Below are 72,089 nucleotides of genomic sequence, written 5' to 3'. Positions count from 1 at the left end.
TGGAAGAGAAAGACAAAATGATATAAAAAATGATGAAAAAAATTACAAGGTGCCCAAAGAAGAATAAATTCAAAGAAAATGTAATAGCATTCATTGACTAAAATGAAAAAAACAATCAAAAGAATGAAAGTAAAATTATAAAATAAGTGAGAGAAAAAAACAGAGAAACAGAAAAAAAAGCAGGAAGACATCAAAGAAAATTCAACAGATGTACTGACTGAGTGAACAAAACAATTGAGTAGAATTAATATTTTAAAATATAATTTAAGAAAATGTTCCACAAACAAAAGGAAACTTCTTCAGTCTGCATATTGAAATGATTTGCCAAGTTGCTGGGGAAATTTGCCTAAAGCAATCAGATCAGTGATGTATACTATTAAAAGGTTACACTTTAAAGATGAAAAAACTCCTCAATGCCCCTGGACAATACTATCAAATAATTTACAAGGAAAAAATAATTAGAAGGGCCTAAGACTTTCAAAGCGTCGTTTAAAGTAAGGCAACAATGAAGCAGCATTTTCAAGAACTCAAGGACCAAGGGGAACCAAGGATCTTTATTCCCAGCTAAGTTGTCCTTTAAGTATCAAGATCACAGAAAAACAGTATTAAACGTTGAATGTCTTGGAGACTTCTGAACACATGAACTCTTCTTGAGTAATAGTAGAGACTGACCTCCATCCAACCAAGACATAATTGGAGAGATGTTGGCAAAAGGACTGGTGGAGAAGGAAGCATATGTTTAATTACATATCTAAGGTAAAAACAAAGGTTAGAGACAAGATTGAAAGAATAATTTATAAATATTATAGATTTTGAAAAAGAAATACTTCAAAAAATGGGAAGAGATGGAAAGAGAAAGAGAAACGTTGAATAAATTCATTGACTGTTGTATAAGCAACAGGTGGGAGTCAGTAAAAAATGACATTAAACACCAACAACCCGGATGGTAAATGATCAAATAAGAAAACAGAGGAAAGAACATTAACAAGATGGTCAAGATGCTGGAGTAGGTAAATACTGTGCTTACCTCCTTCCATGACCAGATAAAAATTATAACTAAACAACATAACAACCATTATTGAGAACGGACTGAAGTCTAGCTAAATAGAAGTCCTATACTAAGGACCTACAGAAGAAGACACAATGACACTGGTAAGAGGGGCAGACACACAAAAGGGGCTGGTCCCACACCAGCACATGGCAGTTAAAAATTGAAAGGGATAATTTGGCTGAGGGGATCCTCCCTGAGGAGTGAGGGGTCTCAGCCCTACCTCAGGCTCCCCAGTCCAAGGTTCCCATGCTGGGAAAAGAAATCCCCACAACTTCTGGCTGTGAAAACAAGCAGAGATTGTAGCTGAGGGAGACAGAGGGTGGCTGAAGTCCCAGGTGTGCCTCTTAAAGGGCCTAAGCACAGACATACTCCCTGATAGACACACTTGCTCTGAGCTCCAGTGATGGGAAGCAGCCCAAAAGGCGCCAGGGACAAACAGGGAGGAAGTGACTTATCTGGCTTCAGGGTGAGGGCTGAAGGGGCAGCTTTTACCGAGACAGAAGTGCTGGCAGAAGCCATTGTTCCTTTGTTGAACCCTCCTTCCTCCCAGCCTGCAGATGCAGAGGGGTGCTATATCTGAGTGTCCATCAACCTGGCTAACACCATTTGCCACATAACTTATAGACCTACCTAAGCTGCTTCCAGTGGCTTTTCCATACAAGTATCCTGTCTTGATTCATGCTGCTGACTTCCTTAAAAATCTATCAAAGGTTCACAAACCCCAAACAAGCAGCATCTGGCCTCAATATGCCCTGTAACTCTTCCTAAGCAGCCCAAGCCGGGCACTAGGGGTAACTGGCCTTGGTTCACAGCTCAGCCTCTCCCAGGTACTTCCAAGCCCAGCAAAAGTGGCAACCATCTGCAAATCACTTTGTAGCTCATACCATTTGGCCCTGGGCAGGGCACATGTAGTGGCTGACCTTGGCCTACAAAAGAATCCCTCCTAAGAATCCCCAGAACCAACACATATGGTGGCTAGCAGATCCATGAGAGCATAACCCAATCTCCTCCACAGAGGACAAACCCAAAGGGCAGACTCTGTAGGCACCAGAGCCCTGCTAGAATGAATTGCGCTCCACAGGGTCAACTCCTTTACTACAGTCATGGCCGATCCTCACAGCCAATTAATCTGAGCATCATTCCCTCCAACTGATGTGCCAACAGCAATCAAAGGTCAACTGCAACATGAGGGCATACACAACCCACACAAGGGACTCACTTGGAGGACCCCACTCAGATGATCAGGGAAATAGTGCCACTGGGTCCCACAGGACACTTACTACATAAGGCCATTCTACTAAAACAAGGAGATGTACCTAATACATAGAAACAAATTGGTTGTTGCATAGTAGTCATGGGGATGTAGAATATAGCATAAGGAATATACTCACACACACACACACACACATTATAATATATATAGCAATTAATGATACAAAATTGATATGAGAGTGCAGTTCAAATATATCAGTTGTATCAATAAATAAGAATGGGCTTAGATCATTCAATAAGACAGACCAAGTGAACCACAAATATTGAAAAATATAGATAATAGTAACATAAACAATAAAGTAGATTTCATGAATGCATACTGAAATTTACACTCTGTAGTAAGAGCACACCTTCATCTCAAGTGCATAAGAGACACCCACAGAGATCAATCTTATATTAAATCACAAAGAAAGTATTGGTAAGTTCCATAAAGTAGAATTGCTATAAACAGCACTTTCTGAATACAATCAAACTAGAAATTAATAATGGATGATTGAGTGAATGGGCATATGGGAAATTTTGTACACAAGGATGAACACAAAATAATATCAACAAAGACTGGATTATGTAAAAACAATAAGAAAAGTGGCTATCAGATTATAATCATTGGACAGGTGACTTGTTAAAGTCTCTTTTATGATGCTTTGATATTATTTAACTTATATATGCATGTTGAAGGCTATTATCCTACTCAGAATGTATTCTAATAGTTAAATTTCTTAAAAAAAAAAAAAAAAAAGTAGGGGGTGTGGCAAAATATCCAGAGCTGAGTTAAGGACAGAGCGAGGAGTAATGAGGTGATATATGGCCTGGCACCTTCAAAGAAGGAGCTGAGCTCACTCTTGATAACCCTGCCTAAAAGACAAAGTATCTTAAGAGAAAGCAGTTAAGGATGATTGGCAAGCATTCTATTTAAAGAGGGATCACATCTTATGTTCTATAAACATCACCAGGTTTAGAATGATGGCAGCAGTCTTTATCAAGATGAAACAGGAGAGATGGAATAAATACAATCATCGCTGAGGGATATCATGTGTACACTTCTTTTGAATATTGTTAAGTTATTCTACACTGAGGGGGGGAAATGATTCTAAATCCAGCAGAAAGACAGTGAGAAATGGATGATCATAGCCTCCATATTCCCGCTTTCAGCAGTGTTAACTGTATCCTTCTATTGCACAGGAGAATATCATTTCCTTGAGATACTTTCTTCATATACGCCATAATTATTGTAACTCTTCACATGTGTTAATCACCTAGGTATTGACAACTCTTTATAATGACTTGAGGTTTTGTTTAAATATCCGTAGGAAGTATAATAGATTTTCTCTGCCTTTTTCTCATCAGCTATCAAAAGTTTACAAGTTCCCATTCTTAGTTTACATTAAGAATGTAAAATATTTCATGCATCTGCTTCACCGTTTCCACTAACACAACAGTAATTGTTGAGTATGGTTACCTTTGCTTCCAAAAGAAAAAAGCGCAGAGCTGTTAGAACCAGCTGGCCCTATGTCAAAGAAGGCAAAATCCATCACTAGTCACCTCCAACTTTACTTCTGTCCTGTTCCTAGTACTGACACATACAGCTGTTCAGGTTGTTCACTGCAGAGAGGAACTTGACAAATAGGTAAGTAAAGGCTGAAATCTAAGTCATGCTCCATTCGCCAAGGTATGTTCTCCAACAGAAAGCTGAATTGCGTCAGCATGTTGTCACCTTTTTCAAATTCTCACAAAGATACTCTATGGGATCGCAATAGTTTTACCTGTCTGTTTCTTTCAGGGTATAGGTGAAACATTTACCTAATGCTAGAAAACAGTGACCTATCCCTGACATAGAGCTATCTATGTCAAGAAGGAAAAAAATCCTTCCACTAATGAGGGCACGCCAGGAAGATAAAATAAATGCAGGACATTACCAGCATAATGACGACACTTCACAAATACATACTTTCCACCTCCAGACTGCTTATCGTGTGCAAGGAGTAATTTTTTGTTGTTGTTGTTAAGCCACTGTATACTGGCTACTGACCTAAGGAACAGAAATCACTCCTGATGTCATTCTGGACCCTACCTTGGAAAAGATGTGTGAGAAATCGTTTAATGGTTTGCATGTCCACATATTATTGCATATTTATCCAGTTTAAAAGGTTCCTCTTTAATTACCGAAGTAAACCTAACTTACTGTTTCTACCTCACAGATAAGTAATTCAAGCAGGTTTTCATTAAACAGCACAGATATATTGCTAATGATAAATTATGCTTTTTTCAAAGTCTTAGTAATGATCCCAAGGAAAGGGAAATAACAGTTAATATTTGGCAGAGCTCTGCTCTTTTTTTCTGTTTAATGTGCTTAGGCTATGGAGTTTTTCAATAGATCCTGGCGCATGGTCAGTAAATATTAACTAATGATTACAATGATGGCGATATATCAACTGTTTTAAACAATTTCCAAAAGACAGTTTATGCTACAGGTAAAAATAAACTGGATAAATTATAGATTGTGATGTTAAATCCCCTAAGTACCACATCTTTCTATTTTAGAGGCCCAAGTTTCTCGCTCTTTGAAAATCGGAATGGTTTACTAAGAATCTCCTCAAAGTAAAGTTTACTATAAATCTACATACTTTCATGAAATACAATTTTTTGTATCATTTAAAGGAGAGATCTAGGTTTAGATGGAAGATATTTATGCACTAATAGCTGGTACTACATGTAAGAAGAGAATCACTCAGCAGACACGCATTGTGCCTTATGTCCTCAGTGTAAACTCTGTTTTTCATCCTATATAATTTTGACTCTATAGAATATTGCTGTTCACCAACGATTTAAACTTCTTGTCTTTATTGTGTCCAAGGAATGATAGCACTGAAGATGAAAAGGTTAGTAAGGCATAGCATCTCTCCTGGAAGTGTTCATGGTCTTACATATGTCTAAAAATATATCTAATGTTGTGCTAAAGAGAGGAAAATCTAGTAATTGAGATCAGTAAAATTACTTTGCAATTGAAACATATAAAACAACTGTTTGAATAAAAAAAGAAACACAAAAACATACTACTAGTTGGATAATTTAAAACAATTCTTTCAGCTCCTGGTTGACAGCTGGGACTTCAGGACTCTCTTCCAGGATGGTCCAAGACAACTCTCCAAATAAGACCACAGCAGTGAGTCTTAGACGAAGCCGCACAGCAAATTCACAGATCAGTTGCAAATCCTCGTCAAAGCATTCAATCAAAAACCTGACCCAGGTTATGATACTAAACAAAAAGTTGCTTTAGCAATCAACACTGAATCTAGAATCCAGATTTGGTTTCAGAATTGAAGAGCTAAGTTCAAAAAAGATCAGAACCTGAGGAGGACTTAGAAGCAATCCAAGTCCAAGATCACTATAAAAGGAAGATTCATAGTAGGGGAGATACATGGTGCCATACCAGCTACAGTTCCTCCCAATTACAAACCCTCACCATGGCAGTTACGAACAACCCTTATCCTGGGAAACTGGGGTTCCAGAGTTAAGAGTTCAAATTTGGTTTCAAAATCAGAGATCTAGATTCCACGTCCAGAGAAAAAGATAACTTGATGATCTCTTAGAACAGAAACAGGACCAGGAATAAGATCTCTGAGATGAGAGAGTTCAACAATACACAATGACACCAATCTCACTGTCTTATTTCTCTGAACAGGATGGACCAAGAAATAAATTAAGTGTATTTGGTGTCATCAGCCTGGGCTCCAAATCTCTCATCCCGAGAGCATACCCTTCTAAACATACTTTCAGCTTCTCCAGAAGCTGAGCCTTTTGGAGATGGTAAATAGGGCTTCAGGAGTCAGACAGATACAAGACACCACACAGCCCTACCAACAGATTCTGGCTTCACAATTCAGCAGATGTCAAGGAAAAAGAAAATATATATATATTTATATATATGTATATATATTTATATATGTATATTTATATATATGTATGTATGTGTATATATATATATATATATATATATATATATACATACATCTATACATATATATATATATATATATATATACATATATATAAAGTAATAATACAGGTCTTCCAGTCTTTGATAAAACAAGTAAGCAAAAATAATCCAAGAAATAATGAAAATCTGAATAACAGTTGTTTGAATAATTCTATAAAAAGAAGTTTCTATCATGTAAAGAATAAAGTTTTTTAAGTCGCTTATAAAATTTTTCAAACATTGACACTGTATTAAGCCACAAAGAAAATGTCAATTAATTCCCCAAAGTGGAATGCAAACTATATTCTCTGATTATAATGCAATTAATCTACAAACAAAAAAGATATAAACAACCAAATACAAACACTTAGAAATGTAAGAAAAATAATGCTTTTCTTAAAATAATATTGGGGCCAAAAAGAATGTAAAACCTCATTTTGAAGTTATTTAGAAAATAATTATAAAAATTATTAAATATCAAAACACATGGCCTGTTGCTAACATTGAACTTATGGAAAAATTTATAACCTTAGAAACTTTCATTACTAAATAAGAGAGAAAATAAAGTTAAATTAGTTAAACATTTGATTTATGAGTTAATATAAAATTTTGAAATTCAAAAATATAATTCTCTCTTTGGTTAGAACAAAGTGTGGATTAGTTTACCCAGCTTTGATTACTGGGAATCAGTTAAGGAAAAGATTCCTACCCTGGACCCATGAATACATAGAAAAAGTATTTGGGTGGTATAAAAGGCCTTCCTTTATGCTAATAAGGAAATTTAAATGGAATAAAAAGCTTAAAATAAATGATTAGTCAAATAAATCTCTGTAAGACTATATTTAACTATATCCTTACTTTGTATAGTAAAACAAAAACTCTCCGTGTGTATGTATGTGTGTGAATTCCCTCCATTCAATATAAAGAGATAACTTGTGATTTCAAAATAATTTACCACTAAGTTTTTTAAATTTTAAAGATGGTTACCATGTAGCATTATTTTCCTTTTGCAAAAGTGTGACTCAACAATATTTTTAGAGAAAAGTACTTCTCATGTTGCCAAAAACCTATATACAATATGGAACTTATTTAGTTCTAACAAAAAATAATAAAACTAAAGAATTATAATGGACAAATTCAAATGGTAAAAGTCAATGGATAAATTAGAAAACTGAAAATCAAAAAACAATTAATACATAGGTTTTGGGGGAGAGGGATAAAGATAAAATATTGGGTATACTAACTAGAATATCAAATATGTAAAATATGAAAGGGCTGATGCTAATAACCACAGAAATAAAGAAAATTAAATTGCTTGTATGAGAATTATTTTTAATAACATAATGATAAATTTCTAAATGTGGATAAAATTGTGCCTAAATTTATAACAAAATTGATCTAAGAATAGAGGTGGCAGAGTTAGCAAATAGAAATGCAGAGTTCAATATGAATCCAATAACAAAAGTTTTTCATAAAGATATTTTACATTCAATATTTGGGACATGCTCATACTAAAACACTATTCATTGTTTATCTTCAACTCAAATTTAATTGGGTAGTTTGTATTTTATATGGCAACTCTACCTAAGAAGACAAAAATTAAATGTCCCAATACACATAAAAGACTTAGGAATGTAGGCAAATAGCTACCTTTAGAAATAGTGCTGAAAGAAGTTTCTAAAACCTTTCAAAAAACATATTTATTTAGTATTTAAATCATTCCTGATCATAGATATGTTTCCTCTAAAAAAAATCAACAGAGGTAATGTAACAATGATATTAACATCTCACAAAGATAATACAAACAAAGCTAACTATAAGCTATCTAATTCTATAAATAAATATGAAAAATTATTTAAATAAACATTCATAAAAAAATCACAGCAGGGCATTAAAAGAATGAAACACCACGAACAACTTCCTTCATTCTAGTAACAGAAATATGATTCCAACCTGAATAGGTGCAAACATAATAGCCACTTCTAGCTATCCTCAATGCCACCCTCTAGTTTTCCCTTGCACTGTCCCAACAAACTTTAGTCTTTCAGCATCCACTCTAACCCTTTCTAATTCATTTTCCAAACTGCTACAGAGTAATCCTATATATTGAAAGCCCATATATTATCATTTTTCACCTATTCTTAAAACATTTAGTCTAGGAGAGACCCAAGATGGTGGAGTAAACACTGTGCCTGTGTCCTTCTGTGAACACACTAAAATTACAACTAAATTATAGAACAATCAACCTGGAGAACCAACTGAAGTCCAGCTGAACAGAAGCCCTAACAAAAGTATAACAAAACTATAAAGAAGAAACCATGTCAAGACCAGCAGGAGAGGCAGAGATGTGGAAGAGGCCCCAAACCTCAGTTTGGAAGTTGAGAATCAGGAAGGATATCTCGACAGCAGAGATTCTCAGAGAGGAGTGAGAAACCCCAGCCCCTCACCAGCCAATCCAGCCCAGAGTACTGGCACTGGGATGACGAGCCCCCACAACACCTGGTTGTGAAAAACAGTGGAGATTCCAACCATTCTGGAGGGATGGAGGTCTCCGGAAACCCAGACATCCTCTTAAATGGCCGGCACACAGACTCATTTGCAGGCACTCACCTTGGGTTCCAGCGGAGGGGTGATGACTTGGGGGCCTCAGAGACATACAGGAAAGCAGACTGAAGTGTGTGGCTTCAGGGGGAGGACTGGAGGACAGTCAGCATTTTCCTGGTGAGAGGTCCTTCTCCCGTATAGCTGGCAGGCAAGTGCCATCTTGCCTGCTCGCCCCACAGGCCAAATCTGAATCTGATTGGCCTGGTGAGATCCAAAGCTCCTCCCTGCTGACTCAGCTGGCACCCCACCTCACCCAACTCGAGCACAGCTGAAGGCATTTTCTCCTTGAGCATCCAGGCTCTCTCACATTTCACTCTTGCTGGGAAAACTATCAGAGTCCATGGACCCCAGTGGATGGCAACTGGCCTTAGTGTGCTCTGAGACTTTTGCTGAGTCACTCTAGGCTCTGGCACCAAACCAGAGTCTACATTAACCTGGTGACCACAACTCTTCCAACTCTAAAATCTTCCTGAGACCCTGCCTCACCCAACTTAGGTACAACACAAAGCTCTATCAGCAGCTGAACCTTAAGGGAGCCAGCAGGTGGCAGCAAGCCTCAGGGTGTTCTGCCTTTTTGTGGAATTACCCCAGACCCAATACTGATGGCAGACATCCTCACTTCACAGCATGGACTTTCCAATGCAACTCCAGGTTTAGCACAGGCAGCAGACAACTGCAGATTGCTTTGTAACTCCTACCAGTTGGCCCCCAGCCAGTCACAGGCAGTGGCTGACCTGGGTCTGTACTGGAGCCCCTCCCAAGAGGCCCCAGACTTGGAGCTGAGCTGCGCCCTCCACAACTAGATTATGGGACAACTGCTTGGAGAAACACTATCCTCCAATATTCCCCAATAAAATAAAAATAAAATAAAAGAAAGAAAGAAACAGCAAAAAAAAAAAATCAAAAAAAAAAAAAAAATGAGGAGAGTTTAAGAGACCTTTAGACAATGTGAAGCTTACCAACATTCGCATCATAGGCGTACCAGAAGGAGAATAGAGAAATCAGTTATTGAGAACCTACTTGAAGAAATAATTACTGAAATCTGGCGAAGGAAATGACTATACAAGCCCAAGAAGTGCAGAAGTCCCAAACAGGATGAACCCAAACAGGCCTCCACCAAGATATATTATAATTAAAATGGCAAAGGTTAAAGACAAAGAAAGAATGGTAAAAGCAGCAAGAGAAAAGCAGTTAGTTTCCTACAAGGGAGCTCCCATAAGACTGTCAACTGATTTCTGAACAGAAACTCTCCCTCAGTTTCAGGAGGGATTGCCAGGAAATATTTAACATGATGGAAAGATTGTAAGGTATATGTAAATTATAAGGTATAGTAATAAATAAAAACTTATGAACCCACTATTCAAATCAAGAACTAGAACAAACCGGTAATGTTTTCTCCCCCTCAGTCATTCTTGTACCTACTCACCCCCCACCACGTAACCACAATCCTGAGTTTTGTGATTTTAATCCACTTTTTTGTTTATGTTGTTTTAATGCACAAATTTTTAAGTAATTGTTTGATATTGCTTGTTTTTGAGATTCACGAAAGTGGCACTTTATTGCAATTTTCCAAGACTAGCATCTTCCTTCAACCTTATTTTACTAATATCAGTATTATTGCCTGTATATATGGAGATCAGCTTTAAGCTGGGTTGGTGTTTTGCCAGACTGTTGTTATAGATGGAAAGAGATCAAGGAAGTTGAACACGTAAGCAAGGATGTGATTATAATGATTGTCCATGGAATTTAAGGAAGATACTGATGACACAAGAAGTATGAGGAGCATGGAATGGTGACTTCACCCATGGTTTATAGGTCTTAATGGGGACCAAAAGATTGTTGGAGTCAAACAACTAGTGAAAGTAAGATAGAAAGAATAAGAAGTGATATTGAGAGAATACATTTCAAATATTAATGAATGTGAAAAGATCAAGAGAAAAAACCACGTGAATTATAGCTAGATGCCAAAAAAGCCTGATTTAATGAATATATATATGTAATATGTTTTCTTATAAAGATTATAAAATGAATATTTCAAACCAACACTTAGCACCATATTTGATGGTGATATCTAGGAACATGTCTACTGAATTTAGGAATAAAAGTTATTTTCTTTACCTTCAATACTTAACATTATTCTGGAGAAACTATTTAAAGCAATTGAGTTTTAGCCTTTGCCTCAGAATGTTCCTCTTCACTACAAATTTCTGTCACCATTCTTAGTGATACCAACATTCTCCTCAGATCCAATGATCTTTCTCTTTACTTTACCAGACATTTGAATAACCAGAAACTGAACCACCTCTAAAATCTCAATTTCTTACACTGCACCCTCTGAACAATTCCTTTGAGTCCTCCCAATTTCTTTCTCAAGTACACTTCCTGCAATTATAAAGAGACTTGACCAAGTTTAAAAACAACAACCATGACACACTAGGTTACTGGACTTAAAATTATTATATTATTCTAAATTGTAGTTTTGTTGTTCCTATTTTCATCACTTCTCTTATCCATCAATAAACCACCTTTGACCCACTGATCTGTTGTGATACAACAGAAAACAATAAAGAGTGCAAACCAATAAATGTAAATGTTAATATGCAAATGCTATGGAAACAATTTCTCCAGAAATTAGACTCAATTTCATGTAAGCTGAGACAAGTGACAGAGTCCTTAAGTATATACATAAAACTGGAGAACATTAATTTTTATCAAGAACACAAGATTTGTATGAAAATCATAATCACTCTTAGAGTTTAAATTTATAATATATTTGAAAATAAATTAATTTAACTTATTTTCTACCGAAAATGCTAACTTGTCCATGGAACCATTGGAGGTCCATAAAATTCCCATTGTATAACATTGTTACAAATTTATTGACATGAAAATGATTTAATGTCAATAAATCATTGACTTAAAAAAAGGGTCTAAAGAAGCAAGTTTATGTAAGCATATTGATGTGAAATTATGTAAATATACAGATAAATAACATGAACATATTTACATATACAACAAGAAAAAAAGAGAGATAGCTAGTTTCACCAAATGATAAAAGTGAATATTTCTGAGTGATAGGATTTGGCTATTTATTCTTTTTTCTCCCCATATTATAAATTTAAAAGGCTACATTCTATCACTTTATGTCTGCCACGAATACTTGTTAACAGGGTAAATTAATAAATCAATGGCAACATTTGTTTCTTTAAATAAGTTTATTCATCAGCAAATGTGTAATCCTAACCACTGCGAAACTTCAGTGATCACAATTCCAAGTGATGAATTGGTTGCAAATTAAGTTACTTACTCATACCTGATGTTCCCGTGGTAGTCTATCTCCAAATACTGCCACCATCAATTTCATGCCTCTTCCTACTCATGTGTCATGCCTACGTCAAATGATTGAGTCCAATTCCCTTCTTCTCGAATCAGGCCAGATTCTACTGCCCAACTAATAAAATTCTACGGAAGTTATATTTGGAAACTGCTGCAGCTAAGTTTCTTCCTGAGACTCTTGAAATGCTCATTCTTGGGTCTTTCCCTCTTGGAACTCAGCTATTGAAGAGAAGTCTGTTTGTAGGAGATCTGGTCTTGTGCAAACAATTGACAGACAACATTACCCACCAGTCTTGTAGGACAGCTATCTTGGATATCTACCTTAGTCAAGGCTTGAATGACTGCAGTCCTACCATGTGAGAGACACTAAGTGAGAACTGCTCAGTTGGGCCCCGGCATCCCATAGAACTTTAAGAGATAAAAACAACATTTTATTTTAAGTTATTATGTTTTGGCACAAATTTTTACCTAGTTGTAGAAACCTATAAGATACTTCATATTCTTGTACATTTTAAGGACACCATTATATTTTAAGGATTCTTAAATATACTTTTTGCTCAAGTATTTTTCTCAGAGCTTTCAAAGTTGTCTGATGAAATTCATCTTTTTTATTTGAACTTAATCCCTCCTATACGTAGACAAAATAGCACATTAAACTCATTTTATTTCATGGTTATATAAGTTAGCTTATAGGACTTTCAGTAATGGTATTTTGCAAATTTTAATTAAAGAGGTAGTAGGAGAGAGTGGTATAGGCCAGAGGGTCATTCTGGAAAGGTTGAGGCATGAAGGTGCAGAAGGATACTGTGCCAACACGTACTTGTAAGAGAGAGATGTGAAAGGATGTGTGTATATTGGGAAAAGAAAGAACCCAAATTAAACTATAAATAGGATGATCCTTTACCTCTATACTCAGTTTGCAGATTTCTAATGTTTTCCATTATGCCCTAACATACAAAGAAGAGATCTTCTGCTTTCTCCCACCAATCAAGGTATCCAAAGGGTCCCTCATTCATTCATTCATTCATTCATTCATTCAATAAGTATTTATTAAACACCTATAGTCTGTCCAATGCACTAAATTTGACAGTAGGGATACAGTGACAAACAAGATACACAATTAAAATGCCTGGGATATATAGATAAGGCATCCCGAAAGTTAGTTTTGGAGTACTTATATCAATAGTAGGATGCTGGTGCCATTCATGAAATGATTGAATAAGGCTAGGTGAGTTATTAAGGCATAACCAGGACAATATATTTCAATAATATGATCAACAATCTGCTCAGGTAAGTTGCTCCAATCCTTGGTGCTAGACCTGGCCCTCTGTGCAACACTACTTCTGGGTACTTGACTAGAGCAACTTATAGGGGAACATTACCCCTCATGAGTTCTTCTCTGGGACTACAGATTCCAGCATTTTTATGGCTACCATTCTTGTCTATAAGACCATCTTCCTTGTTCTGACTCAAGAACCACCTGAATCTCCCAGTGCAGCACCTTCTTCCATGGTCCCCATTCCTTATCCCCCTCCCTGGTTCCTTGTCTCTGATCTCTTCTTCCTTAAACTCTTACAAATCAAAGCTTTATTTAGCTCTCTTTCTTTTAAAATACAGACCACTAAAAAGTTGTTATCAGAGATAGTGAAAATGTAATGGCTGTGTGCGATGTCAGAGGAGTAGTGGATGGGGGGAGGGGTGTTGTCACTGTGTGAGGGATATAAATGATAAATGTCTAACTATTACATTGTTTTGTGCACCTGAAACTAATTGAAAAAAAAAGAAAGTGAGAATCTCCAGACACCCCTAGCAACATAAAATTTTCATTTTCATTCCATTCTGGTCTGAATTTTCTCTCAAAGAATGGGGGAGAAATAGTGTAATACAAAGTAAGTAATTTAGTTGTAATACTTTGGATATATATATATATATATATATATATATATATATATATATATGACTTTGGCACAGATATATATATATAGATAGATATAGATTATATAGATATATAGATATATAGATATATAGATATATAGATATATAGATATATAGATATATAGATATATAGATATATAGATATATAGATATATAGATATATAGATATATAGATATATAGATATAGATATATAGATATATATCTGTGCCAGAGTCTTAGCAAAACAAAGTCAAATAATTCTAAAAGAGTAAGTCAATCATATAAACCTCAGAAGAAACACTACTATAATAAAATATTTAAACCGGTTTTATTCTTTTTCAAGTAAACACAATTACATTCTCCTTTTGCACACAACCACACAACCATAGTCAGTCCACAGAAGAGGCAATGGGAGAATTATTATAATTTACACAATACAGTCAATAATGCTAACCTATTGTCACTGAAATCCTCCCACTCCGTTTAAAGCCAGGAAATAAAACACTCAGAGCTTTGGGCTATAGCTGCAAAGATAAATGAAGCAATGAAGTTATGTTAAGTGACTTAGGAAGAGAGCAAAACTGACCTTAAAGATTAGAAACTATAAAAATATACTAATTTTTATCTGCATATTTGCAGATAACAAGAAAAAAGAGAAGAAATGGATCCAGGCACTTTAGATGGAATCATTTAGCATACATCTTCATCGCTGAAGACAAAGTCCCAATTATAATATGTTACCAAAAAAAGTTTATTTATGTATTTGTAATTAAATTCAATGTACTTCCAAAGAATTACAAGAATCACAGACTAATGACAATCAAAGGAGATCCTTATAATACCAAAATAATTCAATTACAATATTTCAGGAACTAGTACCTGAGGCATTAAGAAAAATGGTCGGAAATAAAAGCAGTTGCTAACATTCTGATAGATTCTAATTTTTAAGTACCATATACAATATCCTTTGTCACAGCACTACTCAGAGAAAATTATTTAATCTGTAAAGAGACCCACAGAAACCTGTGAAATTCTAAAACATCTAAGGCACTATTCCCCATATACTGGCTACAAGAAGAGAGCAAAGAGAAGGAGAAAAACAGAGCCTAGCAAAAAACAAACTGGGATTGAGAGATTTGTTTTCCTATGAGCAAATTTAGAAGTACGTAATATATTTGGACATTTCTGGCTCACTAGCATTACAAAACTACCCAGGTTATAAAATTTGATTCCATTTGCTTTCTTTTGTCTCGCTCTACCATCTCTATTCTAATGAGAGAATTCTACTTGCTATTGCAAATACATTATATAGTATCAATAGTATATGTCTACATTCTTGAAGGCACAGCATTATATTTTTAAAAAGTAAACATTTATAATTATTGAGCATTTGGTTTACAGGTTTCCCTCACTATCCTAAAGTAGAGTATTCCTCCAAAATCTTTCATAAGCCAAAATAGTGTAAAGCTAAGAAGCAATTGCTGTTAATTTATATGGAAAAAATTTTGAGTGTTCCCAGACCTAAAATTCAATGTATGCAGAATGTCTTTGTTTCTTTCACCATGACCATAATACTTAATTACGCCAGTTTTACAATAAATGTAACATCCTTATGAGTTCTCTTAGACTTTTCTGATACCCTATGACACATCTTGCTAACAGATGCACAAAATAAATCCAGATAAAGCACGGATGCTCACAGACACAGTTCAAAACTATGATGGCTTGATGCTGAGATACTGAGTGTAATTGCTTTTTTCCTTCTTTTCATGAAAGCAAAAATCCTCCTTGGACTTCCTTCAGCTAGTGAAAACAGGTATTAACGTAGGTATTTGGTTTAAAAGTGAACTGTTATAACATGAATTTTTTAAAAATGTGAGGTACCTATATTTGTTAAGCTTCTAATATTTTTCTTTTGCAAATGTATCTATTTCCAAAGTCTAATCATTGATATTATTTTAAAAACAACAACAATAAAAAAAGCAATAAGATTTTAAAACACATACACTTTGATTTACAAAGATATCTAGACATTACAATAAAGTAGGCTAAAATATATGAAGCACGACTTTAAAAATATATAACTACAAAAAAACAATACATAGACACCAAACATTCAGAGAAGAATTAACACCTATCCTTCTCAAACTAGTCCAAAAAAATTCAAGAGGAGGGAAGGCTCCTAAGTTCATTTTATGAGGCCAGCATTACACTCATTCCAAAACCAGAGAAGGACATTACCAAAAAAATAAAATTATAGCCCAATATACCTGATGAACAAAAATGCAAAAATCCTCAACAAAATATTAGCAAACCGAATTCAGCAATACATTAAAAAGATCATACATCATGATCAAGTGGGATTTATTCCTGGGATGCAATGTTGGTTCAATATCCACAAAGCAATTAACGTGATACACCACATAAACAAAATGAAGAATAAAAATCATATGATCATATCAATTTCTAGATGTAGAAAAAGGGTTTGACAAAATCCAGCATCCGTTTATGATAAAAACCCTTAGCAAAGAGGGAATACAGGGCACTAACCATAATATAATAAAGGACATATATGACAAATTCACAGTTAACCTCATACTCAACAGGGAAAAGCTGAAAGTGTTTTCCTTAAGATCAGGAACAAGGAAAGAATGTCCACTTTCACCTCTTTCATTCAACACAGTATTGGTAGTCCTAGTCACAGCAATCAGACATGAAAAATAAATAAAAAGCATCCAAATTGGAAAGGAAGAAGTAAAACTTAAAGATTACACACACACACACACACACACACACACACACACACAGAGAGACACACAAACACACACACACAAAAAAACAACAACAAAAAACAAAAAAACTTCTACAACTGACAGATGAATCTGTCAAAATAGCAGGAAACAAAATTAATATCTAGAAATTGGTTGCATTTTTATACAACTATAACCAACTATCAGAAAGACAGATTTAAAAAATGCCATTTATAATTGCATCAGAAAACAAACAAACAAACAAAAAACCTAGGAATAAATTTAGCCAAGAAGATAAAAGACCTGTACTCAGAAAATTATAAGACATTGAAGAAACAAACTGAAGAAGATACAAAAATGGAAGCATATGCCATGCTCATGGATAGGCAGAGTAAACATCCTTAAAATGTTCAATATATCCAAAGCAATCTATAGATTAAATGCAAAATACCAATATCAAAGTACCAATTATGTTTTTCACAGAACTGGAATAAATAATTCCAAAATTTGTATGGAATCACAAATGACCCCAAATAGTTACAGCAATCTTGAGAAAGAAGAACAAAGTTGGAGGTGTCATGCTACCAGATATTAAACTATACTACAAGGCTGTAGTAATCAAAACAGGACAATACATAAAAACAGGCACATAGATCAATGGAACAAAATAGATAAAGCCACGCCTATATGGTCAATTAATCCTTAACAAAGGAGGCAAGAATATACAATGGGGTGGAGACAGTCTATTCACTAAATGGTGTTGAGAAAACTGGACAGATGCATAAAAATAAAAAATATGAAACTGGACCACCTTCTTGCACCATATACAAGAATAAACTCAAAATGGATTCAAGACTTAAATGTAAGACCAGAAACCATAAAACTCCTAGAAGAAAACATAAGCATTAAACTCTCTGAGACTGCTCTTAGTAATGTTTTTTGTGATATATCTCCTCAGGCAAGGGACATAAAAGAAATAACAAAAAATGGGATCCATCAAACTAAAAAGTATTTGCACAGCAAAGGAAACCACCAGCAAAATGAAAAGACAACATACTGAATAGGAGAAGATATTTGCCAATAATGTATCCAATAAGGGATTAATATCCAAAATTTATAAAGAACTCATACATCTCAACACCAGAATAACAAAAACTCCAATTAAAAAATGGGCAGAGGACCTAGATAGACATTTCTCCAAAGAGGACATATTCATGGTCAGTAGACATATAAAAAGATGCTTAACATCACTAACCATCAGAGAAATGCAACTTAAAACCACAATGAGGTATTACATCTCACCAGTCAGAATGGCCATCATCCATAAATCAGCAGAAAACAAGTGCTGGTGAGGATGTGAAGAAGAGGGAACCCTGACGCACTCTGGGTGGGATTGCAAATTGCTGCGGCCACTATCAAAAACAGTATGGAGGTTCCTCAAAAAAATAAAAATAGAACTACCTTATGACCCTGCAATTCCACTTTTGGGTATTTATTTGAAGACATCCAGAATACTAATTCAAAAAAGATATATGCATCCCTATGTTTGTTGCAATGTTATTTACAATAGCCAAGATCTGGAAGCAACCTAAGTGCCCATCAGTGGATAATTGTATAAAGAAGAAGTGGTACATATGTACAATGGAATATTACTCGGCCATGAAAACAGATTGTCATCTTACCATTTACAACAATATGGATAGACCTAGAGGGTATTATGCCATGTGAAATAAGTCCAACGGGGAAAGACAAATACCATATGTTTTCACTTATATGTGGAATCTAAAGAACAAAGTAAATGAACAAACAAAATAGAAATAGACTCATACAGACAACAAACTGTGGTTGCCAGATGGGAGGGGAGTTGGGGCTCTGGGTGGAAAAGGTGAAAGGATTAAGAAGTCCAAATTGGTAGTTACAAAATAGTCACAGGATACAAAGTACAGTTAGGAAATGTCAATAATATTGTAATAACTCTGTATGGTGCGAGGTGAATACTGGGTTTATTGGGAGGATCATTTCAAAATTATACAAATGTCTAACCACTATGCTGTACACCTGAAATTAATATAAAATAATATTGAATGCCAACTGTAATTGAAAATTAAAAATTAAAAAAAATACAAACACACTTGAAGAAAATCAAGAAAAATTTATGAATCAGGAATTTCAAACTTTAGATAAACAATTATATAGTGAAATCATTGCAAACCATTAATATTACATGGAATCCAGGCTTCCAATGGATAAGAAATATGGTTTTAAAAAAAAAAAAAAAAAAAAACAACTTCTAATATTAGCAATTAATAGACTGAATCAAGATGAATAAATATATTTCATCTTTAAAAATTTGAAAACAGAAGCCATGCTGCTTATCTGGCCTGTTTACTGACAGCAGCAGGACCTTGGCATACTTTTATTAATTTCATTCTCTGATTCTAGAATATTCCTTCACCCTCCACCCTTCTCCAGTCCCAACCATGTGTACCTTCACCATTTGCATAACACACTCTTATTCTTCAATGTTCAGTTCTAGCATCACATCTTTAGCATGGCTCACCTGTCTCCCACCCCTTGACTCCTGCAGCACTGAGGTCTAGATAAAGTGACCTTATATTATCTCATTTTCACGCTACTTAGTGTATTGTATTATGCTGTTTGGGTGCCTCCACATGAGAAGTGATTTCTTATTCATCTTTCTCACTGAGTATTGTGCCTGACATTTACTAGGCCCTTAAGAAATATTTGTTTCTACTAAATTGGATGGAATTTAAGTTCTTCCTGTTTGGCTTAATAATTCCTGAAGCTCTACTAATGTGGGTGAAAAAAAGTTGAAAAAAATTGAATATATGTTATGGAATAAACTGTGTAGTCTTAAGCACGACCATAACAAAGGATATAAAAGCAGATTAGACTAGTGTATGGTTTTAGTCTGAATGATCAGCCTTTGCACTCTAAGATATAGTGAGTCTTCATTAGAAGTTCCCATGGGAATGTCTCTTTCCCAGGTCTGGTACAGATTTGTTTCTGCTATTTTTACCTGTTTTATTTTTATTTTTCTAGCCACCGACTGACCTTGTTCTGTTCCCAAACTGGTTCATGGCAGGCTAATTACTTCCTTTTATAAGAGCATCTATACAAGTGTCCGAGAATCCTCAGTTTCTTCTGTAGTTGATCCAAACTGACTTTAATGTAGAAACTTTCTCAATTACACTCCTATAATCCTACCACAGATATGTAAATTGGCAAAATTTCCATATATGCTATGCTTTTCCAAGTCAGCCTCTGCCAAATATTCCTGAGCCTTTCTCTGCTTGAGAATTCCCAGAGATAGTTTCTCTTCTTATTGCTGAAGACCCCTTTGGTATTTGGGAGAATATTAGAATATTAGAAAATGACTTCTAAGCTAAATAAAACTCTTCTCCTAATATTAAAAAAAAAAAATTCCATTGTTACATAGCATTTTAACATTGAAATGCCTCATATGTATTACTGTTCCATGTACATTTTAGCATTAGCCACAGACACATTGCAATGCCTGGTACCTACATAGTGTACAAAACTCATAATAAATCATACAGTCTTTATCTATTTAGATATAAAATTGATTCATTATGAATTTGTACCAACTGGACAAACAGTTTTAACCAAATTTACTATTTGGAAGTGCTGAAAAGGCTGCGTGATAAAGTTAGATGGAAACAACCTGAACTTTTCACCAACAATTCATGGCTGTTGCATCACGACAATGCACCAGCTCACCAGGCACTGTCTGTGAGGTTGTTTTTTAGCCAGTAAATAAATAATTGTATTGGAACCCCATCCCTACTTCCCTGATCTGGCCCCCAATGGCTTCTTTCTTTGCCCGAAGATAAAGGAAATATTGAAAAGAAGACATTTTGATGACATTCAGGATATCAAGGGTAGTACGATCACTGCTCTGATGGCCATTCTAGAAAAAGAGTTCCAAAGTTGCTTTGACGTGTGAACTAGGGCTGGTGTCGGTGCAGAGCTTCCCAGTGATATTCAGCAATGAGGTAAGCAGCACTTTTTCTAGGATGAGTTCGTTGATCTTAATTGTCAGACCTGGTAGTGCTAGAGAAGAAGAGACCTTTCTGAGCCTATTAGCACAAGCAAAATCTAGGAAGAAGAAATAGACAGATCTGACAAATAAAAATTTTAAACTAAAGTATGTCAGGATCAAAATTAAAAAGCAAATAACAAATTGGGAAAACTCTTTAAATCAAAAATCAAGGATAACTCTGATACATTAAAATGTTTAAAAAATGAAAAACAGAAAAATAAGCAACCTAATATAAAAGTCCTATAAGAATCTAGATCTCAAGAATTGTATCTGTTAAATACCAAGAAAAAATAAGGAATTAACCATGAGAATTATAGCTGTTGAGAAGTATAAGGAGAAGCCATGAATCAGATGGAACAAAGAAGTGTTTGGAGTTAGGGACATAAAGGGTTAATATCAAGCTGAAGTTTTGAGAGCACAGTTAGAAGACAGAGAAGCAGAAAGAACACAAAAGTCAATATAAAGAACATAACACTGCTGTCAAGTTCCCGAGAATTCGTGAACTTCTGCTGCTGAAATTGTTAATGCTGCGTTGGATCAAGTTCCATTTGTATGATGGCCAGCTGTACCATGGTTTCCATTCTTGGAATCCTATTCCATCTCTGTCTCTCTAATTGACCTAAATGTTTCCTTTATCATAAATCCCTCATTATTAAGACAACGTGAGTGAATCTCTGTTTCCTTCAACTAAAAGATCCTAACTAGAACATCAGCAGAAGCTTACCTAATACATCAATCTTGGTGAGTAAACTAATACATACTTGGTCTTGCAAGTCAGAAGAGTGTTTTTATTTTTCCCTAGGAATAAGTGGCAGCAAGGTCATGATATACTGTTATAGTGTATACAACCAGCTAAATAATTCCATCCTATACTTATAAGCAAGAATCCATTACATAGAATGTAAGCATTGTATGAGGAGGAGCTGTCTTTCTTCTTTTAGCCTCTAACATACGCAATAAGAATGCTATAGAGTTGATAGGGTATGTACCTGGATTTATCGTGATCTCTCCATATTCTCCTTTGTCCTATTTTTGCTGGAGTCAGAAACACAAATTCTAAAATATGGATATAAGATTTGCATATTTACCTTTTCTCTTAAATTAACAGTACCATTATTTCACATCAATAGTCTCATTTTAAAAATATGTTTTTTTATTGACATAATCAAAAGGAAGTTGGTTCTATGTATTACATGAATAGCACTCATTTGATAAATAACATTTCAAAAGTGATCCAGCATGTACATATTTTCTTAAACAAGTTTAAAATGTATACATTTAAATATATATTTATATTTTATATGTACAAATTACTATTGGTCATTCGTACTTCATTATGTGGTTTTCATATTATGATGCTTTATAATATTTAGTTACTTCAGTGAATTCTTTAGTATGTGACCATGGAAAAGGATGAAACATAGATAGATGATAAATAGATAGATAGATAGATAGATAGATAGATAGATAGATAGATGGATGATAAATAGATATATAGATGACAGCTATAGATGCATATACACAAATACTTTGTTTACTTAATATTCTAAATAATTGAGTTCATATTTGTGAATTAAATCAGAAAACACTTGAAAGGGTTTATCTGAAGAAGTGTTCGCCTGACAAAACAAAGAAACTGAAAATTAATCATATACAATCTGGGATCCTCTCCACACAAAAGCAGATCAGCCTTTCAGTGTCTAATGAATGCTCCTTTTAAGAATCACTTAAGTACGTGTATAAAATATGTTCCTCAAGCATTCCAAGTTAAATGCTTGGTGTAGTTTTGTCTGCATTAAAATCACCTGGCTATTCAAGTCTATTGATGAAGTTTATAGGGTGTGATTGATCCAGATTATCTCTTTCTGAAAATAAACATTATTTTGTCAAGTTCCACTGTTAATTCACACAAACACAACCTTCTAGCAAAGAGAATGAAATTACATTTAAAATAAAGGTAGATTATAGAAAGAGATTAAACTGAATATTGTCTCCATTCTGGAATTTAAGCAGAATCGGTGCTTAAAATAACAGGTTTGTAGTCACAAGGTCCAAATATATATGCTGAGGTTAGGACTCACTACCATCTCTGCTTTATCTAGAACTAAAACTTTGATGAATACGTGGACTATTGAAAATATAATTCTTATCAGCGCTCTCTGGTATCATTAGTTTGCAAAAGATATGAGAAACCTTTGGCAGAGGGGTATTATTAATACCAACTCCAAATTGGGGGAGACGGCACTCGGCATCATTCTCAATAGAACATCACAAGTGACCAAGCCAAATCCTACATTTATAATTGCCCCACTGAAATGCAGCTCACAAATTAAGGGAGCAGCTTCTCACTTAAGTACTATTCATAATTCAAAGACAGAGCTACCTTGCCAGCAGGGTCATCAAGACACAGGAAATGCACTCTCTAAAAGGCCCGCTGATCGATACAGACACTTCAGTCCTCATTCAGGCTTCAAGAGTTTCCATCAACATTTAGTTTGCAAACTCAGGGATATATAGGTAGAGATGCTGCATGAAAGAGAAACACCTTGACAGAGTATGGTGTTCAGAAAGCACCAAGATAGCCTTTTAAAAATCAGAGAATATGATTGTTCTCATGGCAACTTGTCTTGTCAGACCCATTTTTTACACTCTCTCCTCCAGGCTGAGGTGAAGTTCAGGCCCCATGTCCTTCCTGTGCTTCTCTGCATCTCAGTTCTTATCTCTCTGAGCACCTGGTTATCACTCACCCACACAGATAAACATCTCCATAGGAACGTGCAAAATTTATAGGTGGAGTGTAATCGATACCCCTACACAGGGGAAATAGGAAGAAAATTCTCCCATTTCCACATGAAGCATACCCCACCCCCACAAACAAAACAAAACAAAACACCTATCAAGGTAGATCACTGACTCACCAAAAACAACACATTCCGTTACAGAAAGAGAATTTTCCGTTTAAAAGAGCTGCATACAAGTGACTTATTTCCCTACTTTTTCACAAGAGTAATAGGTGAGTACTGCCTGTACATTTACATAAATAAAATACCCATACCAATTATTCATCATTTTTTAATAAAGATAATTTGTTTCAAAAGATATTGATGCCTCCAGCTCCTGAGAGGCAGAGGATGTTTGTGAATTTTATTTTTTCCCAGCTATTATTCAAATTTTCCCAAATCTGAGATCAAATTTGAGCCAAGGTACCCTGTTACAAAAATTTAAATAAGATAGGCTTATTTAACAACAACAACAAAAATCCAGAGGAAAGGAAGACTGAAGGAAACATAATGGAAAGATAATCCAGGGCTAGATGTGAGGATCCAAGACACAGAAAGTTCACTCAGATGACAAATAAGGGGATTTATTAGTTCACAAAACAAAAAGCCCTGAGGAAAGGAAACTTCAGAGTTATTAGTTTATTAGCTCAAAGCCATCAGCAATAATCCTAGTTTTTGCCATCTGCCCACTCTGTCACATTCAGCTAGTCAGCTTACTTCATTGTTGTAACATGGCTATGGCCCCTGGAATGTTCTTACGCCAATAAAGGGAGGTGGAAAAAGGGACTATCTTTTCCTTGTCTGTGTGTTTAAGAACTCAGAAACATTTCTCTGAAAGTTTCAGACATTGCTTCAGATCTCCCTGGCCATATTTGGATAACATGCCCAAACCAAAATCCAGCATTGGCAAAGTTTATGGAACCTGATCAATGGCTTAGGCCCATAAGGATTTACCAAAGCACATGGGGAAGGTTGGACATAAAACCAAAACAAAATGTAGGCTCTGTACGCAGGGAAAATATTTGGAATAAGTGTTGTGTGAATAAGTATCAGTTTTACCTACATCCTCTCTGAAAATTAGTGTTCCAGACCTCACGTATTTCTAACAATATGGTTATAGGAATTTGTCGGTCCATTTCCCAATCTACTCTCTGAAAACATGGGAATTCACAGAGTAAGTCAATGTCTTTCCAAATGGATCCAGTCTTTGACTACCAATCATGTAGAAAGAAACTTACCTTTTGCTGTGAAGTTGAAGAGATGGAACATTAAAAAAGCATAGTGATCATAAATCAACCCTTATGTATAACTGGAAAATTATATGTGTTGTACCTGTTTCAAAGCCCAGTAGCAGAGAGAGAAAATATAGCAGTTTTCAGATGTACAAACTTTGGAGTCACACTTACTTCTGTTATACAGTGGTGTTGAAACTGGCTCACCCAGGTTTGCAGGAATCCGGTGGTTGCCATGGAAGTACTATACAGGTGACCCTGGAACAACAAGGGGATTAAGGGTGCCAACCCCCAGGCAGTCGAAAATCCACAATCCATTATGACTTTTGACTCCCCAAAATCTTAACTACAGAGGGCCCTTTGCATCTGGGGAGTCAACAGGGCACTGATCTAAAACAGTATTTCTCCTCCCCAGATCGAAAACAGCATTTTCAATTCGCCGTTGGGAATCCACAGTTGGGAAACTGCGGTGGAGCATGTGAAAATATTTTTTTACATCCGCCATTGATTGAATCCACAGATGGAACTCAGCTGCCCAAGTCTATAGCTGCCCAAGCACAACAGGCTCATTTTTAGCCTTGGGGCTTTGTGTCTATTGTTTCCTCTCCCTGGAAATGAATGCTTATCTTCCTACTCTGCACCTAGCCATCAACTTGCTTCCTTCAGGTTTATATTAGTTTGCTCAAGCTGCCATAGCAAAACACAACAGACATTTATTTACTCACAGTTCTGGAGGCTAGAAGTCCATGACTGAGGTATCAGCGTCGTTGGTTTCCAATGAGAAAACTCTCCTCAGCTTGAAGATAGTGATTTCTTGCTGTGTCTTCACAAGGTCTTTTCCCTGTGCACACACTGTGGGTCGGGGAGAAAGAGAGAGAAAGAGAAAGAGAGAGAACTTTGGTGTCTTTTCCTCTTCTTATAAGGACACCAGTCCTCTGGGATTAGGGCCCTGCTCTTATGCCCTGTGATTACTTCTGAAATGTAATCATCTGGCCATTGGTGTCTCAGAGATAAGACAGTGAACTCCTTCAGGGTAGACCAAGTCTTTGTTTTATAGTCTTAGTAACAGATGTGTAATAAATATGTTTAAAAGCCGGGTGAATAAATGACTGAGAAAATGAATTAACCTTGAGCAGGAAGTATAACATTCCTTCCTGGGATGTGAAAGGAAACGAAGAAATAGTAGGTATGTGTATCAGGAGGGGTTCTGTCAGAACAAAAGAAACAACTCTAGGTATTTGATGTGGGAAGGAATTTAACACAAAGTATTACCTAGAGGTCAAGGGAACAAATACCACATTACATTAGTAATCAGCCATTAATGTCAATTAGGACAACAAGACAAACTGAGAATAACAATCAAGCTTTTATTCTCTTACAGTGACAGTGCAAGTAAGGGACAAAGGTAGACACCGGCTCCCCAGTGTTACACTTTTCTCCTCGGAATGGCAGTGGACAAGGGTCTGGTGGATGCAACGCAGATGGCAGGGATTATATCACTATAAGGAGGACATTTTTAGGGATCCATGAGCTGGTGGGAGGGACTTGGGGTGGAGTTAGCAGTGGAAAGCCCAAGTCAAAGTGAAGAAAGTACCTTAGGCAAAGCCCCTAATAAGATCTCAGAGGTGAAAGTACCTCGGAAGTGCAGAGACTTACAAGGCCCCTGATAAGTTAGCCTCAGATATGAATATGAGCATGGCTGGCTCAATGGAGCCTGCCTCCTTAACTGTCATTCTTCTAGAGAACATAAATGCAACAAGTCTGCTGTGAGGATGGCAGTTTCCCCTAGGAGTCCTGCTTGGCAAGGCCCTGTAATTGTCTGTGGTCTAGCCTAAAAGATCTGGTAGAATTTTGGTTTGGAGCTGGACTCCTAACAGAGAATCCTCTAGCATTCAAGAATTCAATGTATACAGAATTGTGGGAAAATGCCAATGATAATCTCAGCTGCTTCCAGCATCAAATTGAATGAAGGGTAGAATACCCTGAAAATGGGAAAAACCTCTTATTTGCCTTCTTCTAAAGTCCATAGTTGCCCACCACTGCTGAGGAAGAATATGGTTTCTGCTCCTTTTCAGCCTTACTACCCCTTGCATGAAAGACTTATTGGAATCTTCTCTGGAATTCTGCTGGTGGAATTTTGGCAACTATATTTCCCAAGTTTCTTAACCCATGCAGTACAAAGTGACACATAAAAGGAAAAATGATTCGAGTTGTCAATAAGTAAACCAGCACAATACATAAGACAGAGCATGAGGATGGAGAAGAAGGACTATTTTTGCCAGATAAATTCAATATAATCTAAAATATGGAAGCAAAATTGGAGGGGTGTAAAGTTGGAACGGGTGACTACTGGAGAACAACGAACATTAAGAGTGACTAAGAGGAATGGGAGAGTGTGATGGCCATGAATCATCCAAATGATTACTTAAAAATTTTGAATAGGTAATTCATGTTGTGTCATTGGAATTAACCCCTGGTCATTTGCAAAAGGTGAAAAAATTCACAGACTCAGCCTGAAATGAGGAGAGCCAGGAAGTAAGTTTATTTAAGAAGAAAGATTCTGGCGTAGAAGTTGTGGGAGCAGACAGCTGCACCTAACTCTAGGTTAGCTTTTTCTTATATAGGAAAGGGTAGGTAAATTTCCTTACAACAGGAGATATGATATATAGACTCAGGTCATTTGATTGACATATGTTGGTTATATAACTAGCTTCTTTCTGCACATGTTCCTACCCAGAATGCATACAGAAAAACCCACGGGGGGTAGAGGGGTAAACATTAATGTTCATTTTATTTTAATTGTTTTATAATGAGGCTAGAGTTCAAGTAATGGACAGGTTTTAACAGTTTGCGCATGTGTGAAGACCAGTTAATACCAGTTGGGTCTTACCTCCTCTTTTCAGGAGTGCTGGACATTTTTTTTTATTTCTAGGGGATGAGCCTGGGTGGTTCCTGAGGGAGGGGATGCAGGCCTAGGTAGACCCCCTTCAGGTTCACTTTTATTAACCCCTTTCTGCCTCATCAATTCATAAAATAATAGATACCAAGAAATTTATAAAGTGAAATGTTCATCTTACTAGTAATCAAAGAGATGAAATATACACACAAAAGTTTGGTCATTTAAGTTAACAAAAACTTTTAGATGCTATCCATCCTAATTTATATAAGCTTTGTGTGAAGTGCAGGATAAAACAATTGTCCACAATTATTGGAATCTATTGTTCTCAATTTCTCAAAGATGATTTTTCAAAGTACATTAAGAAGTTCAAAACTTTTTTTATTTGTTTATTTTTTTAGTTCCCACATTCTATTTTTAGGGATTCAGTCTAGAGGAAAAAGTTTGAGTTGCTGGTCAATAACAACCTAAATATCCACCAGTAAGGCAAAGTTAAAAATAAACTGCCACAGTTATTGCACAAGAAAGAACTAAGGCTGCAAAGTAAAACAAAAGTTAATTTGGAGTCTTTAAGGATTTGAATCTGGGAGTCACAGATTCAGGAGGCATCTGAAATATGCGCAGAAAAGACAAAGAAAGGTAGAGCTTATAAACGCAAAAGCGACAAGTTATTTTGAAGCTTTTCCTTTTGGCTGTCTAATACAGCATTCTGACTAGTCTGAAATGATTGGTCAGGTCCAGGTGCAAGGCTCTGAGGCAAGCATTGGGCAAGCATTGGCGTGAAAGCAGGGAAGTAAGGTTTAGGACGGAACGTTGCAGGGAGCACAAAAAAAAAAAAAAAAAGTCAAAAGACTTGAGTAAGTCTGACTTCCCCAATGGCCTCCCAACTCCATGATAGGCAGAGCTCTTCGACATTAGTGATTCCATTTTAGATGTTCACACATGTCTAAAAGGGGGAATATTATGAAGTCATTAAAAATGGACATTGGAATAAATTTTATGACATGAACTATGTAAATTTCATAATGTTAAGGGGCATTTTGTAAAACAACATGCACATTTTTTGTTATATATATATTAAAGTGGGTTTGAAAAGAAAAGCACCAAAATCTTAGCAGTTTTTCTGTGTAATGATATGATAGGTGACTTTTCTCCCTACACTTTCTTATTTTTCTTTGCTTTCATGAGTTCTATTATAAACACGTTTTACTTTTATAAAAATTGAGTTACTGTGAGAACACATTTGATATTATAGTTTATAAACTTGAAATCAAACTAATCAATATAGTTGTATGATTCCTCGATTTTCCAGCAGCTCCCATAAGAACAAGTATGAAGTTAGGAAACCAGCAATTTGTATTAATCTAAAGTCATGTGCAGCTAAGCAAAGCAAGTTGGCAGAAGGGTAAAGGGCTTAGGGAGTTGAGAGTGTGAGACACCATGATTCAGTGGATGCAAAGGGGTCCCCTGGAGTGGGAAGGGGGCGTGGCAAGGAAGAGGGTATAGGTGTGTCTTAAGCAGCATACAGGAAATGAGAGTGAGGAAAAGATGACAACTGCAGTACTACTTCCAAGTTTCAAGTTTTCAGAATGTTTCTCTTTTTAACAACAAAAAGAAAACAACAACAAAAAAAACCTCTTTGATTTTTAACATTTTTAATTATCATCACTCTTTTAAAAAAATTGTTCAGATGTAACCAATTTTCCTGTGATACCTTTATGATTACTTAGCTTCTGAAGGGTAAAAGGTTATAGTATCAGTTAATTTACTTCCCAGCTATCATTACAGTGATTAATGACTGGCCGTACAGAGAAGTGTGCTTTCAATTTTTTTTCTCATTAAAACTGTACAGAGAATGTTGACAGTACCAATTGTACTTTAACAGGCATTTCAGGTTCAAGAATATTTGAGAACCATTCTGTGGATGGTTGCTCCAGTGAATAGATTTCAAATTATGTGAAATTGGTTTTATGTGAAAGGTGCAAGAGTTTGTCCTAAAAATGCATTAATTTTATTAAATTGTTTAAAGGCTTGGAGTTCCCTTTGGACAGTCAGTTAACCTCTTGGGTAAGGACAGAAAATAAGACTGCCCTCGCTGTCTACTCTACGTACTGGGCTAGAGCAGAGTAGTTCTCTAAGGTGATGGTAATCTATCCATCTTCGGGGGTATAATGGGAGCAGGGGCTTCAGGGAAGTCAAAGAAGCTTAGAGACAGCTATGGCCTCAAAGGATGGGGTCAAGGGAGAGATAATACTTCTGGCTAGAGTTCCCATCAACATATTCTCAAAGTAAAAGCCCAGGGTGTCTTCCTCACTAACATAATAAAACACCTCCTTGTGATGTTTTATTCCATCAGAGGAGCCTGGGCTCCTTACTCAGTAGTTCAAGGGCTTCAAGAGCTGGAAGCAGAAGCAGCCAGTCCTCTTAAAAGCTGGGCTGAGAATGGGCACAGTGCCATTTCCACTATATTATATTGGTCAAACCAGTCATAAGCAGCCAAGATTCAAGAAGGGGAGTAGCATGTGTGTACAGAGAGGGAAGGAATTGTTGGCAGCAGCCACATTTCCTGATAGATCCTCACAAGGGTGAGGGGTTGGGGGGCTATCGTAAGGCATATGGGAAATAGTTGTTCTTAGCATATTGAGGAAGAGAGTAGAAAACTACTTGGATAAGCAGGTGGTATGATAGAAACAAGCATTAACTTTGTGGCTAGGATGTAAAAATGATTATGTATTGAAATCCTAAATCCCAGTATTTCAGAATATGACTATATTTGGAGAAAAGGCCTTTAAAGCAGTAATTAAGGTAAAAGATATGATATGGGGGGGGCATAATCTAATATGACTGATGTCCTTATAAGAGGAGATTAAGACAGAAAACAGACCAGTAAAGAACATGTGACGACACAGAGACAAGGCAGCCACCTGCAAATCAAGGAGAAGTCTCAGAAGAAACCAAACTTGCCGCCACCTTGATCTTTGACTTAGGGCCTCCAGTACTGTGAGAAAATAAATGCCTGTTGTACTTTGTGATGGCAGTCCTAGCAAACTAATACAATCAGCAGCCTCAAGACTCTTAACTGCACTGAAAGTATAGAGAAATAAATAGGCATTTCTAATACCTGCAACAGCGACAGACAGACACAAGATAAGTACCATACGAGCACACTCATATAAACAGGGAATTGTGTTTTTTTAGTTTATATTTTTCATTAGCATGTCTCATTGCTTTTTGTGATGGTACAATGAGACATTCTATTTAAAACATTGAAACATAATAGATACCCCCAGTATATTAATTTTTTAGATACTTCCTCCATGCTTATTGTATACATATATAATGTTTTTTTCTCCTTATACAGATGGGGAAACAAAAATAAGTGAAAAGCCAGAATGGAAGAGTCTGAAAAAATACCCATTGGCCTATAGCCACTGGCTGCACACCCAGAACTGTGATAGAGGCCTGGCATTGGCAGCTTTGGTTGCTTTTGAGAGAAATCTTTCACAACCAAGTCACTGGGCTGCTAGTTCTGAAGTTCTGTGAAGCTGTGTGCATGATCCAGGATGGTTCTGATGATAATTTTAAAATATTCTGAATTAGTTCATTCTGCTCAAGTTAAAAAGAATCTTCTCAAGATTTATTTAAACTGTGAATGAGAGCAAAGACTAATAAATAAGATTTCTCATTATTGTAAAATAATAATCAGTAAAAATATAATGTTTAAGTAAATACCAATAGTATTCAAGGACTTTATTTAATCAAAGTTTATAAATGAGGAAAGGTTTATGGAAAAGTGTTTATGCTGAAAGGAACTTAACCTGGAAAATCTTCCTGAAAGTGATATTTCTAATAAGAAAAGTAAACATGAATGCATATTATTCATCAGGGAGGAATTATTTATATTTCTGATTTATTGTTTTAATTAAGCATTGTTTCTTAATAGCACTCATGACTCAAGGCAGATAAAGAGTGTTCAGGTTAGGTATGCCAAGTATTACAGCAGGCACGACGATTCGTTGCAGAGAGACAAGCCCAGGGTCACATCCAAACACATATATATATATATATATATATATATATATATATATATATATATATAATAAATGCTTTTGTTCTCAGCATTCACAAAAATAATGCTAGAAATAAAAATATCCTTGCCTATTCTATATGATTTCTGAACTCACTCCAGCAACCTCTGAGCAAATAAAGAATATCAAACATAGAGACACTAAACAGCATTTGGGGGCCTATATAAACAATCACATTATGAGAGAATCCCAGACATTTGAAAGGATTCTGTAAAAGTTTCTCTAATACACTTTTGACACAAGAACAACCTCGCTGTATTTATACCGGCTTCTCTCACCCATTTGTTTAATAAATGATCCCTCTGAGGGAAGTTCAGAATGGCTGTTTATCTACAAAGCTCATACTTTTTATTGAATAGGATGAAATTCCCTAGTTTCCACATTTTAAAAGTCAAGACAGATTGCAATGCCTTATTTAGGGGGTAATCTCAGTGCAGCTGGTTTCCGGCAGTGACTGAGGTTGCGTGGACTTTGCACACGATCAGTGCAAGAGCCCTCTGACCGCTCTGCCTTTGGCTGGTGTTTTTCACCACTCCTTCTGCCCCTGCCCTGGATTCCATCACGAAGGAATATTTAACATGTTCCTCCATGATTCTGCTTTTATTCTAGCACGACTCATCCCTCTATGCCACAGTCTGCACCGTCTCATGCAGTCTTAGAAGGTTTTTGCTGGAGGAACAGATAAAACCCATCTTCTTAATTTATCCCCAGATTTCGGGAACTATACTTTAGTTACCGCATCCCCTCCACAAATTACAGTTTCAAATGCCATTTTTTGTGTTGTCTTGTGTGATAACCCCTCTGTAGTGACAGTTCAGATGCGAGGTGTTCTGCACGTCAGAGCCGCATACGGTACCCTGGTTATGTCTTCTTGGACGCCAGAAGAGTACACTTATTTAAACAGTCTCTGTTTGATAACCTAATTTGCACTCCAAAGGTTTGATGATGGTAAGATAAGGAAATGTTCACCTGTTTACTAATACCTTGAGAGTTCTTGATTGCAGAAAACAGACATTGACTCTGGTCACTATAAAAAGGAAATGATATTTATAAGAAGGATATAGGTTAGATCATAGAATCAACCTTAAGATAAAAAGACTAAGCTTCGGAAAAGGACATAATCTCCAAGAGACCAGGAAGAGAACAGAGGTCTCATCAGAGAGAAAGTCTGGTCTAGCAAGTATAATAACCTCTATAGCATATTGAGGAAGAGATTAGAAAATCACAGGTGCTATGATAGAAATAAGCATTAACTTTGTCGTGAGAATGTAAAAATGATTATGTATTGAAGTCCTAAATCCCAATACTTCAGAATAGGACTGTATTTGGAGATAGGGCCTTTAAAGAGGTAATTAAGGGATCAGCTGGTCAGCTCAGTTGATTAGAGTGTAGAGCTCTTAACAACAAAGTTGCCAGTTTGATCCCTACATGGGCCACTGTGAGCTGTGCCCTCCACAGCTAGATTGAAACAACTACTTGACTTGGAGCTGATGGGTCCTGGAAAAACACACTTAAAGTAAATAAAGTTAAAAAAAAAGAGGTAATTAAGGAAAATCCTATATCCTTCTTACAAATACCACACGGATGAGCCTTAATTCAATATGACTAGTGTCCTTATAAGAGGAGATTAAGACAGAAAACTGCTCGAACACTACCACTGCTCGAATCTTGTCTTCTGTTTCCATGAGTATTTCTAAATGCTCGTCTGTCCTTGTATCACTTGGTCAGGATTCCAGTTGTTAAACAACAGTATAGCTGCCAGGGATCAGAGAAAGAACTGCCTGTTTTGGTTTCTGCTTTGGGAGATGGAGAATATTTTTGATATAAGAGGGAGGTTCATTAGCCAAATAATAAAACTTCAACAAAGACCCTTTTCTTCAAACTCATAAAATTAATCTTAGTAACCCTTAAAAAATGTTTAGCTGGCCTTGATATGATCTCCCTCACCAATTACACCATTATGCCAAAATTATGGTTTTTCACTAAATATGTGTATCAATTAAGGTCATGCTTAATTATCCTTTATCCACAATTTTATTCATGATATGATGGAAAAGCAAATATGTTTCTTATACTCCCTTCCCAGAGGATCTATTACAGCTGTGTTAAGTTTTCATTTATTGAGTAAGTTCTATATTCCAGCCACTGGGCTAGATAATTTATATACAGCATCTTGAGTCCTCATAAGGACTTTGCAAACTCTTTATCATTCACTTCACTTTTTATGGAGAGAAAAGGAGACTCAGAAGGTCTCAAAGTCGCTAAGCTGTTTATGTGCAGAGCCAGGACTGGAACCTAGGATTTCCTTCTTTCCTTCTTTTCTATCTTCTACATCAAAGTCCTTGCTCATAATATTTTCACCACTTTGTGTGGCTAATCAGCTATGCAAAACCTCATGACTCCTAATCTCATAAAAAAAAATTTTTTCTGAAAATGTATATTGGTTACTGATATTATAGATTCTCTGTGTCGTAGCCTGGCTTTTTAAACTTTAAAAAAATATGATATTGTGATTTATAATAAGAAATACATATTTGGTCTTAGTCCCCATTTCTGGCCCAGAGATCGTAAAAGTAAAACCCTTGTCATTCCCTAATTGAAGAGAACAATAAAGGTGTTTTTGTTATGTTAATGAGGTAACCTTAGACCTCAACTAAGGGTAGCAGCTGGTTGCCAGGAGATCCAACCCTGTAATTAGAGGGTTGGAACTTTCAGTCCTACCCCCTCATTCACCTCCAGGGAGGAGAGAGGGGCTGGGGGTTGGATCAATTGCCAAAGGCCAATGATTTAATCTTTCACTTCCTATGTAATGAAGCCTCTATAAAAACCCAGAAGGACTGGGTTAAGAGAGCTTCCAGGTGGTGAACACGTGGAGATTTGGGGAGAGTGGTGCACTGGGAGCAGACGAGGAAGCTCGGTGCCCTTTCCTCACACCTTGCCTTACACATCTCTTCCATCTGGATGTTCACCTGTATCTTTTATCATATCCTTTTATACTAAACTGGTAATCCAGTAAGTAAAATATTTCTCTGAGTTCTGTGAGCTGCTCTAACAAATTAATCGAACCCAAGGAAGGGTAATGGGAACCTCTGATTTATAGCCAGTTGGTCAGGGTCAAAATACAGGTTAATGACCTGGGCTTGCAAGGGGCATCTGAAGTGTGCTGGTTGGAGGGTGGGGAGTGGGATGGAACAAATGTGTAGGACTGCCTCAAGCCTCAACTGTGGAATCTGGTGCTACCTCTGGGTAGATGGTGTCTGAATCAATGTTGCATTTTCAGATGCCCTGCTGGTGTCCATGTATTGCTTGTCAGTGGTATGGGAAACTTCTCCCTCCACACAGAAATTTGGGTTCCAGAATACCCATTTAAAATCATTCCAGACTTTCATTCAGAAATGAAAACTGATTTGAATATAGATCCTTGGTTATGTCACTGAAACAGAATAAAACCTACAGTGCTCTGAAAAGAAGAGGAGCAGGAGATTGTCATTGCGATCGTACATTTGTCATTTTCACTGGGAACCAGAGCAGAGTAGAAAAGCACCTGTCATCAAATGTTGCAAAAGTCACTGCCCTAGTTAAACTGTTGTGAACTGGGGCACTTGAGTCTAAGTAATTCAGGACTTTTATTTTCAGCACATGTCCTCAATCATTCTTGTAGAAATGAAGGCCATCTTTTGACTCTAAATGTGCCATTTACCCTCCACACATAACCTGTAACTTTCATCCAACCAGAAAAGACAGTAAAGCAGAAAAATGTTACATTCTCAGATACAAGAAGTTGAAAACATCTGAGGAAAGAGGGAAGTGAAAAAGTTTGCCAGGGTCTATTAAGCCAAAAAGATACATTTCTAGTTCTATACTGTAAAAGTGCTTCCTCTCACTTTATCATTTGTTCTGTAACACACCCTACTGACCATAAATATATTTCACCATTTATTATAAAAAGAAAAATGTCTCCATTTCATACAAATCCAAATAATTCTCACAATTCTTGGAATGGGGGAAAGAGGCTATATATTTTGTGAGATTTTTTCCTATCCAAATGCTAACTAGATCTGAATATGCATAGCTTATTTCAACTAGAGTTTAGAAGTAGAACCAGGAGTAATGTAGGTACCACTTTAAACTGGTTAGAAATTCTAGATTCTTCTTCTATCTTCTTATTGTATTATTCTTCCCTGGCGAGTAAAACTCTTTGGCTCTGGTATTGGCCAAGGTCAAGGGAAAGGATAAATCTAAGTGGAATAAATAAATAGTAGATATGTTGATAGCCATGAAGATGTAATAAGGTTTTATATTCAGTAACAGGCAGTGTAATATAGTGGTTATGGACTCTGAAACCAAGTTTCCTGGATTCAAATCCTGGTTATTGGCTGAACAACTTTAGGCAAGTGCTTTAGTCTCTCTGTCATTCAGTAGCCTCATCTATAAAATGAAGATGATAAGAGCACTTCATAGAGTTATTGTGAGGATTAAGTGAATTAATAATGTAAAGCATCTAGGTCAACCCATAGTAAGTCCTCGGTAAATATAAAAATTATGAAAATTTAGTACATGCATTTTCTCATGTTGATTCTTCCAAAATATTTTCATATAGTTACCTAGCATTCAACCATAGAGATGAATAATAATTGATTTAACTCACTGCCTATTGTAATACATTTTTAGATCATTTCCAATTTTTCAGGTACATATTTTCTTTTTTTCAGATTAACCTTAAAATCACTTTGCCAACTTCTAAGAAAAATACTTCTAGAATTTTAATAGAAATTATATTAAACCTATACATTTATTTTGGGGAGATTCTTTCACAAAGTCCAATTTTTCTCATCCTAGGTATAGTATATCTATCTTCATATTATAGTCATAAAGTGCCTCTAATATGCTGTAATTATTTTCATAGAGGTCATGTATATTTTTACATTAATTCTTAGATAATTCATAATTCCTCCATTAGGGACTATAAAATAGAATTTATTCTTATTTATTACTGTTATGAAATATTTAGTATTTAGTGGATTTTTTAATACAGATGTTATAATTTTTATGGTAAAAAATACCAAACCTTTTGTGTATGTGATATTTCATGTATAGAAAAATCTCAACCTATATCCTGAATTTAGAGCAATTTTTACTTGTAATTTTTTCCTAGTAAAAGCACTTTCTAAAAGGTAAAATTTTAAGTCCATAATGTAAATATATCCCTAAAAAATAGAGTGACATTGTAGAGAATCACTACAATAAATGGCGTTCTTGCTTAATCTCCCTTAAACAATGAGTCTATTAAAACCATGTCAGTCCTAATAGAAGGAGCAAGAACTTAAGAAAACTCATTGTTTCATTAACAGGTCCATTAATGGTTATAAACTACAGACGTCTAACAGTTACTACTCGTCTGCCTTCTTTTCTATGCATTCCTCCCTTAGCATTCTTCTCATACTTATTATGTACTTTTTACTGTCTATTTTTCCTCTATTTCCAATGTAGTTTTTATCAGGGTTACAGCCTTGGTTGTCTTGTTTACCACAATGATAGATAAGCAATCGCAATTTATTTAATTTATTCATTCATTCATTTGATAAATATGTATTAGTTTTCTATTCTTTGTCAGGAACTGTTGTACATAGACAAGGGTTGCCTGGCCTCAAAATGTTTAGCGATAGAAAGCAAAGTAGATTAATAACATAATTTCAGATATTTTAAGAGCTATTGGGGCATAAGGTAATGGACTAAACAGTGCAAAGAAAGTAGGAAAATCGTTTTAGAAAAAATAGCCCGTTGAAGGCCTCTCTAAGGAGGTAAGATACAAACAGATACCTAATATGAAAGATTTGGGGGAAGACTGTTTCAAGTAGACTAAATGGTACAAAGATGCTGAGATGGATCAACTCAGTGGTCAAGAAGTAGCAATAAAACCAGGGAGCAAGGGACAGAAAGGAAGAACACGAGAGGAAGGCAAACATAGATCACACAGCAAGGCCTTCTTCTCTCAGCTAGCGCTTTTCAAACTTGTGTGTGCAAAGCAAATCATCTGGGACCTCGTTAAAATGCAGACTCTGGTTCAGGTGGCCTGGGGCAGGGCCTGAGATTCTGAATTTCTAAAATCGCTCCTGAGGGTGCTAATGCTGTTGTTCTGGGGACTACTCTTGGAGCAGCAGCCTTCTGAGCTATGGAAAGGAAGTTGAGTTTCATTGTCAATCGGAATAAGAGACATGAAAGGGTCTTGAGGATGGAATGATACAACTTATTTACATTTTAAAAAGATCACAAAGGCTGCTGTGGATAGAAGAAGCCCACTGGGGAGAAAGCTTGGAAGCAGGAAGCCAGTTAGGAGACTGCTTCAGTTAGGCAACCGCTGATAGTGGCTTGCCGTAGTGTTGGAGCGCAGGAGCGCAGGAGGCATGGTCGAATATGAGACACGTTTTGATTATAGAGTCAGTAGGACTTTCTCATGGATCAGATGTTGGGTGAGAAAGTAAAAGTGTGAGGAAGATAGACTACTAGTTTTTATGCTGAGCAACTTGGTGATCTGTGGTTCCTGTTATAAAGATGAGGCAGTTTGGAGGAGGAACCGGATGGAAAGGTTTGGTTTCAGATATTCTTTTTTGACAATATTATATTTTAAATTAAATGGAAGGAATAAGTATATAAGCTGAATATATATATATATATATATATATATATATATATATATATATTCATATATGTGTGTGTGTGTGTGTGTGTGTGTGTTAGGAGTTCATTTTAGAGTGTTAGATGGGAGATGGAAATTTGGGAGTCATTAGATTTTTAAAGCTGTGCAATTTAATGAGCTCATCTAGCAAGTGAGCATAGGTTGAGAAGAGATTTGACATTGAGAGGAAGAAACGTCAGCCAAGGTGACTGAGAAGGAGCCACCAGTGAGATAGGGAAAAAATAAAAATAAAACAAAAACAAAAAACAAAGGATGTATGATGCTCCCGAAGCCTAGTGAAGAAGTGCTTCAACACGGGGGCCAGAAGAAAGCAGTGAGGAGAGTTCAAATAAAATGAATGACTAAGAATTGACCATGGATTTAGTAAGACAGGGACCTTGCTGCTGACTTGATAAAGCTGTTCTTGGTGAATAGGGTGATGAAATCTTGACTGAATGTATGAAAAAGAATGGGTGATAATAAAGTGGAGGCAGAGACAATAGACAACTCTTTCAATGATTTTTGCTACAGAGAAATGAGCCATAATTGGAGAGTAATGTTGAATCAAAGGATTTTTTAAGATACGAGATATTGAAACATGTTTATGTACTGCTATGAATAACAGGTCAAGAAGAAAACAACGGTCATGCAAGTGGAGGAGCTGGTTATGGAGAGGAGAAGAGACAGTGTCAAGAGGGAATGCAAAGTGTGTGTGTGTGTGTGTGTGTGTGTGTGTGTGTGTATGCAAAGGGTGCCAAAAAAAAAGTATACACATTTTAAGAAAGGAAAAAAACTGCATTAAAATTACACTGATGGTAACTTCTTTAAACACCTCTTGTAATTGCAGAAATCAAATGTGACTTGTATTCATCTCTTGTTATCAGTCTATATTGAGTATTACAATTTTAATACAATTTTTTCCTTTCTTAAAATGTGTATGCATTTTTTTGGCACCCTCTGTACACACACACACACACACACACACACACACACACACACACACACACACACGAGGTCTGACAATTAAGTTTGCGAACTTGTTGTAATGATGTTCCTAACCTTTTTTGATATCAGAGGGATTATTCATTATGAATTTGTACCAATGGGACAAACAGTTAACCAAGTTTACTATTTGGAAGTGCTGAAAAGGCTACATGAAAAAGTTACACGACCGAAACTTTTCTCCAACAATTAATGGCTCTTGCATCATGACAATGCACCAGCTCACACGGCACTGTCTTTGGGGTAGTTTTTAGCCAGTAAACAAATAACTCTATTGGAACACCCTCCCTACTCACCTAATCTGGCCCCCAATGACTTCTTTCTTTACCTGAAGATAAAATAAATATTGACAGGGAGACATTTTGATGACATTCAGGACATCAAGTGTAGTATGATGACAGCTCTGATGGCCATTCCAGAAAAAAAGTTCCAAAATTGCTTTGAAGGGTGGACTAGGTGCTGGCATTGGTGCATAGCTTCCCAAGGGGAGTACATCGAAGTTGACCATAGTGATATTCAGCAATGAGTTATGTAGCACTTTTTCTAGGATCCGTTCGAGAACTTAATTGTCCAACGTTGTATTATAAAGATCCATGTAGGTTGGTAGAATCTGGTGGTGGAAATATAAAGCATTTTTCTTCTGGATGTTTCCATTTTTCAATAAAATAAGAAGAAAGGTCATCAATTAACAGTAAGAAATAAGGAAGGAATATTGGATATTTGAGCAGTGAAGAAATGGTTTAACATAATCATCTCAGAAAGTGTAAAAGCAAATTTAATAGGGTAATGTAGTAGGATTCAAAAGGTAGTATGAGGAACCATTATAAGACGCAGTAACATAATTAAAGTGAAACAAGTGGAATTTCCTCTACTCACGTTCATCTTTTGAGGGAACAAATGGCAGGGTTACTGAGGATATATGTAGAGGAAACATTATAGTAATGGACCATGGCATCTAAACCAAGTAAGAAGGAAGTGAGGGCTTGAAAATGTGATGAGTTGTTGCATTGTCCAAATGAGACCAAACAACTGTTACCAAAGTAAGTGAACTGAAAGACAAAAGGTTATTTGAATCTCAGGTAAATGAAACCCTATATAACCCACCCCTGCAATTCTCCAAAGGTGTGTGACTTTTAACTACATGCACACAGCTTGAGTCGTCATGAAGTTATTCAAAAGGCTAACTATTTATCCAGTCAGCATAGGATTTTACTTACTTGCAATTTCTCAGAAATACATCTATTGAGAAAAGCAGGGACCATCAATATAACAACTTTCTCTCTTTTATTTTAAAGTATGTTAAAAGTTTTAATGCACCAAACCGAAAAGCAAAACATCATTCAAAGCAAGCATGCTATTAGGGCATCATCCTTAAGTGCTATTTTGTCTTTCTGTTGTTATTCTCTCAGCAGCAATAATACAGAAATCACATTACCAAATTTGAATGCTAATACATTTCCAGAACACTCTGAACAGCAAATAGAATCTTGTAATGCCATCTCAAATATTCTTCAGAAAACAGTTAGGAGGGCAAAAAGTCCATAAAGTAAGGCACAAGGATAGGCAATGAGAAGCTGTTGTCCTTCCATGTCCAAGGCCGAAATGAAGATTTTGGAAGCTGAGAGGCTGCACCAGCCAATGATGACCAGTGCCAACACGGTTCCAATTGTGCCTCTATAGCAATGACAAAAGAGAGGATTACCTTACCTCAGTAGAAACAGAGATTAGTAAATCAGAGCTGCCACTGAAATATCCTCTGTACAATCCAACTACTTTCTCCATTTGTAAAACAAGGGTTAGGAACCATGTGAACTCAAAGGCCTTGTCCAGTTAGAAAATATTTGAGTCAAATTCACCATCAGAAGCTAAATATTCCATACATCAGAAAAACTCGAATGAATAGAAACAAAAGAATTCATTTGCAGTTACTCTCATATGTCAACATTCAAATCACGACTCCCAAAATTATTTTACATAAACTCTGTATAGAAACTTCTTTTATAGATACAGATTTTTTTCCCCCCTCAACACTTTCTTCCTAGATTTACCCACGGTATAAGCAGCAAGAGAACTGGCTTTTCACTCCAGTAGGGTGCCTAGTCCCCACTGCTCCCAAGCCCACTTTCCCAGGGTTTTGTCTGATACAGCAAAGCCTAACAGCTCAAGGAGGGAGCCCACGGCACAGGAAGGCACAGGCATGTGTTCCTCCCACTTCATCACGGAAGATCCCTTGTATATGTGTATGTGTGGATTTTTTTAGAAAACTGAAATGGATTTGTTCAAATTAGTATCTTCAAGAATTAACGGTGGAGGCAATTGGTTCTTTAAGAAAAAATGGAGAAATAAGGTAGTTAAGTCTAACCACCTTGGGAAGAAAAAAGGAGGTGTGGGAAATGAATTTTTCTTATGTGCAAAGCAGAATGCATTATTTAGGAAAATATGACATAAGAGCTAGGAGAGATCTCAGGATATATCTCATTCCTAGCAATAAAGCAAGGAAGAGACTTGACAAAAACTGCATAGTAGAGTGGACATTGGTCAAAATCTCCTAACTCTTATTAGCTGTTCTTCTCACCATCAAACTACACTGTCTTACTTGATCCTGGCTGAACTTGAAGTTGAAAATGATGATTATTATTTGTGACAATGGCAGCAATACCTACGTTTAATAATTGAACCAAAGCAAAACAAGTGAAAACTACAATATAGCTTATAATGCCTTAGATTATAAATAAACCAAAAATATTTAAAAAGCACTCTAGTAAATATTATATTCGTTGGTTTGATTAATATCTATTAAGAATAATTTCTAGAGTATTTAATTTATAGGTCTTTGTGAACAAAAATGTAAATTATATATGATTAATCTGAATGGCATAGTAACATGCCTGAAAGGGCAATTTAAGTGTAAGGTCTTAAGGGTCAGTTTATTCCCCTTTAATATAATTTAAGGATTTCTAAATCATCCTTTATAATTTCAGAATGAAAATCTAATGAAAAAAGGTCAAGACTTCTGAGGATTCTCAAAATCCAAGAGTTTAATTTTTATTTTCTTCTCCTGATAATCTGAAGTCATTTAAAATGCCCCAAATCTCAACTTTGCTGAAATAATGTTTAAAACTTAGAATTTTTAAATGATAAATCATTATGGTATTCTTTGGCAAAAGCATTTGACAAAATAGAAGTTGTAGAAATGAACTTTGTATTAACTTGTCAAATGTTAGTACCAAACAACAGTTAATGGAACAGCTTGTTAAAGAACATGATATACAAAAGGTGGAATTTTTCCACGGATAAGACTCAATAAATATACCTATAATTCACACTTTATTTGTACATTTTAGGTATCCATTTTCTGTTGTATTACTCTTTTTTTAATGTTGAGGAGCACTCGCTGATAAAATAAGAGTTTGCTCAAGTTATTTTCAAGAATATTATTTTAAAAATGAGGCCATATTAAAAATAAAAAAAGCATGTCCTATTTTGATTAAAAAAAAGAATGAGAACTAAGACATTCTCAATAATGCTATCAAAAAATTATATGATATTGTATCTAAATAAAAATATTAAAGGTTTTTCTAAAATGTCTTTCTTCAGCAATGGGGAATTCTTAATATAATATCTTATCCAATGTAGGGTTAATAACCTAAAATATGGATCATCCAAGAAAAAAATGCAAATTACGCCTCCTTTGGATGTGGAAGAATGAGTACTGATGGCAAATGTTTATTTCTAATTAGGGTCTGAGCATGGTAGGTGACAAAGGACTGTGTAATTACTTGGTCTCCCTACCAAAGTAGTTGTGATATGCATATGCCCTGGGGAAATGCCTGACAGAAACATAGCTACTGGATCCTTATTAATAGTTTTGAATTGCAAATACTAACTTCCCAGGAAGTAAAAAAGAAATATATATTGACTGAGCATATATGCCATAAAGTTCTCTAGCATAATATACTCATCAGGGTTCCTGGGAATTTGGCACTGCATGGAGCCCAGCTGAGAAAGAATAGTTGCTTCCCGCCTAGAAGACAGAGTGCCTGGGAGCTGAGGCAATTTGTCAGCGTTCACCAGGCACTTACTTTTCCAAAATCAAACAAGTGCATTTTCCGGAGTTGTTGTATTACCCATGACAATAGTTCATATTGAAGAATGTGACAACTAACAAAGGGCCAGTTTTAAAGATTGTTTGGCTTAATTTCTTTTTTAAATCATCGAAATAGAAACAGCATCTGTGTCAAAACTGACCTACTTTCCTGAATTTGTGTGTAGCTTGTCATGGTCATTGGTTTCCCCAATTCCACTACCAAAATGATCAGAAAGAGGTTAACTGCTGCACTGATGTGGCAAGACTCAGCAATGATTGCACACATGGGGTCAGTTAGCACACACAGGCACTTACTGCAGTGAAAAGAAGATGGCACCGCTGGACAGGATGACCATGGGGAGCAGGCAGTATCCCAGCACACTGGCCACGCAGCCGCAGGACACCCCTGATGAGCTCATCAAGTTTAGTAACGTGTGAATCCCTAGGCAGCCAATGGCACTCATGCCATACACATAACCAAACTGAACTTTTCCTGCCTGAAACAATGAGAAGAAAACAGTTTGAACACAAAACAAACATCAGGAGGAAATCAGAATGCCAATACATCAGAGGGCATTTTAGAGTCAGTCAATCTGCTCAACCTAATGCTGTTCTGTATCTTTGTAATACGTACAATTATCAGGAGACTGGGAGTTCTGGAAAAAACACTGGCTACATGAATTTGGGTCCTGAAAGCTAACACCCCGACTATACTTGGGATAACACAAGCATGTTCCAGACAAGATGAACTAGTTCTAGGTTTACTTTTTTTTTTGTCATAGATTGCCTATTAGGGGTACACAGCATAAGTAAGAATATATTTTCTCCCCATATTTGTTGAATAATTAAATGAATGAATACATTAATGAAAAATATTCCAATTCAGTCTTGGAAAGTTACAAGGCATGTTAGTAATATTAGTAAACATCTATAGGATTTACTATGTTAGATCCTATTCTGAGCATTTCACATCTATTAAGTTATTTCATCCATACAACAATCTTATGAGATAGGTACCATTATTAAACCAATTTTACACAGGAAGAATCTAAGGTGCAGAAAGGTTAAGTAACTTACCCAAGGTAAAATAATGCTAAGTGGTGAAGCTCGGCTTTCAACCCAGACATTCTAGCTCTAAACTTTAGGTCCTTGACATCTAGTACAGGAGCTCTAACATGTCCTAAAATAATGGGACTTATTTAACTTTCTTCAACTCAATATATCCCAAACTTATTTGACCACAGAAAATTTTGTTCTTATAATGTCTATTGCCAGTTTAACTGAATACACCTTCTGAAAAGCTGATTTATATCAACCACCTGATAATGAATCATAAAAGAGATATCGTTACAGGAAGTCAGTAGTGTTCAGGACACAACACTGATCTTCTGAGAACTCATAAAAATAGCTATCACCCATGAAGCACTAGGGTCGAGTAGCTGAAGTAACTCCATTAAACCCTTCCAGGGGAAGTCACAGTCTACTATTAATTTAACAGGGGATATTTTAACGTTTGCTACCTGAGGATGCCAAAACTCCAGTAAAGAATGCATTTAGCTTTTATATTTACATTAAGTTGATTAGAAATTCTAGATGAAGGTTGGATAAGCTGACTCTGGCTCTCATGGGTATTATACAAAAACAAAGAAGGATCTGGTAAATGGATTCAGAGAGAGCTTTTTAGCTATCATTTTTCTTCTCCATTGTTGTTTTCCATGAAGTTCTTATCTCTTAAAGAAGAAAGAGATATTTATCTTGTGATTAATTAAACATAATGGAAAATGTCATGACCATTTTATTGATCAAAATTGTCCAGCTATTTTCAATTCTTCTTCCTCTGCAGTTGGGGAGCTTGGTCTCTACTAAGGTCTTTTTCTGTGTCCCTGGGCCATGCTGGCAGATTCTCTCCTGCATTAGCCGTAAGTTCTCATTGAATATTTTCTGCATTTGATGGCTATTTTGTGAAATAATGCCAATGATCCTAATGGACATGCTAAAAGAAACAAATCAGTCATGCACTGCTTCATTGGATAGGTTTGCTCCACTTGGAAAACAGTGACAATTTCAAATCACTTTCATATATTAGAGAAACATTCTACTTAATTTCTAATTGGATGGGATAATTCTGAGTAGGGAGAGCTGCAATGCTGAAAATGTGTTTGATGCTATTCTTTTGGTTTGCTTTCCTCAACATGAAGAAAATCCAGTAAAAGGTTTTCGGTCAACATAAATCATAAAGATGACAACGTCACTATGAGTCTTCCACCTCTAGAGATAATGAACAGATTTGGTTAGTGTTTCTGGATTTAGTTTTTTTTTTTTTTAGTACATGTATATGCCAGCCCATAAATATCATCCTTTACATTTTAATTCTAGATATCCAGGGCAAGGATAACTTAGTTTCAAATGGATTCTGAGTTAAATATGGCTTCATTAATATCCAGGTTTTTCTTTCTCTTTTTATCTTAATTGCTCTACATGTATCATAATCAATTCTGAAGTAAACACATCTAATGGTAAAATTGAAGTGATAATGTTTGCCTAAAAAGTTTCATAAAATATGCAGTTTCACATTATCCCCCAAATTTCTGAACTGAAAGGAACCTTAAGATCTACTTAAATAAACCTCTTTATTGTCTTCAAAATTTAGTCCTAGAAATAGGAAACAAAAGATTCAAGATCACACCTAGAAGCAAAGTTAGGGGGAGATGTGATTTTATCACTCCCAGTTGAGTTCTTTGCCTACATTGCTTTGTACTTAAAAGAAAGGACATTTAAATAATTCCAACTAATATTATGTTCCCCAAAAAGATCTTAATGGGATTAATGCTTTCCTTTAGGACATGGTAACAGTAATGTTTTCTACAGGAAAACAAACAGCTGTTATATAACAAATTACTTGAAAAAGAAAGATGAGTTAATATATTAAATTGATTGTTTCAGACTATTTGATTAATTGACATGGTGTTACTTAGCAGCTTAATCTAAAGTTATCAAATTACTGTGACAAAGACAGAAGAGAGAGTAGAGACTAAATTAAAACTCCAGTTGATATAGTGTTTGATTTCAAAGTATTTGCATTTGTTGTACTAGTTCAAAGGAAGAAGATGCCATGAGTACATACTATTGTACAGGATACATATGATGTGAATATTTACCACATTATTTTGGAGAAACTAGACTGTTATCAGTATTTTGATATTGGTATTAAGTGATTAATAAATAAAAAGTGAAAACGTATTTAGTTACAAATACATTTTATAGCTACTTTTGAAAATTGCAGTTATACTGGGGAAAAAACGACTATGGGAAGTGGAGAGCTGTAAAATGGAGACGTGGAAAAGCCCCAGATCCTTTAATTTCCTGTATTATTTCTCCTGCCAACTTTATCACTTTGCACCTTATGAAACTATACTTTCCAGACTGGCTGGACCATATTTTTCATCCTCTGTTTTTAATGTATTATCTTTCCAACCTTGGTGTAAAATCATAGACCTTTTCTCATTTCTTCTTTTTCTTCCTTTGTAATGAAACATTTTTTTTCTAAACTATGAGCTAGAATGTCTTTTAAACTTAGGTAGAAATATGTTTTTTAAAAAACTGTGTGTCTTTTAATATAATTACTCCCAGATATAAATAATGAAAGAGACACATACACAAGACAAATGGTGAAGTTGGGAGAGGGCGGAAGTCTTCATAAAATAAATAAATAAATAAATAAATACAATAATAGGGAAGACATATTGATTGAATCATGTTATTAATTTACCCATAGTAGCCTAACCAGAAACAAGGAGACCAATCTCATACCTCACAGAATATTAGAAATACTCTAGAGATACAACCTAGTAAAAATATGATGAACAAAGAGAAAGCATTTGTCCAGTGTCACAATACATATTTTACATAAAGCACGAAATAAAATTTAAGCCTTATATTTTTCAAATCCATGTGTTCTTTCAATTATTGCAGATTGACAGTCTTTTCTTAATAACACGAAAGACATAAATGATCTCCTGCTCGTTGAAAATCTGATCTGGTGGTTTGAGTTTTTAAATTTTATTTAAATTTATATTTTTTATCTTGTAATGCCAGGGTGGCAGTTTCTTTTTTTGTAACTATAGTTCCATTATATGTCTCACTCAACCCACCTCCCCACAAAAAATGTAGTTATGTATTAAACGAACAATTTTCACTTCATAAAGTGATATACTGTCTTCTGCATTTACAAAGATCTCTGCAAATATGACACAGGAAACATTACACATTAAAATCTGATGCTTGCTGCAGTCCATTACCAGGAGCAGAGTGGCTCCCAGCGCCACGCAGAACAGGACGGGCCCAGCGAGGTCGGTTTCATTCATAATGCTGCCATCTGCTGGCTTCAGTGGGTTTAACACTGTCAAGGTTTTTTCCCATATGTGATCAAAATTAATTCCAAGTTCTGCAAAAAGAGAGAAAAAGAAGCTAATATAAATATAGAAATATAAACACAAGCAATATTCTTTAATTAAAGGTAACATGTCTGATTAATTACGTAGCATTTTAATCTGATTGCTATACCTTCAGAAATCTAAAGTTTTGTGTAATACATAGGAACCATAAATAAATAAATAAAAATAGATTGTTAACAAACAATGAGCTAGAAGAAACATTTTAGAGAAATAATTCCATCATGGAAAACTTTCCCCCACTTGTGCATCAAATACAAGCTTAAAACCGAGCTGAAAATTGAGAAACGCACAGTCTACAGTCAAAAAAAAAAAAGGTAAAATGGTAGCTAACTGACCACAATCCCCATCCTAGTGCCCATTTAGATATTTCATTTTTCTACAAATTTCATTGCTAACTCTTTTGAAATGTCTTATCAAACAAAGATTAATTTTTCACTTAGCAGAATTATCTAAATTAAAGATATTTTAGCCAAGGTCTGGGGTTTTACTTCCACCCTGCCTGCTGAGGAGAGCAATTCTATGCCAACTGCCTGAAACTCCACCGAGGAGAAACGGGATGGACCTTTCATCCAGTAAGAGCAGGCACGATGTGCGTGCATATTTTAATCAGTTAAATGCTCTATGTGGTTCAGCCTGTGTATTCAAAGATTAAAATCTTGAGACAAGTTAACCGTTCGCTTTTATGAGTGGTGGTAGAATAAATACACAAAATCAGTGGGGCTCAGTGTGCGTGAGTCCAAACTCATTTAGACATTTCTAATTTTTTTCTCCAATGCTTTATTTTCTAAATTCTGACTGCCAACTCACAAACCCTTCTGTTAGATTCTGCTCCTCTTACATCTTTTGTTTTTTAATTAAAATTTATTGGGGTGACCATGGTTAGTAAAATTACATAGGTTTCAAGTATACAAACAATCTCACACATTTGACATCCACTGAATAGAAATAAATACTGACAACACATCTGTTTCTTTTCTCACCACTCCTAAACACTTTAAGATGTATCTTGAGTAGAAAAAAGGAACGCTCAAAAAACAGGAAAGAACATGACTTCACTGTTTAGAAACCAGTAATCAAGCTGGCTACCCTTCTTCTATCATTTTAAATTTGAATAAGAGTGAGGTAGATGTTAGGAAAAATTGTAGCTAAACTACTGTAAAGTAAAAGCATTTCAACTAAAAAGAGTTGAATGTTGTTGTTTTTTACTGAATGTTTTTACTGAATTTTACTGTGAGCTCTACAAAATTTACTTACATGCTTTGGTCTTACACACAATGAAGCTAGTTCTGTTATTTTACTATTTTGAGCATCAGATGGCTGAGGTTTTGAGAGACTAAGTAAGTTGTCCAAAGTCAGAGAGATAATAATAGAAAATCCAGGTTTTAACACTGGAGAATCTCACTCAAGAACTCAGGCTTTAAAAAAAAAAATTAAAAAAAATCCAACTTAAGAATGGGCAGAGGAACTGAATAGACATTTCTCCAAAGAAGAAATACAAATGGCCAATAGGTACATGAAAAAATGCTCAACATAATTAATCATCAGGTAAATGCAAATCAAAACCACAATGAGCTATCACCTCACTCCTGTTTGAATGGCTATCATCAAAAAGACAAGAAGTAACAAGTGTTGGTGAGGATGTGGAGAAAAAGGAAGCCTCGTGCACTGTTGGTGAGAATGTTAATTGGTACAGCCACTATGGAAAACAGTATGAAATTTCCTCAAAAATTAAAAAAAAAAAAAATCCTACTTTTGGGTATATATCCAAAGAAAATGAAAACAGGATCTCAAAGAGATAGCTGGACTCCCATGTTTCAGTGCAGTATTTTTCACAATAGCCAAGACATGGAAACAACCTAAATGCCCCTCAAGGCATGAATAGATAAAGATGTGGTAGGTATACAGTGATATATTATTCAGCCTTGAGAGAGAAGGAAATCTTTCCATTTGCAACAACAGGGATGGACCTTGAGGGCATTATGCTAATAAATACAAGTATTCCATGGTATCACTCTTCTATGTGGTAAAAAAAAAAAAAAAAAAGTCAAACTCATAGAAACAGAGTAGAGAAGTGTTTGCCAGGGGCTGGGAATAGGGGAAACAGGAAGAGATTGATTTAAAAAAACCAAAAACTAAAACAGAGCCCATGCTTTTAATCAAGTAAATGTGCATCTAATGTCATAATGGTTGTATTTTTTTTAATTGAGTGCCATTCTCCCATGTAAAGGGCTGTCTCCCTAAGTCACCTGTATGTGGCATTCAACTTTCCTTCCCAGGACTTAGTGACCGTTTTTGGTAAAATAAAGGGTCAACTTATTTTACAGTGGCTAATATCACCCAAATGCCTTGCAAAGCTGACATTCTATACACAGAAGACCAGATGGACTTTTAAGGATCGCTGTGACATAGAGGGGCCTTGCTTTAACAAGGACCTAGACATTTTCAGCTCAGCCAGAAGTTGATTTAGACTAGGACAGAAAGTGTTATTCTTTTACTCGTTTCACATTCAGATTGACAATTGTTATCCAAAGTTTGAAAAGAAAGAATTTTCCTGGTTAAATTATTAGCAAGCAAATCATTTACATTTTAACTTCCATGTCACATACTTTTTATTTTTCCAGTGTATTTATATATTTCTTAATGAACGTACACTTTGGAGGAAATGAGCAGTTTACCAAGTTTAAAATTAGGTTAGATTGTCCAATGTAGTTTTTAAAATAGCAGATTTTTAAAAACTGAAAATTTTGTAGTTTAAATTAATTTCCCCTGAGACTTATGCTGCTTTTAAACTTTATTTTCAATTTAGACATTTATGTTAACAATATGTTTTCAGTGTTTACAATAAAGTGGCCTTTAATTCAAAACATTGTTTTCCTCAAAAAGCACAACTGTTCCTGAGTAACTCAGATGAAAAGTGTTTTATGAGATATTATTACTGATTTGAACCATTTATTTTATGACATAATTAACTTCTACACGTTTCAACACTGAATCATAAAACAGTGAATGAACATAAGACCTACTATTTTCATAAGAAAAAGGACTTACATTATTTTCTACCAAAATAAATCTCCATAACATTCTGTTTTCAAATTCATCACAAGGTTTGTAAATGAGATTATAAGTATTTATTAATTGTAGATAACCTAATATAACACCTTATTGTACAAAATTAAAAATGAAACTACTGTGAAATTTGAATGCAAAATTTATTGTTTTGCTGTCATCTAGTGGTAATAAAGTATATGATATAAATGCTACAAAATGAATTAATATTTTTGTTTTCTATGCAAATTGTGGTATTGGCCTTACAAATATAAACATCAGGCTACATTACAAATATAAATGCCAAATATCATGGTAATTTTTCTGGTCTGACAAACTTAAATTGACTATTATTCTTCAAGGTGCAGTTGTTAACCTTGGTTGTACATTATCAAATAGCAGAAGCTATCATTCTTAAATAAAACCAAACAAGTCTTTTAGACAATGTATTTAAGGAATAAACCAGCACTATTTCAAATAACATGTTTTTGCCCAACGGATGTTAATTATTATAGCTTTGTAATTTTATACGCTGTTTTGGTATACACTCAATAAAAACTAACAAATGTCATTTATCATCTTATCCTAGAAATTTTGCCTATGGCTGTTTCATATATTTTAGACAGATGAAGCTTGAGACTTTCACAATGTCAACCAGCTAAAGAACGTATTAGATCAGAACCTAGAAATTTCGTAGATTCAGAATGCAAAATTATATTAATAAATACTGTCTTCTTATAGTATACATTTGGTAGGGATAATAACAAAGGGGAAAAAATAACCTAGGAATTTTCTCTGAGCTGTATAAAGAGGGAGGGAAAATCTAGTATATTTCCTACTCAAACTTAAGAAGACTTTAGGGAAAGATATATTACAGTTTAATATACCACAATAGAGACATTTCAGATAAGTAGAAAATAATTGTTTTCAATAAATGTTGTAAGAAAAATGCTTAATCTTTAAGTAAATAAATTTAAATCCCTATTTCACATACTAACCTAAAATAATTTCCAATGAGTTAAAAATTTAAATACATCAGGCATCAGAAACTTGGTGGCATGAGGGGTCCCCTTGTTCTTTCCCCTGGAAGTTACAAGCTGAACAATTATAATTTCACAAAGGACTCCCTGTGCAACACAAAAACACGTCTGAGAGATCCGTACTTCAAAACATCTGACGGTGAAGGCATGGGGGGAACAGGGGAAGAGAGAAGGCAGAAGTGCAGAGCCAGGGTAGCGGGACGTGGATGCAGCCTGGAACTCACTGCAGTCCTGGAAAGGGGAGGTTTTAGACTGCAGGTGCACTCTGTGGCCCCAAGCATTCCTGAGCAATCAGCATATAATATAGCTGAATCCAGCCATGGGGGTGGGAGGCAGAAGCCTTGAGGCAAAGACTGAATATAGAAAGGTGAGAACTGAGGTCTAACAGCCCTCACTGCCAGGAAGAAAGTAAAGCCATGGAGCCTGTCCTCCTCCCCCCACCCTCCCAGTGCTAGCAGTAGGCCCCAGAAGAAACTGCAGCAGTGTCAGGTTAAAGAATAGAATATCCACAGCCCTGAGAATGGGAGAGACTGTTCCTGAGTGGCAGACACACACTGTGGCTAATTCCAGTGACAAGGGAGGAGATAGAGGGGTGAGGCAGCTGTGGTCTGGCAGTCGCCATTACTTGAAGAACAAAAACACAAACACATTAGAAGCCTCTCGCAGCCCATCCTATCCCAACGTGTCACAGCTAATCCCAGCAGAGTCACCCAGGGCTACTGAGGAGCATAGCTCTGCATGTGGCTGCAGGGCAGTGCAGCACTGGGATTTCAGAGGCTCAGAACCCCATTGCCTACCTCATCTTCCCGTAGGGGTGGTGCCCTGAGACTGAGGGGACCTGGTCACAGAGGAGATGCCAACCTCCCCGGGGAAGCTTCCACCGAGAGAAGCTGAACACGTTCCAGCGCTACCTACTGGAAAACAAAAAAAAGACCTCTTCATATCAACTTACTGCAGAATTCATTCCTGTAGATGCCTAGGGAGAGAAGTAACCCAACAGTTGTCATGAATAACTAAGGTAATAAGGCAGCTCAGAAATAAAATGAAAAATATCAAGAAAATAAACTTAAATACATGGAAATACGTGACTTATATGACAGAATTCAAGATTGCAATTCCAAAAAAAGCTCAACAAGATGCAAGAAAACACAGATAAGCAGTTTAATGATCTCAGAAATAAAATCAATCAATAAAATGAATACTTTTACCAGAGAGATGTAAATTTTTTAAAAGAACCAAATAGAAATTCTGGAGATGAAGAACTCAATAAAAGAGATAAAGAATGAAATAGCGAGCTTAGGAAATAAAGCTGACCAGATGTAGGAAAGAATTAGTGATACCGAAGACAGGAATTTGGAAAGATGCAAATGGAAGAAGAGAGACTTGAGAGTCAAAAGAAATAAAAGAACTCTTCAAGAACTCTCTGACTCCATCAGAAAGAGCAGTATAAGAATTATGAGTATACCGTTAGGAGAAGAGAAGGAGAAGGGCACAGAGAGGCTATTCAAATAATGGACGAGAACTTCCCAAACCTATGGAAAGAGTTGGATCCTCAAATCCAAGAAGCAAACAGAACACCTCATTATCTCAATCCTAAAAGGCTTTCCGCAAGGCGCATTATACTGAAACTGTCAAAAATGAATGACAAAGAAATAATTCTCAAGGCAACCAGGGAAAAGAAGACAGTAACCTACAAAGGAAAGCTCATTAGATTATCAGCAGATTTTTCAGCAGAAACTACAAGCTAGGAGGGAGTAAAGTCAAATATTCAAACTACTAAAAGAGAAAAATCATCAGCTATGAATAATATATCAAGAAAACTTATCCTTTAGATATGAAGAAGTAATAAAGACCTTTCCAGATATACTGAAGCTGAGGAATTTTCCACCACAAGTCGTGCATTACAGGAAATACTGAAGGAGGTTATTCTACTTGAAACAAAAAGACAAAAAGACAAAAAATGATGAGAAAGATGACTGATAGACAGAAGAAGGAAATGGCAACCCTTACACAGAATAAGGCAATATACACTTGAATATAATATAAAGGGTAAAGGAGATAAAAACATTTAAAAAAAAGAAAAAGAGAAGACAATTTGCTACTGCCATTCAGAAATGAACTCACAGCATAAATAGGGATAATTTGTGACAACAAAAACATAAAAAGGGAGGGGTAAGGGTCAGAACTTGCAAAGGGGAATGGAGCTAAGATGCATGCTGAAGAAAAAGGACTACTGTATATATGAAACTTTCTTTTACATAAACTTAGTGGTAACCACTCAAAAATATCCAGAACTGAGACATATAATATAAAAAAAGAGGAAACAGAAGAAAACATCATAGGATACCACCAAACTAAAATAACAGAAAGAAATACAAAGGCAAAAAAACAATGGAGACACTGTGTTACTAGAAAACAAGATAAATGACTATAGGAAATCCTTATATCAATAATCACCTAAGTGTAAACAGACTGAACTCATCAATAAAAAGACACAGAGTAGCAGATTGAATCAAAAAACAAAACACAACTACACACTGCTTTCAAGAGACACATCTCAGCTGCAAGGAAAAATAAAGACTCAAAGTGAAAGGGTAGAAATCAATACTCCAGGCAAATGACATTCAGAGAAACGCAGCTGTAGTCATACTTAAATCTGACGTAACAGACTTCAGGATAAAAAAGGTAACAAGAGACAACGATGGACATTTCATAATCATAAAGGGCACAATATAACAAGAAGACATAAAAGTTATCAATACCCATGCTCCCAATCATTGAGCACCAAAATATATAATACTAATAATAAAAATAATAGCAGAAGGAAGGAAAAAATAAATTTAGAGCAAAATTAAACGAAATACAGAACAAAAAGACAATAGGAAAAATTAATGCAATAAAGAGCTGGTACTTTGAAAAGATAAATAAAATTGAAAAAACCCTGGCTAGCCTCACTGAGGAAAACAGAGAAAAGACACAAATAAACAAAATCAGAAATGAAAGAGGACAAGCTACGACAGATACCACAGAAATACAAAGGGTCATACATGAATACTATGCAAAATTATATGCCACCAGATTCAATAATCTAGAAGAAATGGACAAATTCTTAGAAATGTATAACCTTCCTAGACTGAATCATGAAGAACTGGAAAATCTAAATAGACCAATCAACAGCAAGTAAATTGAAACAATCATCAAAAATCTTCCCAAAAGCAAAAGTCCAGAACCAGAAAGGTTCACTAGTGAATTCTACCAAACATTCAAAGATGATTTAATACCTATCTTCCTCAAACTCTTCCAAAAAATTGAAGAAGTAATACTTCCTAACTCAGTTTATGAGGCCAGCATTACCCTGATACCAAAACCTGGTAAGGATCACACACAAAAAGGAAAACTACAGACCAATATCTCTGATGAGTACAGATTCAAAAATGCTAAACAAAATACTAGCAAATTAAATACAATTTGATACATTAAAAAGATTATCCATCACGATCAAGTGGGGTTCATTCCAGTGGCACAAGGGTGGTTAGACGTAGGCAAATTGATTAATGTGATACACCACATAAAAAAATAAATAAAAATCATAGATCATATCAATAAATGCAGAAAAAGCATTTGACAAGACACAAGATCCATTTATGATTATCAATGATGAATACAGAAGGAAAGTACGTCAACATAATAAAGATCCTATACAAAAAACCCTCAGCTAATATCATATTTAATGGTGAAAAACTGAAAGCTTTTCCTGTAAGATCAGGAAAAAGACAGGGATGCCCCTTCTCTCCACTGATACTCAACATAGTATTGGAAGTCCTACTCAGAGCAATCCGAAAAGAGAAAGAAATAAAAGGCATCCAAGTTGGGAATGAAGAAGTTAAATTGTCACTTTTTGCAGATGACATGATTCTTTATATAGAAAACACTAAAGACTCCACCAAAAACCATTAGAAACAATAAATAAATACAGTAAAATTGTAGGACACAAAGTCAATGTACCAAAATTCATTGCATTCCTATATACAAACAATGAAATTTCAGGGGGAAAAAAAGAAAAAAAACAAAACAATTGATTTTGCAATTGCAACAAAAAGAACAAAATACTCAGGAATAAACTTAATAAAGGATGTGAAGTTCCTATATACTGAAAACTAAAAGACATTACTAAAAGAAATTGAAGAAGACACAAAGAAATGGAAAGATATTCTATGCTCATGGACTGGAAGAATGAACATAGTTAAAATGGCCATAAGACCCAAAGCAATATACAGATTTAACACAATTCCCATCAAAATCACAATGGCAGTTTTTAAAATAATAGAACAGAAAAATCATCAGATTTGTATGGAATCACAAAAGACCCTGAATAACTAAAGCCATTCTAAAAAAAAAGAACAAGACTGGAGGTGTCACACTCCTTGACCTCAAATTATACTACAAAGTGACAATAATCAAAACAGCATGGTATTGGTAGTAAAACAGATACACAGACCAATGGACTAGAATTGAGAACCCAGAAATAAACCCCCATATATATGGGCAAACAAGCTTTGACAAAGGAACCAAAAACATACAATGAAAAAGAAGAAACCATTTTCAATGAATGGTGCTGGGAAAATTGGAAAGCCATGTGCAAAAGAAAAACACTAGATTGCTGTTTCTTACCATATGCCAAAATTAATTCAAAATGGATCAAAGACCTAAACATAAGACCTGAGACAATAAATTATATAGAAGAAAGCATAGGTACTAAACTAATGGACCTTGAGTTCAGAGAGGATTTTATGAATTTGACCTTAAAGACAAGGGAAGTAAAAGCAAAAATAATGAATAGGACTATATCATAAACAAAAAATCTTCCACACAGCAAAAGAAACCATCAACAAAACAAAGAGGCAACCGACTGAATGGGAAAAGTTATTTGCAAACAACACTTCTGATAAGGGGTTAATATCCAAAATATATAAAGAACCCATACAACTCAACAACAACAACAAAAAAAACAATGTAGTAAAAAATGGGCAGAGGATCTGAACTGACACTTCTCCCAAGAAGACATACAACAGATACATGAAAAAATGCTCAACTTCACTAGCTAGTAGGGAAATGTAAATCAAAACCACAATGAGATATCACCTCATACCAGTTAGAATGGCTATCAGAAACAAGACAAATAATAAGTTTTGGAGAGGCTGTGGAGAAAAAGGAACTCTCATACACTCTTGGTGAGAATGTAAATTGGTACAGCCACTATAGAAAACAGTATGGAGATTCCTCAAAAAAATTAAGAATAGAATTACCATATAACCCAGCAATCCCTCTCCTGGGTATCTATCCTAAAAACCTGAAAACATTTATCCGTAAAGATATACGTACCCCTATGTTCACTGCAACATTATTCACGGTGGTCAAGACATGGAAACCACCAAGTGTCCTTTGATAGATGATTGGATATAGAAGATGTGGTACATATACACAACGGAATACTACTCGGCGATAAGAAAAGATGAAATACTGCCATTTGAGATAACATGGATGGATCTTGAGATTATCATGCTAAGCGAAATAAATCAGACAGAAAAAGTCAAGAACCACATGACTTCACTCATACATGGCATATAAAACTGAAAGCAACAAATGAACAAGACAAAGAAACAAAACCTCATTGACACAGACAACAGTTTAGTGGTTACCAGAGGGTAAGTTGGGAGGAGGGGTGGTAAAGAGGGTAAAAGGGGGTCAAATATAAGGTGATGGAAGGAGAACTGACTCTGGGTGGTGAACACACAATGTGATATATAGATGATGTATTAATATTATAGAATTGTACTCTTGAAATGTATGTAATTTTACTGAACAATGTCACCTCAATAAATTTAATAAAAATTAAAAATAATGAAAAATGAAACAAATAAAAAAATTCAAATGCAAAACAAAAAGATAATTAAAAAATTTACAAATCTATAAGGAGATATGAGCAGTATCTAGAGCTGGAGAGAATAAATAAGAGAACAGTTGGAAAGAAAAGTTATCAAGGAAAATATTGTGGAGTTGAAAACATAAATATTAAAATTGTTACATGTCCTAACGTCTCATAAGCAAATTAGATGACAAACACAATCTAGGAAAACATATTTGAAATATTTATATATATTAAGGGACAGGACATCCCTGAAATACCCTAAGGACCTTCAACTGCACGGGTCTCTGGGTTTCCTTGTCAGCAGCAGTGCTATTTACTCCCCAGTTAGCCATACCTAGCTGAGATTAGAGGGTTCAATGAGCCAGGAAAGAAAACCAACTCATGGGAGCCAGGCTTGTCTCCACGACAACAACAATAACAAAACAAGTTCAGAAACTACCCCCTTTACTCCCAAGCAAATAGTGCAGAAAATACAATAGGCTGTTGTGAAGAAGCTTCATTAGCTGGGGTGAGAAGTGGGGGTCACTTTGATATAAACACTTTTCCAAAAGACATCTTCGCGGTTGTCTAGACATGGCCAGGGAGTCCAAATTGAAGAAACAGTGAAGGAACATTTAATAATTGCAGCAAAAACACATCAATAGCACATACCTATGTCCAATCTCCCACACACAAACATGCAACAGACTTCCACTGGTTTAAGTGTCTTGAATCGGCAGACTTGTTTATGTGTGGAACAATCACACATAAAATACTATATGCAGCATGCTGACAGCACACATTAAGTGCTGATTATTGCTATTATTCTTCGAGCTGTACACACATTAATAGCACTTCCTTAACTTATCTTCTAGCAAAGGAGGCTCTTCATCAAAACTGTCAATGTAAGGAGATTGTGAATAACAATCTGGGTTGGATCCTGGTTGAAACACTTGTCCGGCGTAACCTGATGACATGAGCATCTCGGGTGGGACAAAGGCAGGCTGAGGCTGCTCACCGGCTTGCTGTCTAGAGAAAGGAAAATACTGGTATTTATACACCTCAGAAAGGGACATCATGACAAATCAAGGAAGGAAACTACAACTTTTCTTTCGTGAATTATCCTAGGTTTATGAATATTTAAGCATGAAAGAAATAACTTGCTTAAACTTTATCTTAGTCAAAAAGTGAAGTCACTGGTCATGAAAAGACTTCTAGAAAAACGATCCATACCTACTAGTATTTATTTATTATGTGCAATGTGCCGGACACTTTTTTCTCACATTTTCTCATGTAATTAAAACTCAGTAAGGTAAAAACTGTAGTTTTAGTCCCATTTTACAGAAAAAAAAATAGAGGTTCACGGAGACTGAATGATTTCCCCAGTGTCACAGAACAGTGCAGGTGCTGGACTCTAAACTGAACTTGTCTGAGCAGCACTCTGCTTCTTCCACACGCTGCTTATTCACTGATTTTCAGGGGCAATAACCAAACATGATGGTTCTTATAAATGTGTGGAAGCAGCAAGTGAAAATCACAATTTTAATAGTCTAGCCAATTCATAGGAAAAAACAAATACATAAACCGACTGTTGTCCATAAACAAATAGACTTTCTAGCTCTGGCCATTCCCAGACAATTATTGCCAATTGAATTATCTTTGAGTACCTAGCTATAGCCTTGCCAGCTATACTGTCCCTCTTTTGAAATATGCAATTTAGTTTTGCGCAAACATGATGTTTCTATACTTCCTTGACCATGATTTTGTTTTTTTATTTCACCATTTGTGTGAGAAGGTTGGAGAAGAACAATTGTAGTAAATAATTTCTTGCGAAAGCTAGAGAAAGGAAGAAAGAAAAAGGAGTGTGAGGTTATTTGATCATTTGTAATTGTTTTTGCCTGATGGATGGGGAAGAAACATAAGTTGTCCTTATTAACATGTTTAAGTTTCTTTCATCAAAGCCCCTTAAGCCAAACTAAGCTAAAAATACAGTCTCGTATTCTCAACTTTGTAGCTCTGTGATCTCTTTATGTTAAAATACTTACAAAATGACTATTCATACACTCCTTCCAATATTAATCTTAATATGAAGTCTAAGAATAACATTCACCCTCCCTTATATGAGTAAACCTGACAGAGAAAATAACCTCTTCTGAAAAATAAAGCTATGCGATAGAAAGAGACATACCTCTAATCATTCACTAACTCAGCCACAAGCTCATTGAGAGCAGGGATCTGATGTAATTCTTCTTGAATCCCCCACAGCATATATGCTGATTACTGTTATTATTCAATTTAACTATCTGGCATATTCCTAATCTTTTTTTTTTTTTTTCAACAAAGTATGCCCACTATCAAAAGTACTAGTAAAAACGAATTATAAATAAGAATATCAATGGCTTGGTGGTTGATAAAGCTCCCCCTAGATATGCACTTTTTTTAATGTAACCATGTCTAGAAGAATAAAAGGGGCTAACAGAGATGACTGAATAGATCAGTATCTAAACAAGACTATTTCATTGACACATTGTCTTGGCCTCAACAAAATCTATGCCCAAGTGCTAATAAGCAGACTTGAGAAAACATATAACATTCAGTTACTCCATGCGAAACGATCTCTGTACATGAGGGGGATTTAATATGGGTACCTACTTGCTCCCTTGCCCCAAGAGAAAAACACATTTTTATAGAAGAAAAGATTTACCAGCCAAATCCTATCCTTTTCTCTTTTTTCCACCCCTCTCTGCTACTTCTTCCAGCAAAAGTTGTTCATCAGGAGCTTGGCCTCTCTTGTCCTTAATATTACACAATGAAGGCATAATATTCAAATCTCCCCACCACTTATTTAAGAAAATAAAATTTTAAACTCTGTTCTATGAAGAAGACCTCAGAATCCTTTACCTATAGAAATGACCATGATCATCTTCTAGTACAGCCTAAATTAAAATTTTCTCTTTTTTTACCTCGTAACTTTGATTTTGTACATGTTGGCCATAACATTTAACATTACATCTCAATGAACAAAACCTAAGCAATAGCAAAATAATCACATTATTAATCCACAGTCCCACCCAGAAAACACTGTAAATACCTAGTTCTTATGTTTTAGTCCTTTCTCTGAAAATGACTATGAACAGCCACAATTTTAACCATATATCTTGAATTTTCACTTAGTCCCATGTCTCCTGGTGTTATCTTTTTTTACTAGACAGCTCCTATTCTGAATAACGGTGCCAATGACATTCGCTTATATAATAGTTTTAGACATCTTTCAAGCCTACAGTATCCTTTCATGAAAAACAAAGTCAGGGGAAATGGGACTGGACACTTAACTAATTGTTCTGTTAAGTCTATGAATTAGTAACCTATTAAAGGCAATTGCCTGAATCACATTGATACACTTATCACTTCAGGCAATTGTGAGGTGACTGCAAAAGTCTCCTTTAGAACAAGTGGTAACGTTCTTGGTCATATTTCCCTTCTTTTGCTTCGCAACTCTGGAGTTACATTTCTACTTGTAATGGTAGTCCAATGGTAGGATTTATCCTAAACCTGGTGTAGTGATTAACAAACAGCCTCTGGAATCAGACTGACTGGGTTCAAATCCCAGTTTTATCTTAGGAAAATTACCTCACATTCTATACTTCAGTTTCTCATCAGTAAAATGAGGATAATAGAACACCTAAGGTTGTGAATTTAATCAGTTAAAACAAGCAAAACACTTAGAATAGTGTTGGCCACACAAAAAGTGATTCATAAGCATTAGCTAAGTATTTGTGTGCTTTTTTCTTCCTGAGATATACACTAAAGCATTCTGAACATTTTCCACATACCCTGGAATGGCATCTCCTGTATTTGTAATAGTTGTCTCACAGTCTGCCACTTTCTCAAAGGAAACATAGAGGCCAAGAATTTGTATCCTTTCTAGACTGATCATCTTTAGCGTTTTCCCATTTCTGGTTTTCCTGGAACACCCAAAGGGACTTCAACAACATCTGTGTATTTTCCTACCAGAAGCATCTCCCCTATAGTCATGCCAGAATTTTTGTCTCTGAGCCATGAAGTAATGGCTACCCACCTGATTCACACAAAAACCCACTCTATGCTCACCAATTCTTCAATATTCCCTTTTCACCACCCATACCTGGGGTTATAATGTTCTAACTAGCCCCCAGAGGCTGGTTTTTACTTACATGATATTGTGTTAAGATAAGGCATAGTCTCCAGCTGGGAAAAAAATTTGGACTATTTCTGAATCAACAGAACTTAACAACACTCATCTTCCAGTGCAAATACAGAAAGTCAATGTCAGAAGACTCAGTTATAATTTCAGTGGTTACAGATACATTTGCTGCACACAGTTTTCTGTGCCCCATCACATAATCACTAGCTACAAAGTTTATTAGAGCCTTTGTTTTTTTTAAACTGTAGTTTTGGGCTTTGATCATGATGGTCAACTGATGTTGCTTTCCTGTGAGTCTGACCCTGGGGGAATTCAGGCCTGAGCTCACTCCTAGTTTTTTATGGACAGTTAGAGTATAAATTAGATGACAAGAAATGTACTATCAAATAAGTCCCCTTCATTGTAAGTCTAACTCTACATTTGGACTCATATACAAGTATACATGTATTTCACACAATCAGGCAATATTGTACTCCTCCAGGAACACGAGACTAAAGAGGGTTTCAGAATTTGCAACACCATCAACTGAAACAGCGTAAGACAACAAGATGACAGGTCTACAGCACAAAATCCTGCTGGCTAAAAAGTTTAGTCTGAACTCCCAGAAAAAATTTTTCTGTGTGAGTCTCTAGTTGAGCCGGTAACATCAGACATTTTAAGTGTCCTTGGTAAGAACATTTCATATAGAATCTGTTCGATGGTAGAGTGGTTTAGGGAATGGTAGCTGGGGGAGTTAGCTTGTGTAACATTCCCAGATCCTGGCTGGTACAGCGAGTACGCAGGACTATGTGCTATTGACAGAACCATTAGCTGTGTTTGCAACACGAGAGAAAGATCAGGCCTGGGGATTCTAAAACATGATGATTCAGTATCGGTCTGTTAAGTCCTATTCGAATGTACTCCTCACATTCAAAGAAGACCTATCCAGTTGTCACCTTTTTGCAGAAACACCTATTTCTTTTTTCTAAATAATTTGAATAGATTTCCCATTTCAAAAATTGGGAAAATGTAGCCTTGCTGACTGCCTACCAGTGATGGGAAACAATGTCCCCCTGAATGGCTGGATCGTTGCTTTTTAAAATGAGCAAGCTCCTTCTTGTTCATGCTAAAATAAGAAAACTTGTTTTTAAATATGTCTTCATTGTCTCAGTAAGCACCCCAACCGGCTTTCAGATTAGTATGCCACTGAGCCAAACAAGCTTTTTAAGACAAGCTCCCCTATGTTGGGAAGAGGAGGTGGGGGCAGAAAGGGACAGAGACACAGAGAGACTGATTGATTATAACTACCCTCTGGATTCCTGTCTTTTGCCAGGATGATTAGCATATTATTCTGACTTGGGGTGTATTTAATTGAACTATTCACTGAATGAATAAAAGGTCAAATCTCTGGAGTTTGTTTGATGTACACTAGTAAATCATTGACCTGAGTCTATGTTTTCTGTAAACCTCATAAAATTACCACAGCTAATATGCCCTTTTCTAATTCCTGAGACTTGCAGTATGGGATAGAATGTAAATGTTACAACGTCCAAATTAGGACTTGGATTTAAATGCTAAGCATCTGAAGTAGGCTAGGCCATTACTCTGATACAATATAATCAAGAGTTTTCCTCATTCTGGTTATATTGATTTCTGTCTCTTTGTCATCTTGATTTATCGGCAATGTTGGTATGCACATCAAATGGAAAAAGAAAATAAAGGGGGGATGGGGAGGGGCAGGATCCATGAGTTCCTGCTTAAGGAAAATGTTTGTCTCTTTCTTATTGGCCATTTTAGTTTAGTTTACTATCATCTGAAAATGTAGATTGCAGATTCTGCCCAGGTGCTTATCCCATGTGCAGCAGAGAAGGGAGAAAAGAAACAGAAGTTCAAGGTGACTGCTTCCTTTCAATAAAACAAAAGGACAGCTGAAAATCCTTTCAGATAGCTCTCATTGTGGATTATGTACCTTAAGGTGCTATCCTGTAATATCTCAATGCTCAAACTACTCCCTCTGCTTCAAACACTTTTATATTTTTTCTTGACCTTCCAAGATATAGATAAATCATCAGTGGAATAAAATAAAGTTCTCTTTCAGTTGTTGGATTCTACAGTGAGCCAATTCTATACAATCTCATCCTTTTCGCCTCATCTTTTAATAATATTAAAAAAAAATTAAATGTGCCCAGTGATAATCCTTAGATAGATAGTTTTTCACTTTAAAAAATCCTTATGGTAGCTTGATTGATGTGGGCATATAGAATAGGGGTATGAATAAGGTAAAATTCCAGACATTTAACTTTTACAGTTATTGGTCCATACATTATATATCAATGCCTCTCCCTGTTGCCTTATAGCAGTGGTTCACCAGGAGTAGTCAGGAAGCAGTGTGTGAAAGCAGCATCTATCTGCCTGTGTCTGTAGGAGTGCTCAGCCAGTGATGTCCAAATGATGTCCAAATTTTCCTGGGCATAGTTGGAACAGAAGAGTCCCCACTGCCTGTATTCTGTCTTCCTTCTATCTGGAGCTTTCAAGGTACTTATCTGTGTTTAGAAAAATCAACTTCAAGAATTAATACATTTGAAATATTTGTTATATGGTTATATGTCAGTGATCAGATCATACATCCCACTTTGTCCAGCTTATTTCGATTTTATCGACATTATAATTAATAGCACCCATTTTACTCTAAAACATGTCTTTATTTTACAATAAACTATACATCCATTCCAGTTATGGGCCTAATCAACCTTGGGCTAAAATCCTAACCCTATTTCTTACTACTTGTGTGACTTTGAAAAATTTCTTCATTTCTCTAGGTCCGTTCTTTCTCATATGTCAATAGGATAATAACAGTACTTATCTCAGCTTGTTTGAGGATCCAATGAGTTAATTTATATAAAATTCAGAACAGTTTCTAACTCATAATGTTAGTTATTATGAAAATTGAAAGGCCTGTCCCTTTTCATAGTTCATCTAAACTGCCCTCCACACACAAAACAATCCAAATAAATAACTGTATAAACAAATATAACTTTAAGTGACTTTAGACAACAATCAATTACTTTTACAAGTTATAATTATACAAATAAATAACATATATAGTGGTTTTATTTTAACACACACTTTCCTACACATTACCACAATTGTTATTCGTGACAATTTCCTGAAGTGGGTATTGTTAATGTCCTTATTTCTCAATTAAGACACTCAGCAAAGTCAAGTCTTTCCCAATGTCACAAAGAACAAATGCTAGAACCAGAACGTGAAATAAATTCTTCTCACTCTAAATGCCCTATTTTGGGCACTAGTAAAGGGTAAATACTAAACCTTAATCATTTTTATTTATTTTCAACTCAAGTTGAACTGTCAACTGAAATAACTAACACATTCTGAAGTATGTTTATCTTGATTCCATTTAGGATTTTTACGTTGTATTATAATTGCATATTTAATTGGCCACGTCTCCAACATAAATTCTTAAATTTTGCGTGGTAAAAGGGGGGTGGGGGGTGGGAGATGAGGGTAAGGGGGATCGAATATATGGTGATGGAAGGAGAACTGACTCTGGGTGATGAACACACAATGGGATTTATAGATGATGTAATACAGAATTGTACACCTGAAATCTATGTAATTTTACTAACAATTGTCACCCCAATAAATTTAATAAAATTAAATTAAAAAAAAAAAGATTATGAATTTCTTATCTTTGTATTATAGTGCCCACCTTAATTCCTGATACAACAAACATTCAATAAATATTAGTCAAGTTGAAGAAAATCAGTTTTTCAAGCAGTGTCCCAGAAAATATCAGGTAAAAGAATAGACTTCCTGTACGTCCGGTCCCTGTATTCAGGCTCCCTGCTAAGTGATATTTTGAAAAGAGGAGACAAGCCCTTCACCTATAAATGGGTCTGAGGTGATCAAGGGGATTCATGCAGATATGACTTCCTTTTTCTGCCCACTCCTAACATTTCTTCTTGGGCACATCCTACCTGGAACCCCTTGCCATAATATTATGACTTTTTTTTAAAAAAATGAGAACATATTTTCCCAATATGAAGTACTTACTTTCTAGATCCATAAAGATTTCCATAGGCAGTAGAATCATTACAACTCTCCTCCTGATTATCAATGGTATAATTAGATTGGTAAAAATCAGGATCAAATTGCCCCAGGTTTGACATCCTGAAAAATAACAGTGCTTTTTACTGAGAAGTTTTTCAGTCAATAAAACTTCTTTTGAGATATTACAATGATCGACAATGTGATTATGGCTGGATTCCTATTAGAGAACAGGATATTCTTTGCATGGGATCAAGTATTGTGGGAAGGATGTGGAAATGTATGCTACAAAGTCATTTACAAAATGTGCATCCTCAATTAACTTTTCTGCAATTTTCACTCACTAGGACTATGACCTTGACAAATTAACTTTAATTGATCTGAAAGAACTAACATCCTTCCCCAAATGCCTTATTCTCAGCAGTTTAAGGCTTGGTACACATCTAGAAGGTTTTCTCTTAAACAATGTTAGTTCCTTATTTTAATTATTACTTGTAGGGGATAATTTACATTTAAAAATTTTACATTTATATATATATATTTTTGTTGCAAAGCCAGAAGGCAAATGGCTGAGGATGATAATAATAATACCACTTAAGTTTGAATTTTCCTGGAGCTTTAAAGTGTGCTAACAGGCTCACCACTCCTTGTCGGCTGAGTCAGAGTGAAAAAGGCTTATGGCTGCTAAGGGAATAGTTTGTCTTTCTATGCACACTACATAGTTTCTACTTACTTTGAGGAGTGGAGTGCATGAACTTTATTTAGACCTAATGAATAGGAATAACAGATGGAAGAAGAAAGATTTGAGAGGAGGAAAAGGTGGAGGAGGAAAGTAACAGCAAGGTAATGGTGACTCTTTGGATGAAAATTTGAGAATGGAGTAGAGAACCTTTCCAATGGGACAGATATGGTTATTCAACTCAATTTTAATCTTTGTTTTCCTTTGAAAACCTTTTTTTATTTCAAAAGAATAAATTTTAAAATCACTAGGAATAATCCATATAATTATAATACTCTATGGAATATCTTTGTAGTAAATTTCAAATGAAATTGCATAACAGCCTTAGCGCTAAGAGCCTCATTAATCAGAAATAGTCAAGTAACAATTACCAAATATATAAAATTTTCTCAGTTCAGTAAAAATACAGAAGGCTTTTCTAAAATTAGATGCAGTCATTCATACACCTGATTTAATAAATCAAGATTTTTCATTAGTAATGTGCATAAAACAGCTATAAATTATGCAAACTAAAAATCAGGACTAGGATAATATTAAATCTTTTAACAAGTTATAGTTTAAAGAATTTAAAAAGTAATAGCATAACATTGTCAGTCCACTAAAACATTATCATAAAGCACTGAGAATAATTTCATTGAAGAATATAGTAAGTTTTCATAACATGCAAAGCTTTATGTACTATGACTATCAGTATTAGAGTCCTTACATAACCCAGCTTTAAATTTTGTTTAAAAGGAGAGTTTCTTAGGAGAATCAGACACATACCTTTATATTATTTTATGTGAAAAGATCCTCCAACAAATGTAGGTTTACTTGAGGAATTTGTAACAAATCAGTTCATGAAAAGATGACCCCGCAGGCTTTATATGTTTCTAAATTTGTACTCTGACACTGAACAGATGCCTGCCAAAAGCCAAAGCCAGCCACAGTATCTTATAACACTTGTTGAAGTTTACAAACACAGTTAAAGCCATAGAGACATACAGTTTGATAAAGTGGAATGGTAGATTCAGTTTCGTTGTGGGCATGGCCTATTAAACTATGATTTAGGATCATTTATTTGAGGTAAGCAATGGAAAGTAAGAGGACTCTCCTTCTGCTTCATAGACTATAAGAGGATGTTCAACCTAGACAAGATTTCCTAATAATATGCACTAAAAATCAATATATGGTACATGATCTTAACATGAGGATCTTAGCAGCAATCTGAAAATGGGGTGTTGTCAATTTTATCTAAATCTGAACTATTCAATTTACATAAATAACATTTAGCAAGGCTACCTATGATCTACCTCTGATTTTTGCCTCTGCTTCTTACTTCTCCAGCAGAGCCCAAGATGGATATACAAATGTGACCTACTAGTACTTTACACATGTAGGGCATGTCATGTCCCATTTTTGAGCCAATCCTGACTATTAGAAGGCCTCGGACCCATTTCTCCCCCAGGAAATTACCTGAGTTCTTTGCCTCTACATCTGTGAATCACTTCCAGGAGGCTTCTCCCTAGTTCTGACCCCGGTAGCCTGGCTAATACTCCCAATTCCTATCTGGATCTGGTTGTTTGTCCCTGACATCAGCCTCATGATTAGAGGTCAAGTTCCTCTGTGATCTGCTTCATGCTGATCCTCCTTCTAGGACTTAGACGTCCCATGTATCCATACCTCAGTAACTAAAATCTGTTGTTTAAGGGTCGATTATTTGGCATTTAGGAATTTCCAACTAGAGCCAAAGGCAGAATAGTAATTTTTTTCCACACTGTTTAAAAACATTTGGAATTTGAATTTCTTTCATCAGAGTTGTCCTTTACTAGGTAAGTAAAGGACACACATTTAGTGGGTCACACATTTATTGAGAATCTACTATTGAGTACCAGATTGCATTCTAAACTTCATAGTTACAGAAGGGGACAAACTAAACAGAACTGCATTTTAAAGAGATATATTACAGTACTGATTCTACTGTATCTAAAACAATGTTGACTAGCCAGGCATTGTTCCATAAGCTTGAAGTTTAAGTAATTTAAGTTTTGTAACAACTTTATGAAGTACTATTATCACATTTTACAGAAAAAGAAATAGAAATTTAATAACTTACCCAAGTGGAAGCTAGTAGATGGAAGAGCCAATGTTTGCAAACCGATAGACTCAGCCCAGAGCCCACATTATTATCCAAGAGAATTTCAGGAGTTAACCAAAATATATAGAGTCATCATATATTATTAACATGGAGAGTGCAAAGGGGAGAGGAATTGGGCATTCAGTGAAGGCCTCTTAAGTAGGTCATTTGGATTGAGACCTGATTGATGAGAAGGAAGAAGACACTTGAAAAACTATGTGAAGAGGATTTAAAGCAAGTGCCCTGAGAAAGCAAAGAATTTGGCGATTTGTGGTTTAGAAAGCAAGCCATGTGGTGGTGATTTGAATCAGGGAAAAGTTGAAGGAGATGAGGTCAGAGGCATAGGCAGAGGCCAGATCATAAAGGCCTTGGTAAGGAACCTAGATTTTATCACTGAAATGAGATGCCGGGCAGCAGGGGCTGAGCAATGGAATGATATGATCAGTTTTTACAGAAACAGAAGAGCAAGACTGGTTAGGAGGATGCTGTGGCAGTAACAGAGGCATGAGGTACAGGCAGCTTGGACTAGGGTAGCTGCGGAAATGGGAGAACCGGTAGAAAAGTCTTGGCTGCTGAGGGAAGAATGAATTGAACGGGTCAAGACTGAAGCCACGTATAAGGAAGAAGAGAGTTCATTCCAGGAAAATAATGGTAAGTTGTCCAAACTGGAGATAGAAGAGGTAAAAAAAGTATGTGGAGAGAATGTTTTATAAGGTTCGCTTCTATTGGATAGAAAGAACAATTATTGAGGATGATTTCCAGAATTCTGACAACTTCCCTGTCCTAATGCATGTATTCATGTGTAATGTAGGGTCTCAGCTCACAACAGGTGAACACAGGATATGGTGAGGCCGAAAAGGAACAACAACGGAGCTACAGATAGGGGGTTCATACCATTATATTCTTGATGGCGGCTGGTCGAGATACAAGAAGCAAACATCCGCCAGTACCGCCAACAAGGGGTCTTCCTGCACCACAGTCTTGCTAGCGGCTGAGCAAGACACAGGAAGTAGGATCCACATGATCTGCACCATCCACGCTTGCTGACGTAGCCATGGCCGTTACATACAAAACTATAGTGGCTATTGGCCAACTGGTTACAGCTGATGGCCAACTGGTTACAGCTGATGACCTACTGGTTACAGCTGATGGCCATCTAATAACCGAGCCAGCAGCTTTCCACTTGAGGCAGAGAGCCTGGAAACTGCTCTCCTAGCCATTTCTCTACATCATGTTATAGAAAAAGGCCAAATTGTTGTATTGGTAGCCAAATCTAGATCCTATTTTATATTCCTTCTTTCAAAGTTCTATAATGTGAGGACATAGGTCCCTTCCTGTTACAGCAAGGACTCAGAATGCATTATTTTTCTCCGACATGTAAATTCAATGAAGTTTACCAAAGATAATATTTTTAATCTTAGCCCATTTAAATTTTAAACTTTTTTGTGATTTTTGTACTTTACACTTTAGTTTTCCTTTATGAAAAATCAGCTTCACTAAAGGAATTGTAGAAATATGTGGACCAAACTTGTAGGTAAAAATGAAATTAATCTAAGCATCAAGTGAACTATATAATCCACAAAACATTAAAAGACCAAATAACTTAATTCTCCTGACAAGTGCATTAATGGACCATTCATACACCAATATTTTGAAGCTACTCATATATATGTAACATTGTAGATGCATAAAATACATTTTACTATTTTTTTTCCATTAATGAAGCATCTAATTGTTATAGTGTACGTTGAAGGACAGTTTAAATCAATATCATAAATAGTCACACTTTCATTAATTATTTCAGTTCATCTACCTTAATTATTTCTGTGCTCTGAATGATCAAAAAGACTGGATCATAAGAATAAGGATTCTCTCCTGAGGTAAAGAGCACCATATTTTACTCACACTTTGCTTTCTTTTCCTTTCCTTCTCTGTTTTTCCCTTCTGTCTTCCTCCATCCTTTCCTGGGTTCTCTCTCTAAAATCTTGTCATGCAGGGACTCAGCTCCTATTCCCCGCACAAGACCGCAGGATATGGTGAGGCCAAAAAGGAACACCAACGGAGCCATTGATAGGGGGTTCATACTGTGGGGGCAGAGCCCCAGAAAGCAGTTTCCAGGCTCTCGGCCTCACGTGGAAAGGTGCTGGCTCAGGTAGTAAATGGCCATCAACTGTGATTGGATGGCCATCAGCTGTGGCTAGTTGGCCGTCAGCTGTAACCAGTGAGCCATTGGCCACTAATATAACTGCTGTGGCTACGCTAACAGAAGGAGAGGAAAAGAATGGGGGCTAGCAAGAAGATGGAGGCTGAGCCTGCAAGTGGTGCCGTGAGGGTTGCGAACAGTGTGGCTCCTGTTTCCTGTGTCTTCCACCCAGCCGCCAGCGAGAGTATAGTGGTATGACTCCCCTACCTATGGCTCCGTGGGTGTTCCTTTTTGGCCTCACCATATCCTGCGTTATGTGGGGAGCGGGACCAGAGACCCCGCCAGATGCCCTCCACGACAAATGGCGCAGCAAGCAGCGTCTCCCGCATGACAATACCATTATATTTTTGCTGGCAGCTGGGTTGGAGACACAGGAAGCAGGAGCGACATGCTAGCTGCAATCCTCCATCTGCTTCTCTACCAATCAACCAACGACTTGCGTTGCCACGGTGGTTATATCAGTGGCTAATGGCTAACTGGTTACAGCTGATGGCCAACTAGTCACAGCTGATGGCCATCTACTACTACCCGAGCTACCACCTTTCCACGTGAGGCCAAGAGCCTGGAAACTGCTATCGGGGACTCTGTTCCCACAGGGTGGATGC

At 35.9% G+C, this 72,089-nt stretch overlaps 1 protein-coding gene and 1 pseudogene across 2 annotated transcripts; one reads left to right on the top strand and one right to left on the bottom strand.

Moving 5' to 3' along the window:
- The first annotated feature begins 5,450 nt into the window (after window positions 1-5,450).
- On the top strand, window positions 5,451-5,897 carry LOC109452205 (double homeobox protein A-like; annotated as a pseudogene).
- A 34,519-nt stretch (window positions 5,898-40,416) lies between these two features.
- On the bottom strand, window positions 40,417-68,067 carry YIPF7 (Yip1 domain family member 7). Of its 2 annotated transcripts, XM_088789937.1 has the most exons (6): window positions 67,931-68,067; window positions 66,433-66,549; window positions 59,067-59,225; window positions 48,048-48,195; window positions 44,065-44,246; window positions 40,417-41,336 (listed from the first exon to the last, which is right to left on the bottom strand). In XM_088789937.1, the coding sequence occupies exons 2-6, from the start codon at window positions 66,546-66,548 to the stop codon at window positions 41,174-41,176; spliced, it is 768 nt and encodes a 255-aa protein (XP_088646063.1). In that variant the 5' UTR covers window position 66,549; window positions 67,931-68,067; the 3' UTR covers window positions 40,417-41,173. The 2 variants fall into 2 exon arrangements, 1 of the variants encoding a protein (XP_088646063.1); XR_012493738.2 differs by lacking the exons at window positions 40,417-41,336; window positions 44,065-44,246 and having other exon boundaries at window positions 48,070-48,193; window positions 58,869-59,225.
- Between the last annotated feature and the right edge of the window lie 4,022 nt (window positions 68,068-72,089).

This window comes from Rhinolophus sinicus, chromosome 1 (genome assembly GCF_057876585.1).
Source record: "Rhinolophus sinicus isolate RSI-liver-muscle chromosome 1, RSI-T2T, whole genome shotgun sequence".
NCBI lineage: Eukaryota > Metazoa > Chordata > Mammalia > Chiroptera > Rhinolophidae > Rhinolophus > Rhinolophus sinicus.
Note: the sequence above shows the minus strand (reverse complement) of the source record. Positions and strands in the feature narration are given on the sequence as shown.

Coding starts and splice junctions, on each gene's coding strand:
- YIPF7 (XM_088789937.1), bottom strand. CDS start 66,548: ATGTCAAACCTGGGGCAATTTGATCCTGATTTTTACCAATCTAATTAT. Junction 59,226..66,432: donor AATCTTTATGGATCTAGAAA/GTAAGTACTTCA, acceptor TCCTTTCTCTAG/ACAGCAAGCCGGTGAGCAGC. Junction 41,337..44,064: donor GCCATCTTCTTTTCACTGCA/GTAAGTGCCTGT, acceptor TCATTGCTATAG/AGGCACAATTGGAACCGTGT.